This window comes from Xenia sp. Carnegie-2017, unplaced genomic scaffold (genome assembly GCF_021976095.1).
Source record: "Xenia sp. Carnegie-2017 unplaced genomic scaffold, XeniaSp_v1 HiC_scaffold_21, whole genome shotgun sequence".
Lineage (NCBI taxonomy): Eukaryota > Metazoa > Cnidaria > Anthozoa > Malacalcyonacea > Xeniidae > Xenia > Xenia sp. Carnegie-2017.
This window is the reverse complement of record NW_025813484.1, coordinates 4,334,549-4,406,637: the sequence shown is the minus strand read 5'-3', so window position 1 is coordinate 4,406,637 and position 72,089 is coordinate 4,334,549. Positions and strand designations below refer to the sequence as shown.

The 72,089-nt window shown below is 35.8% G+C and overlaps 5 protein-coding genes and 3 long non-coding RNA genes across 8 annotated transcripts; 4 read left to right on the top strand and 4 right to left on the bottom strand.

The window, feature by feature from the left end:
- Positions 1–16,391: 16,391 nt before the first annotated feature.
- LOC124444483 (protein TEX261-like) lies at positions 16,392–20,777 on the bottom strand. Its single transcript, XM_046995106.1, has 6 exons — positions 20,448–20,777; positions 20,245–20,324; positions 17,445–17,598; positions 17,295–17,362; positions 16,737–16,854; positions 16,392–16,669 (listed from the first exon to the last, which is right to left on the bottom strand). The coding sequence occupies exons 1-6, from the start codon at positions 20,512–20,514 to the stop codon at positions 16,551–16,553; spliced, it is 606 nt and encodes a 201-aa protein (XP_046851062.1). The 5' UTR covers positions 20,515–20,777; the 3' UTR covers positions 16,392–16,550.
- A 1,597-nt stretch (positions 20,778–22,374) lies between these two features.
- LOC124444347 (glutaredoxin 3-like) lies at positions 22,375–34,938 on the bottom strand. Its single transcript, XM_046994933.1, has 13 exons — positions 34,811–34,938; positions 33,006–33,114; positions 30,432–30,506; positions 29,267–29,389; positions 27,650–27,734; positions 26,064–26,147; positions 25,890–25,972; positions 24,010–24,077; positions 23,883–23,940; positions 23,759–23,814; positions 23,651–23,690; positions 23,431–23,523; positions 22,375–22,597 (listed from the first exon to the last, which is right to left on the bottom strand). Exons 1-13 carry the CDS (start codon positions 34,861–34,863, stop codon positions 22,544–22,546), a joined length of 981 nt encoding a protein of 326 aa, XP_046850889.1. The 5' UTR covers positions 34,864–34,938; the 3' UTR covers positions 22,375–22,543.
- A 5,753-nt stretch (positions 34,939–40,691) lies between these two features.
- On the top strand, positions 40,692–41,301 carry LOC124444164. Its single transcript, XR_006947866.1, has 3 exons — positions 40,692–40,764; positions 40,833–40,948; positions 41,147–41,301. It is a non-coding gene; the product is annotated as an uncharacterized LOC124444164 (long non-coding RNA).
- Positions 41,302–45,005: 3,704 nt separating this feature from the next.
- LOC124444560 lies at positions 45,006–46,556 on the top strand. Its single transcript, XM_046995177.1, has 4 exons — positions 45,006–45,258; positions 45,631–45,658; positions 45,900–46,094; positions 46,264–46,556. The coding sequence occupies exons 2-4, from the start codon at positions 45,631–45,633 to the stop codon at positions 46,554–46,556; spliced, it is 516 nt and encodes a 171-aa protein (XP_046851133.1). The 5' UTR covers positions 45,006–45,258.
- Positions 46,557–58,024: 11,468 nt separating this feature from the next.
- LOC124444559 lies at positions 58,025–60,622 on the bottom strand. The gene is given in 4 exon segments (XM_046995176.1): positions 58,025–59,389; positions 59,391–59,545; positions 59,548–60,310; positions 60,518–60,622. Coding segments are annotated over 4 exon segments (2,388 nt in total).
- Positions 60,623–61,659: 1,037 nt separating this feature from the next.
- On the top strand, positions 61,660–62,273 carry LOC124444032. The gene is made up of 2 exons (XR_006947800.1): positions 61,660–61,696; positions 62,083–62,273. It is a non-coding gene; the product is annotated as an uncharacterized LOC124444032 (long non-coding RNA).
- A 5,038-nt stretch (positions 62,274–67,311) lies between these two features.
- Positions 67,312–67,929, bottom strand: LOC124444017. The gene is made up of 2 exons (XR_006947796.1): positions 67,849–67,929; positions 67,312–67,465 (listed from the first exon to the last, which is right to left on the bottom strand). It is a non-coding gene; the product is annotated as an uncharacterized LOC124444017 (long non-coding RNA).
- A 1,945-nt stretch (positions 67,930–69,874) lies between these two features.
- Positions 69,875–70,725, top strand: LOC124443949 (cathepsin Z-like). Its single transcript, XM_046994497.1, has 2 exons — positions 69,875–70,094; positions 70,236–70,725. Exons 1-2 carry the CDS (start codon positions 69,923–69,925, stop codon positions 70,583–70,585), a joined length of 522 nt encoding a protein of 173 aa, XP_046850453.1. The 5' UTR covers positions 69,875–69,922; the 3' UTR covers positions 70,586–70,725.
- Positions 70,726–72,089: the final 1,364 nt, after the last annotated feature.

Sequence of the window (72,089 nt, the reverse complement as noted above, 5' to 3'; positions counted from 1 at the left end):
GCCGGAACAGGTTGTAGTAGTATTTATTTATTACTCAATGGACTATGCATGACATGTCGTTTTCTGCTGTTTTGGAGAACGCGATTCTGATTGGATTCAACATCAAGAAAAGGAGAAACAAAAAGGTAACGTTTGATTTATGACATTTAGCACGAAAAATTTGTTCGTTTTTAACATAGTCATAGTTTGTAACTAAGTCGAACATTGAAGTTTGCTGTCTATGCTTGTATGCAATGTTTACTGTAATGGAAAATAAGACATGCAATTAGACGGTCGTCAGTCAATACTGTTGGATAGGATAGTTGTAGAATACATCTATGTTAGAAACGTTATGGTAATGAGCTAGCTACAGTGTGTTTATTAAGCTGTAGATATTTATTAAAATCACATTGCTGTAGAGTTCGTCTGTCAAATGTGGTCTCTGTTATCTATTAATGTAGCCACACTCTTTTGGTAAGGAATAGCAAAAAAGTGCGAAGGCCCAACACACTTAATTGTTCCCCATGAATTCCCAATTTTCAGGCTCAAAATGTTCTTATTCAAGTTCATATGATGCAGTCTTTTCTGTGACATAAGCTGTATACCATAATGTTCCTTTGTACTTATATCAAGATTAGGTTTATAAAAAGTTTTAGGGATGGTTTTTTCATTATAGTTGCTAATTATAAGTGTTTCTGAGTTATTGACTAAAGCGAATAACACTAGCCTAACTTGGCTTTACAAACGTTAGTGTATAAAGATGATGCGATCGATTATACATTTAACAAAATTACCTTTCCTCGTCAGTCTCAGTTTGTTATTATTTTGTTCTGAACATTTTTGAAAATTCAGGCTTAATGTTCTTATTAACTTAATTTATTTATATATATATAAAAATAAGAATGTATTCTGGAAGTGACCTAAAACAGAAAACAGTGCACTACCCACAGTCCTGTGATTGCCTATTTTTTACAGTCCTTTGATTATTCTGAGCGAACAAAAAGTTGGACTGCTGTGGGAAATTGGAGGTAAAAAATAGTGATTGACCTATCAAAAACCATAAAGAGATTACTTTTAATCTTATTTGTCGATGATGTAATTTTTGGTAATGAATAAGTGTCAATTAAAGACTTTGAGATACTACGTTGAAGATCTTATTGTTAACGACAAAACAACTTTCACATGATTTACCTCACACGCAGTAGCGAAGCAAGCACGCATTTTATGACTATACAATTTAAAAAAAGTTTTGACGTTTCATTTATCTAATTTTAGGAAACCAATACTAAAAACACGAAATGTCAAACTTCACGGCATTCATTGCACTCTTCTTGACAACAATTTGCTCTATGCAATGTAAAGACCATAGAAGAGCTTGCACAAATTCACGAATAGATTTGAGAAATGGATTGGCGATGTCGTACCGAAAATTGGTAAGAAGCTATTTGTAAGTTTTAAGTTACTAGAAAACCCCGACAGCTTACCAGGAGAATAAATCATTTTTACAAGAAACTTCTGTATTGACTATGTACCCATGCACTGCCTGCTTATTTAGTCCTGTTATCAGATTTCTAAAGAAATAAGTAATGATGTGCTGAAATTCACATAGCAGGCCTTAAGCTTGCGAGGGGGTCATTGCTGTAAACATAATATGAAATAAATAAGATACAAACTGAATAGTTGCGCTCCACTCCTTTCTTTCAGTAATCTTTCTTGCTAGCTGTGACTTGCAGCGCATTGACAAGTAAGGTTGTAGCAAATCACCCATAGCGCCAAAAAAGGGGAAAATATCATGCCCTTAATGTAGAGTAAGATTATCATTGACTCGAGATTGTGTCCGCATTCCATATGCACGTCAGCGTCTTCTACCAACTACTTTTCAAATCTTAATTAGAAATTAACCATGGAAAATTCTAATTTTCACACAGAAATGGTTCATTTTTGCCAAGAACCAATTATTATTGTCGTGTGCATTTCAATGTTTTTGAAACCAAACTAGTTTTATTACACAGGAAAAGCTCGGTAAAAGAGAAATGAAAACTTTCTACGATGAAAGACTTCGATGTCAGGTATGTATTCAAAGTCTTTTGTTTTTTCATAGCGTAAACTTTATCAACAATGTCGTTCAAAACCCGCAACAAATACGGCGAAATAGCTCTCAAATACACAACATTTTAGCCTACAAGTTTCAACTACTAGTACAAGTTCACAGAATATGGAATTTACGTATACACAACGGTTACTCGTGTCGGGATTGAAAAGCAAAAAATTTCTGTTCAACCTAATTGTTAAGCATGTTTGAATAATTGAGGCCAACCTGCGTGTTACTAAAATTTCTACGCAAATTTTAAACACGCTTGAAAGACTAGTGCAGAACACTTATACAAAATACAAAATAAAAAACAATACGTTTCTTTTGTATAAGGTATGGTAAGGTCGGTCATTTTGGAAGATTCTATTCTTTGGATTTCAACATGGCTATTGCCGTCTGTTCAAGGCCGTCATAAGCAAATCATCATTGGAAAGCAGTTTGAAATATCAAATATATTTGGGGGCTGCAGCCTGCACACTCACATCCGCTTCAATCGAGCCTGTTGTATATATATATAAGTTACATGGAAACTCATTTAAAAGTGCCTCATATTCAAAAGAAATTTACATATGTTGTGCTGAATATTGAACCAACTTTCTCCATGTAGAAATATATCGAAAAGAAAAGCTTCTTTGCTAAAGATATCGCATATGGCTCCATAAGAAATGTAAGGTGTCGACGTAATCTCATCTCCCCAAGTGTTTTGATTTGATAACGCAGAGTTTCAAAAGTAGCCTCCCCTTGGAAATGAGGCCTCGCCTAGCTTGGGAATCATCTTTTGCAGTCTGTACCATAGAGATTATAAATAATAGTAGAGGTGGCTTTGTGATGTAATCTATCGTCTAAAATATGGTACGCTAATTTTAGATGGTTTAAGCCACTCGTATTTTGCAAAACATGTTTGTGTTGCTTTTATACGCATCAGTGAATTATTAGTCCGTGAGCCATTGCTTGATAAAATGAACTTTTTCGTTTTTAATTCAACCTCTAACAGATTTCAAAAAAATATATGTTTGTCATCCATACCGGAAAAATGTCAATATATCGGCTGTAAAAACAGATAAACAGAAACGAATAACTTAAGTTTCTATTCAGAATAATTTAATTAAAACATACAAAGCATACGAAGATTATAAACAACATATAATCATAATAAAAGCTCGCTAAAAACAAGTAGTAACGCTTTAAAATGAAAAATTTTCTTGATGCTCATACAAAAGAGCAAAAAAACTTATTAAAGTATGTTAAAAAAGAATCCAAAACTCGAAGCAGACCGCAAAAGCATCATTTGTTTACTTCTTTTTTTTAATCAGGGAATTAATTTTGCCCCCCCTTAACTCATGCGTCACCTAAATTCGTCGTCAATGCCACCTCTAGTTTTTTTTTGATAATCTCTATGGCTTCTACGGTGTTTGATTTACAAAATAAAAGCCTTGCAAACAATGAAAGTATGATAGCTCTTCAAACTCAGAGATTTGAAGAAATGGATTTTTCTAATTTAGCTAAGTCATTCGCAAAGGTAATAATAAAATTCCTCGTAGTTTTTAAAATGAGTCTACAATTTCCTGCCCACCAAACATTAATTGATTGTTATCAAGTGTGTCCAATTGTGTTTCCAATTTTCGCTATTTATTTCACAGTTCATTGGCTTCAAATTCATTGAAAACAGCAACATGCTAATGAACCAATTTATGGACGTGTTTAGTGAAATTCGAAATTCTTCAAGTGTGGGCTATAGTCGAGCCAGAGACTTGCAATTTTGGAAAGTCAAAACTCGTCTCCTGGAGCTATTGATTTGTTATTCAAAGCAGGTAATCGTCGAAGAACGTCGAGTAATATATGTCGAAAACTTATTCAGAAGCCAAATATTTCAGGTTTACAATATGAAATGTATTTATTCCTACACATAGTACTTACACAACGTTAATTTAAGGCATTACTTTAAAAGAAATCTCGTTTCAATCAAATTTCTTTCAAAAAAATTTATAATGTTGAAAACTCGTGTACACAAACATGCCCTATTTGAAGAAGGATGGATGATTGCCAGGGGGCGGTGGTATAATCTATCAAAAGCAATGGTTTTAAAAGAACCTAATGCACATATCATACATATATAAGACATCCTTCACCACAAATATGGATCTTTCTGAGCCCAAGTAAAGAAACTCACACCTACACTAAGAACTTACTATGCATAAACTTGTTTGCTCGCATAAATTCGGTATTTTTAATTTAGACCTCAAGACCAGTGAAACAGGCAACTGTGAAGTACAATGCATTTGCACACAAAACGGACATTCGAAATTGTCTGGTAAGTGTAATATTGGGCAATTTTTTATGATGCATTACCTGGTTTGATGGAAAAATTTTGGAGTCATGTTTGAAAGTATGTATTATACTAAATAAAAAACTGTCTCGCTATCAGAACAAAATTAGTATAAAAAATCGATCAAAAATAGATAAAGCACAAAGTTTTATTCTGATTATAAAAGTATTTCTAATACTTTTTCTTTGCATAGATCAACAATGGAATTAAAGCAAACCGCAAGAGGATAGAACTGGTTCTCTACTCTCAAATTTTCAAAGAATTGTATTACCTACTAGACAGGATAAGTCGAATAGCTGCAAAAATGAAACTATTAAACTTGAAATAAAACTCGCAAGCAGCTTTCACATCTAATGGTATTTAAATTATTTATGTATAATTGACAATACTTGGATATTAGTAAATTCAGAATGAATGATAAAATGTGAACGTAATATTTACGTATGTATATATCTGCGTGTAACATCTACTAGATTGATTGGTGACAATTAATAAACGATTGTTTGCGTTTGAAAACTCTCTTATTTAAAAGTCATTTTCATGCATGAATCAAGAGCCCCGAGCGTTTTCGGAAAAGATGAGAGACAGCTCCCCTCTGTTTCTGTGTCGACTATCAGTGCGGGATTAAAATGTCGTTTATGTCGTCTCTCATCTCACAAGCGACAACTTTCTCAAATCATATAAAATAACGATTTTTTCAAACATATTTATATGAAGACATTTTACTACATGATTACGTGCATGATGGTATGATTATACGGATTTCTTTGTTACATTGACTATGTTTACTTTCAAATGTCGTTTTTGTTTCCTAAATAAAAAACCAAAAACGTATAACCACGAAGATGGACATAAATGTAAACGATAAAGTAGCATAGAGGTGGATAAGAAGGTGGATATGAAGCCGGGTGAACACGAAGATGAACATAAATGTAGACATAAGATAGACACAGATGGACCTTGTTTTCACAACGGGTCGTTACTATCCATGGTCCACATTTTAAACAATTGTTTGAAAGCAAAAGAAAGAACATTACGAGTAAAACGTGCAAAAGACAGGCTTTCTTAATTTGTATTTAATTGTCATTGACTACCTTTCAAGTATTAATGAACGTCTTATCTATGCATGTCACTTGATTAAATACTTTTGAGTAAGTTAAATAACTTAATAGCTACAACGTGCAAAGTAATAATCTACTTTACATAAGCCCCATGTTAATCAAAACTTTATGCACTTGATAGGACCATGATGATACATACAGAAGACACATGCAGAAAGTGCTTCTGGGAAACTAAAAAGCTTGGTTATCACAGTAAAATTACAGTGTCTCAGATCACATAATTTCTTGAATTCAAGATATGTACGAAACTGCGCATGATAAATTTCTTCAACTTCATTTTCTACTTCATTTTTCAATAAATATATACTGTGGCTACCAAATACTTTTCAATGAGAGTAGTTATCTATTTTGTTCATAATATATGGATGCAATATTGATTACTCAGTGAAGCATGCACATTGATATGTGCAAGACAAGAAATCTTTATTTTGAGGTTGATTTTTTCCTCAATGATAACAAATCAAAAAGGAAATCGAGAGGTGCAGCACTGTCTTTGAATGCGATATACACGCAGAAAACAAAATAGTTCTTGTTGATGACCTTGTGCTTAAACTTCCAAGCATGACAAAAATACTCCCAGTCACTCACAAACCTAAAGTGTGCTATGTGGCAAACGAAATTTACCTCAATATTAATTTATCTCGACATATCAACCATTTTACGCCAGTTTCGCTTTTCAATAACACCTGCTTAGTGAAGTTTTAATTAAATTGTTTTATCATACGATTGAATGACCTCAAAACTTCTCTCAAGTCTCCTTTATATTTGCTTAAGCTTAAAATTGTCGTAAATGTGAGGTATGAAACCACAAAATTATCCAAAAGTTTAAGAAATCAAAATCAGATTTTAGCTGTAAGTCAATTTTATTACTCTTTAATAAAATTTCAAAATGGACATTTATACAACAATTTAAGGCACCATAAGCAAAAAGAGACATAAAAACAAATACATACAAACTGAAACTGCTCACTAACCTTATGTATATGGCTCTCTTTAGTATAGTATGTGAAGTTGGAGTTGGTTTTTTCAGCATCTTTCAGCCCAATGGCTCTTGGCTACATTTTTCCTGTCATAAAGGACGTCATCTTCGTGTATATATTAACTGAACGGACAACGGTTAATTTGTTTGTTAATTTTAAAACGAAAATGGTTGCAACAATGCTGTGAGGAGGAGAAGGTTTCATTTTCATCAATTATATTTCGTCAAATGACGTAATTCTATACTTTTCGATATGACATAATTTCTTAAACAACGGTTGTAAACAGTGGCGAAGCCAGCAAAAAATGTTTGGTCATGCTATCTTACAACATCACGAAGTGCCACCATGGTTGGCGCCTAGCGAGAAAATTCTTAAAATTTAGACCGTCTACAACCCCCAAAACAACAATATTTACCCAACCAGTTGAAGTTTAAGTAACCCTTGAAATCTGCGAAAAAATGTTTTTAAAAAACAGTTTTCAATATCTACGTTAATTATAATTAGTACTACACGAAGTAATTCAATCTCGCTTTTTGACATTACAAACAATTATATACCTATGTTCTGTTTAACTGAATGAAGACAATACAAACTATGAAGTTTTTATGATAGGCAAGGCAAACTAATAATAATAATAAAAATGAATAAAAGAAAGTACGAACAGGAGTTAGATTCCTAGGTAGTTTTTAGATAATGAATTAAATGAAAAATCATGAATCTTTCTTACATTTATCATGCAGCATTAATGATAGGAGCTTTATAACACCATCTCGCATCACCAGGATAAGAAAACTCAATTATGTGGGAAGTAAGAAAAGCCTTTTTTCAGTATTGTTTCTGAAAAAGTGGAAAGCACAAACAATAACATAGAAAATATTCACACGTAAAATTGAGGCTGTAGTTTGCCACAATACAAGACTAAGGGCTTGATTAAGCAGAATAAACAACATGAGAAAAGTTGGGATACATAAAAGGAGTTTATTGGTTGTCTTGACAAGATAATCAAATTTTAAAAGTTATGAATAGTTCACTTTTGTATGTATCCAGGTTGATAAGACAACTGATGTTTCAAACAAAGAGCAATTAAGTATGATTGTTTGCATGAATAAAAAGTGAAGTATCATTGAAATGCAGCTTGTATTTGTATATGGAACCTATAATAAACAGGGAAAAGGTAAGTTGAAAAAGCATAGAAACTTCAGAGACACTTATGTGACAAACATATGATGCAGCTGAAATAGCAATTGCAGTTGTATTGCAACTGACAGCTGTAAATCCAAGCCGCCTTTCAATGATACTTCTCATCTTATTCATGGGAATAATATTTAATTCCTTTTAGTGTAAACATCAGTTGTTTCATAAACCTGAATAATTACAAAGAGCAATCATCTATCTTCTTCAAAATTTTATCTTCTATGATCAATTTAAGTCAACAAATCAAATCATTTAACACGTCTTGTGACACATTAGCAGACCATGCATCCAATGACGCTACGATGCACAATTATAGCAAAGCTCTCAAGAAGCTCTTTAAAATTCTCTATTATGCTATCATTTCATTTTGATTAGTCATGACCAACACAATTATATCTGTTTGAATAAAAAAAGCAGTTAAAGTTTTGAGGATTGCTCTATTTTCCCTCACCTCTCTCATTTTATTATAAAGTTGAATGTCTTCACGTTGTGATTGTGACATAAGAGAGTTCTCATTAAGCCGGTGACAAATTATTTGAACGTTGTATAAATTTACAAGTTACTATGTACTAACATAGGCAGCCCATAACTACGGGTTTTTCGTAATAAATATGAAATAATTAACCTGAGGAACGTGATCACTTCAACAATTTGTTTGTCTGACAACAGTCATGCGACATATGTTTATAGTTCAAAAATTATTTATCAAATTTAATGATTACAATTTTTTTGATTATTAAATTTTCGTTCTGTAATCGTTTGGATTTCATCGTCAAAATTCTGTTTTATGTATGAAAACTTATACAAATACCACATCAGTAAACAGATCAGTAGATAAAAACATATCTAGAATTGTATTAACTGGCTGAATGATAAACGGGATGGCTCTACTGGTTCGACAGATAACGGAGTTCAAGAACGCTTATTTAAGCCATTCCATTGGTCAATAGCCAGATCAGTGGACGATCTGGAATAATCTCGACCGATAAGCAGGATGGCCGGACCTATAAGGGAGTCCAATTGCTATCGTGTAATTGGTTCGTTTAAATTTTTGTCTTACTGTGATTGGTTTGACCGATTTCGACTGATAGCCAACTGAACTAACATAGTCAAGCTCACTGTCTGAATTGAATGTTTGATCGTTTCATAGTAATTTTCATAAGCATGATAGAAACTAAACTACAATCAGATGGAATTTATTGAAATCCTTTACAAATTCATATATTGACATGAATGCTGCTGTCCAAACTGTGAATTTTTTCAAGAGGGTGAAAAATTTATGGATAAATTGTAAATGCTTGGCAAAGACGTTCTCGTGAGCGACATTCAGTCATTGATGTTCAAAAGCAAGCCAACATTGTTTTGAGTTTTATCCGCAGAAATTTACATCCAAAATCGTAAGTAAAGGACAAGTGAAGTGTATGCATAAATATAAAATATCAAAGTCAATTTATGCGAGTATGTGATGCGATTTATGATGCGATATGGTCAAAGTCAATTTATGCGAGTATGTGATGCGAGTATGTGATGCGATATGGCGTATGGTAAGCAGATTGATGCTTCTAAAATTGTTGTTGCCGAAGGACTATTAGCTATGATTTCTTTAGTGTTTAGGGAATCGTGGCCGTTATATGGCAGCGAAATCCTACATTCCTGCAAATATATTTCAATGAACAAAAAATCTGTAGCCATAAGGCGCCATAATATTATTTATTTTATCATAAACAAATGTTTGGGGCTCTTCATTTTATGATCATTGACCATTCAATCATTGGACAGTTATACTACATATTGTTTAAGATTTGAGAAAACTAACATTGATTACATGAGTAGCTGTTTACTATAACCTGTGATTTTGATTCTTTTCTGATCCATGAAGCTTTTTATTTTGACAATTTGACAAGAATGGTATTAAACCTGAGTATTTCACATATATGAAATGTTGTCCCATGTAACATATTGTCCCCTTTTCTAACTGAACACCTCATGTAGAGATGTCAAGGTGTGTTGATCTACGGCTCATACCAGATTGTTTGCTATAAATTCCAAAGGGCTATTGATGCATGAAAGCTTTAAAAAGACAAGAAAGTTCTCAATATCATCGAGATGCATCAGATGTGTATTTCCGGCAACTACAGGGAAAAACGTTGTTTCGCTAACCACGCAGTGGTTGAAAGCTGCGAAGATTTCCAGTGAAAAAATGAAAACAAAACCGTTAAGTTTTCAATCGTGTCAATGGCATCGTGAGATATATTTCACGTCAAGTTCTTGCATATCGGGGATTATATGAATCTTCTCGTTACCTGCATAATAAAAACAACATGGAAACTTTTTAAGTTGGTACTGTTGCTGTTTAAATACGAACCAATCTTTAATGCACATGTTGACAGTTGTGTCGAACAAAGCAAAAATTTCGTCTTGAGTAAAGACGAAACGTTACAATAAATTCAATTTTACAATTTATCTGGTCTATTTCTATGGCTCTAATCAAAACTTTATGTTGGGCATTAATTTTTATTATACGAATAGGATTGTGTGTGATTGTTTTTGCAGTGTGTTGACGTGAGTAATTGTCTGAATATGTGTGGGTTTTTGTCTGTGGTTATGTGTTCTTTAATCCGTGTGGAAAAGTGGCGGGTGTTCTCTGTTGAGTCATGCTCATAAACCAGAGAAACATGTTAAGGAAATAGTATGTGCGTAATTTGGTTTACCAATGTATCCGTTCCCACACGGCTAGCAGCCAAGGAACAGTTATTGACGTTAGTTAAATCTCCTTATGTACCATATATAGCTTAAATTGAGGAACTATTCCGACCAATAGTAGTATGCCACTTAATCTGGCACTTACTTGTACAAAAACCCTCGTTACAAACACCACGGAGGTACTGCCATTACCGACAGAAGACATTATGGAGCTACTGGAGCTCTGCCTCACCTCGACTTACTTCCAGTACAAAGGTACACACTACAAACAATTACATGGAACAGAAATGGGCTCACCCGTTTCTGTTGTAGTTGTGAAATTGTAATGCAATCTATAGAGGAACGGGCACTCACGACTTACAAACATGCACTACCTTTTTGGTTCCGCTACGTAGATGACACAATCACAGCACTACATGCAGACGAGATTGATGACTTTCACACTCACATCAACAAACAGAACAGCCACATACAATTTACGAAAGAAATCGAAGAAAACGGAACTCTTCCTTTTCTCAACTGTTTGATAAAACATGACGATCAAAAACTACGAACAACAGTTAATTGCAAGCCAACACATACTGACCGACTACTAGACCAATCATCTTACAACCCTACATCACACAAAGCCACCACAATCAGAACATTAACAAGACGTGCACAAATCATATGTGATTCACCGGACGCTCTACACAACGAAAGCAACTATCTCAAACGTGTTTTTGACAAAAACAACTATAACTCTGACTTTATCAAACGCAACACTTACAAACCCAACGAACCTAACGAAGCGAGCAACTCAGTGACAACAGCAACGATACCTTACATCAAAGGTACGTCTGAGACTATCTCGCGTATCTTACGACCATACAACATATGTGTCGCACATAAACCAATCACTACGATACGACAAGTACTAACGAACATAAAGGACAAAGAACAACCCAACGAACGACAAGGTGCAGTTTACAAAATAAACTGCTCCGACTGCCACTCCTCCAATATCGGGGAAACTGGCAGGAACTTAAACATAAGACTTACTGAACACAAACGAGCTACTAAGAAACAAGACAAAACTAATCACATTGCCTTAAGATCACCGACACACAAAGCACAACATTGACTGGGACTCGGCAAAATGCAATACTTACAGTACTGACTATAGACAACGGCTCACATTAGATAGTTGGTATACCAACTTGGAACAAACCCCCCTGAACAGATCACAGCAATTACCGGCACCTTACAAATGACTTATTCACAATACAAACAAACGATCAACAAAAACATTACACTTCACACTACTTCACACCACTTTGTACTACTTTTTCACTCTTTATATCAACATTCGACTATGAATATGATTTTTGCTTTGTTCTTTTATCTTTAGCTGTAAGTGTTCTGCTATAATTTTGATTCGAGACCTTCAATGGTCTATTTTTTTGACATTAAAAACTTCAAGGTAGGAATGGTACTTTAAAATGACCAAGTGTCTTCAACGAACTCTCTGGTCCTTTGGATAGACACAACCTTTCGAGGTTGAGAGTGGAGGTTCGAACCCTATCTAGAATAAGATGTTGTTAGGCTGTAGGATGATCCGAAACATGGGAAAATAGTGCTGGTTAATAGAACGAAAATGGGGTTTCTATTACTAAGTTTTTCGAGAATGGAATGCGACACTTAAATTCAGAAAAATTCGCTCTCCGATGAGAAGGAGAGCGAAGAAAAAAAAAGATAGGATCCCATGCAAAAAACCACTCTAAAAATTGTTTTGCTCAAATTTTTTTATGACTCCTGTGATCAGGGATATTTTTTTTAATTTTGAAATGTCGGGAAACCCAAGAGCAAACAGAACGCCCTAATATTCCCTTTCTTACCTCGAGGCACTCGTTTCTCAGTTCGTCTTTCTGTCGTCCACATCCTCCACGTACACCTGCCAAGTGTGTCGGCAGAGGGGCGAACCAAGGACCTTGTGCACCGGAAGTCATTGATGTCGAATTAAGCGCCCAACATCGGCCAGTTGAGCTATGCGCTCGTCATCGAAAACTCTATGTTTTTTGGAGTATTTGTCATATTTTTTTCAATGTGAAGCGAAAGAAAAGGAGAAGGTCTTGAACCTTAGATGGTCTTGAACCCGAAAAGGTGAGATCACTGCACCGATATCTATACCACTCAGCCAGACGGGTGAATTGGCAAAACGATTAAAACATGTCAAGTCTTTCTGACAAAACAACATTACCTTCTTTTCTCTCGAGGCTCACAATTTATACTGTGTTTAACTTGTTCTTCGTCACCATCATTGCAAAGGTGAAGAAAGGGACTTTTTACGCATTATACTTGTTCTACTCTAACATTGCAGGAGAATAAATGATAAAACCGAAAGGAGGAAGACCAATAAAGTATGCACAATGTCAGACATTGCCATGTGGTAAATCAGAAAAACAACGCGCATGTTCGTAGTCAATTTAATGGCGCTTGGAGTTTCTAACTTGTCCGTTCAAAGATAAATAACATAATTTTTACCATCATGCATGATAATATTGTAATGGTTTCTACAAAAGCATATGGTTCATACAGAACAGTATCCACTTACTAATTCCTAGTCTATTCAAGTCTTTTTGTCATTTTACAATCTTGCCATGTCTTGAGTGTCATCATTTAAAATATAGTCAATGTTATCAATATAGCCAATGCGGTTTTTGTCTACATTTGTGTCTACCTTCCTGTCTACATTAGTGTCTAACTTAATGTGAGTCCTGCCTTTGTGTCCAGGGGCGGATCTAGGATTTTTCAAACATCAGTCATAAAACATCGGAGGCGCTCCGCACCAGGGGGGGTCTGAGGCATTCTCCCCTGAGAAATTTTGTATTTCAGAGCCTTGAAAATGCCATTTTCAGGGTTTTAGAGCAATACAAAATGTATTTTGTGGGCATCGTTTTTGCGTAAAAACAACACATTTTGCTTACGTTTTTTTCGAAAAAAAAATGAAGTGAACAATACTTGAATGTTTTGCCAAATATTTAGGCTCATTATCATGCCAAATATATGGCTCATTAGCATGTCTAGGAACGTAAAATTTATTTTACAATAATGCTATTCAAAAACAGATGTAGTCTTTTATAATTTCTACCAAGTTGTCAGGCATAGACCCCCCTAGAGACCCCCATTCAAACCTTTATGTAATGAGTTAAGTTAGAAATTTGGTACTACAAGTGACAGTTCATAGATATAGAAAAGCTCAGACTTCAAACCATGCAAGTTTATTGTAACCCTTTACCCATCTCCACATCAGTGCCAGCAAATTCACTTTTTGAGAAAAAACTCAAAATTTTTTTCTGTCAAAGATTAAGCAAAAACTATCAGAGTGAAAATTTGCAATTAAGGACAGCTTAATGCCATAAATGTTTATTAGGCATTTCACTAGACTATTATATTCTGTAAATATGTGCAAGGTGTGCTATATAGCAATCACTAGTAGCATTGTATTTGCAAATACAAACAGAATGTAACCAACATGTCTTTAATTATATAATTAGATGAATGTTAAAATTGGTTCATGTGTCATGCTTACTGGTAATGATAAATATCTTTTCATATGATCAAAGCTCGTTTAAATGTAAATCTGAAATAATTTAGTTTGGGATTATATAACCCATTTCATAGGTTTCTTTGTTCTTGCTTGAAATTATTAAACTCTTGTCTGTGCGCAACCAAAACCAACGGTGAAAAGAATATGGTTGGTGCGTATGTTGACAAAAAATAGTTATGTTAGTTCAAACTGAGAACTTTGTCTTATGAAAAGGTAGACACAAAGGTAGACAAGAAGGTAGACACAAATGTAGACAAAAACCGTATTGGCTATATTGATTACATTGACTATATTTTAAATGATGACACTCAAGACATGGCAAGGTTGTAAAATGACAAAAAGACTTGAATAGACTAGGAATTAGTAAGTGGATACTGTTCTGTATGAACCATATGCTTTGTAGAAACCATTACAATATTATCATGCATGATGGTAAAAAATGTTATTTATCTTTGAACACACAAGTTAGAAACTCCCAGCGCCATTAAATTGACTACGAGCATGCGCATTACTGTTTTGACTTACCACATGGCAGTGTCTGACATTGTGCATACTTTATTAATCTTTCTCCTTTCTGTTAAAACATTTATTCTCCAACAATGTTAGAGTTGGACAGCTAAAATGCGTAGTAAGTCCCTTTCTTCACCGTTGCAATGATGGCGACGAACTACAAGTTAAACACAGCATAAAATATGAGCCTCGAGAGAAAAGAAGGCAATGTTGTTTTGTCAGAAGCACTTGACATGTTTTAAATGATATTTCCAATTCACCCGTCTGGCCGAGTGGTAAAGATGTCGATGCAGTGCTCTATTCATCTCGTGTTCAAGACCATCTAAGGTTCAAGACCTTCTCCTTTTCTTTCGCTTCACATTGAAAAAAATATGACAAATACTCCAAAAAACATAGAGTTTTCGATGACGAGCGCATAGCTCAACTGGCCGATGTTGGGCGCTTAGTTCGACATCAATGACCTCGGGTGCACAAGATCCTTGGTTCGCCCCTCTGCCAACACACTTGGCAGGTGTCAGCGGCGAATGTGGACGACAGAAAGACGAACTGGGGAACGAGTACCTCGATGTAAGAAAGGGAATATTAAGGCGTCCTGTTTGCTCTTGGCTTTCCTGACTTTTTAGAATTTAAAAAAATAACTCCCTGATCACAGGGAGTCATAAAAAAATTTGAGCAAAAATATTTTAAGAGTGTTTTTTTTTGCATGGGATCCTATCTTTTTTTTTCTTCGCTCTCCTTCTCATCGGAGAGCGAATTTTTCTGAATTTATACTAAGTGTCGCATTCCATTCTCGAAAAACTTAGTAATAGAAACCCCATTTTCGTTCTATTAACCAGCACTATTTTCCCATGTTTCGGATCATCCTACAGCCTAACAACATCTTATTCTAGACAGGGTTCGAACCTCCACTCTCAACCTCGAAAGGTTGTGTCTATCCACTAGACCAGAGAGTTCGTTGAAGACACTTGGTCATTTTAAAGTACCACTCCTACCTTGAAGTATTAAATGCAAAAAATATACCATTAAAGGTCTCGAATCAAAATAATAGCAGAACACTTACAGCTAAAGATAAAAGAACAAAGCAAAAATCATATTCGTAGTCGAATGTTGATATAAAGAGTGAAAAAGTAGTACAAATAAATACATTTATATTAATATTAGTTTGGTAATACATTAGCAAAACATCTATAGTTACTCATGTCTTCTATTGAAACAGATAGAGACAAGTAAGTCTTTCAAAAGCAGCACGCTTTCTTACGGCTAAGCAATGCAGATTTCTTTTAGCGGCTGCTATCGATATTAGCTTTAGTAATCCAATGGCACTTGTCGTACTAAAATACGAGGATGACATATTTCTGGCTTGACGTTGGTGAAGGCTTTAAAGCAGCCAATAACTTTTATATAATATAGATAGGAAATGAATTTTCCTATCGTTCCGTTTTTGAGGTGTATTCTTTAGGAATGTCGATTTCACGAGTCATATCCTACATTTTAATGGTTTATGACACTTATAACTTATCACAGCATATTTGACAACGCAGCCATATTATCTCTAAACATTGTGTAGAGGAAATCGGATGTTGTAAGAAACCAATCTGCATAGTCTTCAAGGCGCTCTTGTTTGTTGCGTTACGCTATCACTCGATTCCATAGCTTCTATACAAACTGTATACAAACATGCAACATCACCATACATAATACTACAGACATTATACTATGGAACATCACCATACATAATACTACAGACATTACACCATGGAACATCACCATACATAATACTAATACACAAAACACATTACCATGTAACATCACCACACACATTATCATGCTCCCTGACAGTACATTAATATACACGTTACCATGCAACATGCCATAATTACTACAATGTACCACAATGGACGTTGTGACGTCAATATTATTTTAAAAACAATAAAAAAATCACGACGCAAAAATCAAACAGAAAACGTCCGTTTCTTGGTTCAGTTGCTTCACTGTTCTCTTTCATTTTCCTTCAGACAAAAATACTCGTTGGTCAAAAAAGAAAATTGTCCCTATTTTAAAACTTATGATGTGAATCACCAGAAAATAAATTGTCCCAATGTGTTCGTAGGTTCTGAAGGAATGCCGATTGTCGTGGACGACGCGTCGTTTGACCAGCATAAATCAAAGAATGATCTAGAAAAAACAATTAACAATTAGCACAATATTTTTTGCGAGAAAACATGCGTCAGCTATGTACGACCAATGTTATGATCCTGCGGCGTTGCCGTTGCAGTAGGTAGGACATTGTCATTAATAGAAAGACAGATTAAGAATTCAAATGGCAGACTCCAAAGACAAATCATGAAATATCCGAGTGTCTGAAAATAAACAAAATTGACATCGCACATTAATATACACTCGCACAACAAAAACACTTCATCGACAACATAATTTTCAGTGAAGCGAGAAGTCACATCATATTGAAGACAAATGCCGGTAAACAAAGAACGTATCTAATCTTCGCACTTAGCTGGACAATTTAAGCAATCGTCTCAGGACCTGAAAAAATCAGGTGACTCAACGGGATTCGAACCCATGACCTCTGCGGTGCCGGTGCAGTGCTCTGACCACTGAGCTATGGTGTGACTTCATAGCTCAGTGGTCAGGCACTCACCAATTCCCCTCAACTTTTCAGGTCCTGTTAAATCCAGCTAAAATCATATCTCATTTAATTTCAAAACACCGCACTGCATAAAACATTCAAAGAACGTATCTCTTATTTTTTTTAATAAACAAATTCTCGGAAATACCTACATACCTCTGAAAAAGCGTGATATTCGTTTCCGAAAAACTGAAATGCCAAGTAATGGTTTACAACAAAACAAACTAAAAATAAAACATAAAGTTGAAAATAAGTGGAGGTTAGCAACATGCAACAAATGGAAAACAGTTGTATCGGTCAATTTACCACAACCAAGAAGAAAAAACGGAGATTTGACGGTTATATATGGAAAGTCACTGAGCAAGAAGAAATATGACACGCTTTGAATCAAACCAAACAATACAATGAACCAAGGAAAGTTGTCGATGATGTAAAGACCAATGTATGCCACAGAGACAATCTAAAAAAAGCAAAATTGAATGGGATTAAGCCAAAACAAAAACTGGTATGGTTGGTGCAGTTTATGGCTGGTGCAGTTTATGGTTGGTGCAGTTTATGGTTGGTGCAGTTTATGGTTGGTACAGTTTATGATTGGTGCAGTTTATGGTTGGTGCAGTTTATGGTTGGTGCAGTTTATGGTTGGTGCAGTTTATGGTTGGTACAGTTTATGGTTGGTGCAGTTTATGGTTGGTGCAGTTTATGGTTGGTGCAGTTTATGATTGGTACAGTTTATGGTTGGTGCAGTTTATGGTTGGTGCAGTTTATGGTTGGTACAGTTTATGGTTGGTGCAGTTTATGGTTGGTGCAGTTTATGGTTGGTGCAGTTTATGGTTGGTACAGTATATGGTTGGTGCAGTTTATGGTTGGTGCAGTTTATGGTTGGTACAGTTTGTGGTTGGTGCAGTTTATGGTTGGTGCAGTTTATGGTTGGTACAGTTTATGGTTGGTGCAGTTTATGGTTGGTACAGTTTATGGTTGTTGCAGTTTATGGTTGTTGCAGTTTATGGTTGGTGCAGTTTATGGTTGGTACAGTTTATGATTGGTGCAGTTTATGGTTAGTGCAGTTTATGGTTGGTGCAGTTTATGGTTGGTGCAGTTTATGGTTGGTGTAGTTCATGGTTGGTACAGTTTATGGTTGGTGCAGTTTATGGTTGGTGCAGTTTATGGTTGGTGCAGTTTATGATTTGTACTGTTTATGGTTGGTGCAGTTTATGGTTGGTGCAGTTTATGGTTGGTACAGTTTATGGTTGGTGCAGTTTATGGTTGGTGCAGTTTATGGTTGGTACAGTATATGGTTGGTGCAGTTTATGGTTGGTGCAGTTTATGGTTGGTACAGTTTGTGGTTTATGGTTGGTGCAGTTTATGGTTGGTACAGTTTATGGTTGGTGCAGTTTATGGTTGGTACAGTTTATGGTTGGTACAGTTTATGGTTGGTACAGTTTATGGTTGGTACAGTTTATGGTTGGTACAGTTTATGGTTGGTGCAGTTTATGGTTGGTGCAGTTTATGGTTGGTACAGTTTATGGTTGGCGCAGTTTATGGTTGGTGCAGTTTATGGTTGGTGCAGTTTATGGTTGGTACAGTATATGGTTGGTGCAGTTTATGGTTGGTGCAGTTTATGGTTGGTGCAGTTTATGGTTGGTACAGTTTATGATTGGTGCAGTTTATGGTTGGTGCAGTTTATGGTTGGTACAGTTTATGGTTGGTGCAGTTTATGGTTGGTACCGTTTATGGTTAGTACAGTTTACGGTTGGTACAGTTTATGGTTGGTACAGTTTATGGTTGGTACAGTTTATGGTTGGTACAGTTTATGGTTGGTACAGCTTATGGTTGGTACAGTTTATGCTTGGTACAGTTTATGCTTGGTACAGTTTATGCTTGGTACAGTTTATGCTTGGAAAAGTTTATGCTTGGTACAGTTTATGCTTCGTACAGTTTATGCTTAATACAGTTTATGGTTGGCCAGGTCTGCCTGGTAAGTTCATGTTCGGGATAGGAAACACACAATTACTTTACTAAACTAATTATGCAAGGTTTTCATTGAGTACACAGAAATGTACGAAAACATCAAGTTACAGGAGGACATAGACAAGATCAAGAATACAAGAATTGAAAAATTGGCAAATTTCGTTTTTGTGATGGATTTTCTCTCTCATTTACTGAAACATGCAACAAAATTGCAGGGTTTTGTTACAAATGAATACGAAATGATACCATGTATCCAAGAATCTAACTAAAATGTATTTTCTAAGTGAATTTATAAATGGTGGAAATTCATGGATTTCATCCTTTCCAACAGATTTTGATTGAACACACAAAAATTTTGAAAAGAAATAAGTGGATTGAGCAAAAATTTGTGAACACCATCAACATCCAAATTTATCATATAAAAGTATAATAATACATCTCTGGAGTATTTCATGGTATCGCATTGTTGACAGAATTTCCACATTTGAACACAAAACATAAATATTTCTGTTTTCAATTCATTGTCAGTAGTGAGAATTATATCATTTAAAGATAAGGACAATGAGAAAAACTATATACTTTGATGAAATATTTGTGAAATTAATTATTGCTGAAAACACAAGTCAAGTTTTTCGGCTGTGTAGATCCAACTCTATATTTGTACTTTTTGTGGCTAATGACATCGTCATAACATTCATGTAAAATCTTTTGAAAATTACAATATGTTGCTTGTTTGTAAAAGGCTTGTAGTACAGTAAATGGTCATTATTACCGTCTAATTTAGGCAGGTTAACGCAGATTCAAACCTCGGTCTTATCAATTTTTCAGTCTTCTATAAATGACAATTGATACATTTTTCTTCTCAAACTCAATTTAACCTTTCATTTTTTTGTTGTAATGTGGGATCCATAGCCTCGAAAACTAAAGATTTAGTGTCAGATCTCAAGGCATTAGAAATTTTCTGATGTTAAGCCACCTTTTCATATTATTTATAAGTCTGGGTGATGAAATGTGAAATTAGTCATAAGTATGTCCAACAAACTAAAATATGTTGTAAAATGCAGATATTAAATGAATTATTGATCAAAATTTGTTTTCAGATAAGTGAACAAATATTCTTTCATAAATAACAACTTACAGCAATTGTGATTCTGATAACCTTACTCATCACCACAGTATATTCCTCAACAAGCTCAGCCAGATAATAAAGAGTAGAAGCTAAGGGGAAAAAAGCAAGATATTGATCAGAAAAGGCATTTGAGATCGATAAAACTGTCTCCAGGCAAGATATCGATTAGATGACACAGGAAATGCAAAAATTGCAGTGATATACAAACATACCCAAAGCTACCGTAACAAGAACGACTTGAATGAGAGATGCAACCCATGCCAGAAAATACAAAAACATAGCGTAAGCCGTTACGTTTAGTTCAACCTGCCGTATGCTTCGACAATTTTTAATTCATATAAGACGCTTTTATACACACATGGTAAATTCCATAACTATTCCCTTACTTAACCAAAATGGTGAGCACTGTTGACACCAAAGTTCCACATTATAATAACCTATAAATAAATCATTTTTCTGTAAGTAGTGCTAGTCCTTTTTGTAAAAAACATGCACGATTTCAGGGGGAGTTGACAAAATGCTTAAGGCATGTTGCCCCCCCGGTTTATAAGCTTGTAATATTACTCAGAGCCTTCTATTAGTAATACTAATAGAGGACTCTGATATTACTGGTATAAGCCACTCTATTTATGGGCGCCTGGTTGTGATGAGTTGGTTGTAAATGTTCTGTGATATTTCATGATTTCGGCCATAGGTAGAAGAGAATTGTTGTCAAAGAAAATATTTTCACATTTTTCAAACGGATGAGAAAGTCATACGCAGCCGGTTTCTGAATTTCGACGTCACGTCTTTATACGATCTCGTAATAATTTCTCGTAACTCGTTCTCGCAACTTCTATGGTAGATTTCCATCATGTCCTCTTTCAGAAAAAAATACATGAAAATATATTGTGGTTTTGACTTTTTCCTTCTGCTGCATTAAAAACACACACATTCAACAAACACTCTCTTCTATTTATGACTACAGGTGAGAAAGTCAACATGAAGTGATGAAATATGAGTGAAAAAGCGAGTTGGAGACTACCTCCTGAAGATAATCGCGATGCAGAAAAATATAAAGATTTTACACCTAGCAGATGATGAATTTTCCAATCAAACGATTTAATTATGTTGGTATACTTATGAACGTGCAGTCATAACAATTTCGCTGAAACGCAGCAAATGACAGTATTCTCGTGTTTGGTAGAACTCAACGTTGCTTTTCTTTACAACAATGGCATTTTGACCCTCACAGTGGCAACAACGAGAACAGGTCTTAGGATAGCAAAGAAACCCGTTGTATACATCACCCCCTTCACTCTAGACGAAATTTTCCCAAGTCGTTTTACACCATCCACTTTCATTGACGACTGCAAATAACTATGAACTACTGTAGACTCAATGCAGATCATTATGAACTACATAAGTGTAAACTGTAAACTATTAGGAACACGAGACAATATCAGCATAAGTGTGTTTCTGTCACAGTATAGAGAACATACAGTAGAGCCACTCCATTGAACTATTTCGTGTCACGCATATCATATTACGCATGTGATTACCATACTGGCAGCCAGTAAATTGCATTGTGTGACCAATAGGATTGACGATATGGCAAACGGCAGCCAGTAAACTAATTAAATATACAGCAGCCAGTTGAGCAGCGAAGTGGCCCTACTGTATATTCTTATACTGTGGTTTCTGTATTCTATTGATCACATAATGATGAATGCATTCACTATACATGAATGCTGTTCACGTCAGTCATTATAATAAGCTGATTATAAGAAGTTCAAATATTCAGTAAGAAAAAGAAACAATGAACCTCATCTACGACAAACCTTCATTATTCCACATTCAAGCAGGGTTAGCATATATTGTGATGAAAAAAAGCATTTAAATATAGGATGGAAGTACCAGCTCGTGTTTTTAAGGGGGCATTCGGTACATTTTTTATTGCTTGCCCCATAGTGTGATAGGGAGGGGCAATCGATTATAAAGTTCAAGTGAGCAATCGTTTCAGTGAATACAATTGGTTGTTTGTGCATCAAATAAACCTAGGCTCTGTCCTATTTAAATCGGTTATTAAAATATTGGTTATTCACAGTGAAGTAATTTTGCTATTTATATAGTGCGAAAGTACATCGGACTAACACAAACTTTTCTCCCGCATCTTTTACTCACCATCAATTCGTACACAAACTTAAGTGGATCAATAACAAATTGTCCACGCTTTTACCAAACATTTGGTAGTTTCTTTCTTACGTTTAAAAATAAACCCCTTTCGCAGTTTATTTTGATTGTTTTTAAGCCTCCAGGTAAAAATTACTCATTCTGTTCCTGTAGAAAGAATTGAACTGAGTTCCCCTGATTCATGCAGTTCCTAAAAAATAGTTGAAGCTTTTCTGAACATTTCTGTGGACAATGCAAAAATAGGTTGGCCAACCTAACAGCCAAACTACTATCTTGAAGAAGACGATGATAAACACCAGTGCTGTTATCAGCACCAGTACCACTATGATTACCACTACCACTACAACAACCACTACCACTATGAAAACCACTACCACCACCACCACTACACTATACTACCACCACCACTACTACCACTATTACCACCACCACTACCACCACCACCACTATAAAAACCACCACCACCACTACCACTATAAAAACCACTATCACTACCACTACCAATATAAAAACCACAACCACCACCACTACAACAACCACCACCACTATAAAACCACTACCACCACCAATACAACAATACCACCACTATAAAACCACTACCACCACTGCAACCACTAACAATATAAAAACCATTACCACCACCACTACAACAACCACTACCACTATAAAACCACTACCACCACCACTACAACAACCACCACCACTATAAAAACCCTAACACTACCACTACAACAACCACTACCACCGCCACCACTATAAAAACCTGTACCACTACAACTAAAACAACCACTACCACTATAAAAACCACTACCACTACTACTACAACAACCACTACCACCACCACCACCACCACCACTATAACAACCATTACCACTATAACAAACATTACCACTACCACTACAACAACCACTACCACTATAATTACCACAACCATTACCACTATAACTACCACCACCACTACCAATATAACTGCCACTACTCCTACCCATACCACTATAACAACGGTGTTTGAGGCAAACTTACTTTCACTATATCCAAACCTCCAATCAGCTCTCCGTTCACATAAAGTTGAGGAAATGTGGGCCAGTTGGAAAATTTTTTAATACCACTGCGAACCTTAAAACCACAAGACGTTCAAGAGTCAACAAACACTTCTACTAGGAAAAGTAGTCAAAGTTAACGGGTCAAGACCGTCCCCCCCCTCTCTCCGAAAAGACATGCGATTGAACTATGATGTTTTTACCTCTTCATCAGATAAGACATCAAAACTTGATATCTTCACACTAAATTTAACGATTAAAATCGATCATAATTGACGTAACCGTGTGATTTTTTTTCGTCAATAACGTACCTCGGGTAGTTTTGCATAAGAGAACAAAACTGCTTGCTAAATCCACACCTAGGTTCCTAGAAATATGAACTTATAATGAGAAATAATCTACTTTTCAAATCAAGATGACACGATGGGCCCTTGCCTGAAGCGAGCCTTTCATGAAGAGCAAAACCGGTGACGAGTTGACGAGATTTGTCAACCTAAAAATCGCAAAAATATTTCTACATGGTGTGACATGAGAACACGGTTCATCAAAATCAACTTCTTACCTCGTGTTTAGATCTTCACGCTTGCAATCAGAAAGCATATTTTCCAATTCTCCTTCTTCCTGCATCTCCTATCGTTGAACAATGAACCGATCAAAGAAACATTAAAGCAGAATTGCTATAAATTCTCATTGTTCCTGCATCTCCTATCGTTGAACAATGAACCGATCAAAGAAACATTAAAGCAGATTTACTATAAATTCTCATTGTTCCTGCATCTCCTATCGTTGAACAATGAACCGATCAAAGAAACATTAAAGCAGATTTACTATAAATTCTCATTGTTCCTGCATCTCCTAACGTTGAACAATGAACCGATCAAAGAAACATTAAAGCAGATTTACTATAAATTCTCATTGTTCCTGCATCTCCTATCGTTGAACAATGAACCGATCAAAGAAACATTAAAGCAGAATTACTATAAATTCTCATTGTTCCTGCATCTCCTATCGTTGAACAATGAACTGATCAAAGAAACATTAAAGCAGATTTACTATAAATTCTCATTGTTCCTGCATCTCCTATCGTTGAACAATGAACCGATCAAAGAAACATTAAAGCAGATTTACTATAAATTCTCATTGTTCCTGCATCTCCTATCGTTGAACAATGAACCGATCAAAGAAACATTAAAGCAGATTTACTATAAATTCTCATTGTTCCTGCATCTCCTATCGTTGAACAATGAACCGATCAAAGAAATATTAAAGCAGAATTACTATAAATTCTCATTGTTCCTGCATCTCCTATCGTTGAACAATGAACCGATCAAAGAAACATTAAAGCAGATTTACTATAAATTCTCATTGTTCCTGCATCTCCTATCGTTGAACAATGAACCGATCAAAGAAACATTAAAGCAGATTTACTATAAATTCTCATTGTTCCTGCATCTCCTAACGTTGAACAATGAACCGATCAAAGAAACATTAAAGCAGATTTACTATAAATTCTCATTGTTCCTGCATCTCCTATCGTTGAACAATGAACCGATCAAAGAAACATTAAAGCAGAATTACTATAAATTCTCATTGTTCCTGCATCTCCTATCGTTGAACAATGAACTGATCAAAGAAACATTAAAGCAGATTTACTATAAATTCTCATTGTTCCTGCATTTCCTATCGTTGAACAATGAACCGATCAAAGAAACATTAAAGCAGATTTACTATAAATTCTCATTGTTCCTGCATCTCCTATCGTTGAACAATGAACCGATCAAAGAAACATTAAAGCAGATTTACTATAAATTCTCATTGTTCCTGCATCTCCTATCGTTGAACAATGAACCGATCAAAGAAACATTAAAGCAGATTTACTATAAATTCTCATTGTTCCTGCATCTCCTATCGTTGAACAATGAACCGATCAAAGAAACATTAAAGCATATTTACTATGAATTCTCATTGTTCCTGCATCTCCTATCGTTGAACAATGAACCGATCAAAGAAACATTAAAGCAGATTTACTATAAATTCTCATTGTTCCTGTATCTCCTAACGTTGAACAATGAGCCGATCAAAGAAACATTAAAGCAGACTTACTATAAATTCTCATTGTTCCTGCATCTCCTATCGTTGAACAATGAACCGATCAAAGAAACATTAAAGCAGATTTACTATAAATTCTCATTGTTCCTGCATCTCCTAACGTTGAACAATGAACCGATCAAAGAAACATTAAAGCAGATTTACTATAAATTCTTCTTGTTCCTGCATCTCCTATCTTGGAACATTGAACCGATCAAAGAAACATTAAAGCAGAATTACTAGAAATTTCTAAAGTAAAACAATTCAACGATCGCTTTTCCAATGAAACTATTCCTAGTATGACTAAAGTCGAGATGGTTTCGCTAATGCATAAAGTGGAAATTCTATTCTTACTCTGACGATGTCAACACCTCCAATTAATTCGCCATGGGCATAAAACTGAGGATACGTCGGCCATTTAGAATACACTTTTAGAGCTAAAAAATCGAAAATAATAACAATCAAGGACGAATCTTAATATCTAAAAGGATAGTTCTAAACATCTTACAAATATCCTGTGTTTGCTACCTTGTCTTACTTCGTCATCATTTAAAATATTAAATGTGCCAATCTTGTAGGGAGAAAGAATATTTATAATCTGTTTGCTGAATCCTACAACATGAAATCCACATTAGGGTACGTTTTAAGAGTAGTTCAGTTCATGTAAAGTAAAAAACATAAAATGGAAAAAACAACCTCAAGGCGCAGCAAACACAACAACGACCAATATCAAACAATTGCGTTGAACCTTTAACTCCTCCTCTTTGTAAACCACTGATGACAGACTTGGCGGTGTTAAAATGCAAAAAGTTTACTGAACTTTACTTTATATTCTTTTCTTTCACCTTTTAACTCTGCTAAGCTGGTCACAAGCTCAGGTCTTCACAAGGAGGAGGAGTTAAAGGTTCACCGCAATTCTCTGATTGTGTTTGCTACGCATGAGACTGTTTTCTCCGTTTTATGTTTTATTGCGTAGCACATTAACCTTTTCTTACAGTAAAACCGTTGTTTAGATCATACTTGTCATACACACAGTGACGTAAATCGAGGGGGAGGGGGTGTTAAGTGACAAGGGAACAAAAACCATTCGTAAATCGAAATGGAGCGGGGTTGCATATTATAGCGGACCGCAGGACCATTGGTCTCAGAAAATTTTTAAAGTTGACAGAAAAAAATTTGCTGAATAAAGTTAAATTAAAATTCTCATAGAAAAAAAGATAAAAAATAGATTGACATAGATGAGAGAGAAAATAGAAAGGAAGAGTAAGCTTTCAAAATTGTATACATTGGCAGACAGCAGTCTCAGCACTCAGAAAATTAAAAATAGTATGTAAAGTCATCTTTGCAGTTCTTACACGTCATTTCTTCATCTACTACGTCCAATAAAAGTGATTGATACAAATGATTTCATTCATATTGGATAAGTGAAAATTTCCTTGAGACGTTTTCTTGCAGAATATATTCTCGATGGTCTTCTGGTCCCAGAAAATAAAATATTTTATGCAGCCTTGGGGAGGGGAGGGGTGTTAGGGTGTCAAGTGACAGGAGAACAAAAACCATCCGTAAAAACTATAAAAAACATTTACAATGAATCGAAGTACTAACTACGGACACATAAGCAGCCTTTTTAACACCATTATGTTACAAATAGAACGCAAACACGGCATAGTTTTTATTTTAATTTTCCCAAAGTCCTTCAATCGCCACCTTGTATGTGTGGACCGACACAAGAGCTTATTAGTATAATTGGGCATATGGAAGGATCTGCTATGTTTTTGCAGGTGATGATCCAGCTCGGATTAGATTTCGAAGAATTGATATTGATAAAAATGTTTTGGTGGAAACGGCGCTATTAAATTGTTCTTTAAAGCATTGAAAACGAAACAAACTCTGCAGAAAGTGGTGGAAACACCATGATAAGCTCAACAGTAACTTACCACATTGGGGATTGTCGGGTGATCCTTTCATGAACAACATGCAAGGTGAAAGTGGTGGAAACACCATGATAAGCTCAGCAGTAACTTACCACATTGGGGATTGTCGGGTGTTCCTTTCATGAACAACAGTAAGGTGAAAGTGGTGGAAACACCATAATAAGCTCAGCAGTAACTTACCACATTGCGGATTGTCGGGTGTTCCTTTCATGAACAACATGTAAGGCGAACTGTTTATAAGTCTCTTCAGTTTTTCATCGATATTCTTCATAAAGTTCAAAGATAAATATTAGATTACATAAAGCACGTATTCCCGTTCAATATACAAAATAATGAAGTTTCAAGGGCGGTGTGAATAATAATAATAAAACATCGAACTACATAGCACACGCTCGATTAAATTTAATAAATTTAGAGTACCAAACTTTACAAGAGTGTACTAAACTGTAACATACAATCATACCAAAGCATTTGCTAGGTTCCTTTCACTCACTGTCATTGACATGGTAAAGTACCGGGTTTTTGAGTGGAAGGAATATAGCAAATGCTTTGGTATGACTGTATGTCATAGTTTTAGTACACCCTTGGAGAGTTTCTAACTCTAAATTTATTGAAGTAAAAACCATTTTCATTTCAAATCAATAAACATACGAAGAAGCCAATCACGGTCAACGTAAATAATTCATGTTTAGAAACGATTGAACATCACTCCATCGCATCAATGGACAAGATGAAAAATCCATATTTTTATATTTTTTTATTGGGGTGGTGCTAAAAATTTTGCGGGGGTGAGATGGTATGGAAGTGACGTAAAATAAAGCAAGGGTCAAAATTTTAGTGGCGGTCTGGTGGTGCAACCATCGAAGATAATGTAGAAAGTTGGAATATTGCCCAGAAAAATTCAGTTTAAATGTTCTACAGTGATTTGTTTTGCTAAAAATTGGGGAGTTGAAGTGTTTCTTAGAACAATGAACAATTTACTCATGGGGGTGAAATCTGATGTTGGGTGTGGTACACCCCAGTAAATCCACCATTATCAAAATCGGTTTTCAACTGGTTATTAACACACATAACTTCACGAAATAACGTGAAAAAATATTTTTTGAGTCTACGGATTATCGTATTTGACGTTCTAAGTGCTCCATACGTTACGATACATCGTTTACTGTGGTGGTTTTGTGGAAGATGTGAACATGCTGCAGGTCGTAATGACTGGAAGAGTAAAAATTTGGTCGGTCAACATGTCTTTTGCACCGGTCACTGTCCGTTGACCGTCCGTTATTTTGAGCCCTGGAAATTGTTGAACTAGATCTTATATACGAAGTTAGACAAAAGCTTACTTGTACGACGATTCATTAGGTTTATGGTGGACCCAGTGCTGTAGAACTAAATTTATCAGATGGGGGGCTCTCTTGACGTTTTTGTCAATAGTGCCCTTTTAAAATTACCCATTTCAAAGGTAGAAGGGGGGCTCCTCCCCCAAGCGCTCCCCCACTTCTACAGCACTGGGTGGACCATATCAAGTGTCCGCAGTGAAGTTATAGCGATAGCAATTTCAATACATTTCATGGTAGCTTCAGGCGGGGATTTGAAAAAGTGTAAGCGTTCTCAAGAGAGGGGTTTCGGTAGGCGAGGAGCATGAATAGCTTCTGATCATGTTTATTGATTTGACGAGAGCAATCTGTATGCTAACGATAATGATAGCACCTAATAAGAGCTCTTTCCAGCTCTTTCCATGATTCCATCAATGGGGGGTGGGGATATTTTCCCAATACTATCGATTTTCGGCACACTTACTTCGTCTGTCGTATCGACGTGAACGTTTTGTTTCGGTATATCTAACGTACTTCCATGCTTTTCAACTTTCTTCGTTAACTCCGGGGCATTTGCACCTTCGAGACGATCAATTTCCTTTCCATTCTAGTCGGAAAAAATTCAATGCTTTACCAAGATGATATTGATACCGACATGGACATCACTGTTGCAGGTGGATAATTTTCTCGTGCAAACATATACACATGATACGAAGCCAGTGCACAGAACAAACATGAAGAGCAGAGAGAATATCATTATTTACCGTATTCCCCCCCTATGTAGCTACCTAAGTAGCCTCACTTTACCACCCACACTCCTTCTAATGATTGCCCAATTGACCAGGGCCGTAGCCAAACTTAAATTGTTGCCGAGGCAAAGATTAGCACACACGCTCTTAACTAAAAAGACAGGTGGGTGGATCACATGGCCATTTCGCCTACCTCTCGCTGTCGTTACAAAACAGAATGTGGTTTCGAAACTTTTCAGAGACATTTGGTTTTACAAAATTGAGCGCACACGCTGTAACTTTAAAACGATTAAGAAAAAATTGTTTTTAAACATGAAAATCACTAACATTACATAACTCGATAGTTTTCTGTTTTCCTCGACTAATAAAATAATTATGTCGATTGCTAAGTAAATATCAATTAGCTTTTTAAAATATTAGACAAAACTCGGGAAAAACGTAGGCTTATCGATCAAGATAAAGTTTTCACAAAGAAAAAGCAGACACAATTCTACGATGAGCACTGGCATCGCATTTCTTTAGAATCTCCAGTAGATCTAAGTCAATGCTTTGGTCGATGAACGCTAAAGAAATTCTATTTAGTCTTTCTTCGTTCAAAGTAAATCTGCACTATGTTTTATGTCTTCTTAAACTGCTGAAGCGTCCTTCGCAGTTTAAAATATTTCTAACAATATTTAAAATATCTTTAAAATATCCACTTTTCTAAAATTTCAGCAGCCAACTTGTAAAAATTGACAAATTTCCAACCGAGGCAAGTGCTTCGTTTGCATAATGGTATGTAGGGCCCTGTTGACAGGTAGCAAAACAAGAAATAACAACTCTACTAATGGATTTCTATGGATTTATGATTTCTAGAGCATATTGTATTTCACTGTATCTCAAACAGATAATAGACGTTACCTTAAAGAAAACAACTGTTGGAACAGATGCAATTTTGTAATTCGTTGACAAAACTTCGTGATCTTCAGCTTCAATCTAAAATATTAAGATGGAATGACAGAAACTGGGTGAAACTTGATAAAAAACCTACAACGTAAACATTTGAAAACGACAAAATTCTTAAATTTCGAAACATGTCTATTTTCAAAAAAGTTATCTTTTATATTAAATGTGCATTGGCAATAGTGCTTTTACGAAATTATAAAGACAACATACTTAGTAAAATTTAACATGAACATTTAAAGACAACATACTTGGTAAAATTTAACATGAACATTTAAAGACAACATACTTGGTAAAATTTAACATGAACATTTAAAGACAACATACTTGGTAAAACTTAACATGAACATTTAAAGACAACATATTTAATATAAACGACAACTTTTTTGAAAATAGACATGTTTCGACATCTCATGATGCCTTCTTCAGTATGAGTGAAATAATAGGTGATACAAGGTTTATATAAAAATGATATCTTCCCCAGAGGTTCCCAACCCTCATGCTTCTATGGCTTACTGAAACTTCACAAGAAACGAGAACCAGAACAATCGCCTCCACTACCACCGATAGTTTCATCAATCAACGCATACAATTATAATTTAGCTAAGTACCTTAGTTCTCTACTAACACCACTCATACCAGATGACCACTCCACTAAAGATTCTTTCACCTTCCTCGACGACTTCTCATCTTTCAACTCATCAACTTCTTGTCACAAATTCTTCATCTCCTACGACGTTGAAAGCCTATTTACTAACATACCACTTACTGAAACCCTCAACCTAGCAATCGACTTAATATTCACTCATAACCCCAGGTTCAGTATAAACAGGACAGACCTCACACAACTGTTTTTCATAGCAACAGCACAGACACATTTTTTATTTAATGGAAAATTTTATGACCAGACGGACGGTGTTGCGATGGGCTCTCCCTTAGCACCCATACTTGCTAACATTTTCATGGGCTCACATGAACGAAACTGGCTAAACAACTACAACGACACTAAACCACTATTTTACCGCAGATACGTTGACGATATATTTTGTGTTTTTACTAACGAAACTGAGGCCATGAAGTTTTATAATTACATTAACACACAGCACGCAAACATTAGATTTTCATTTGAAACTGAACAACAAGATCAACTGCCATTTCTTGACATTTTACTAACAAAATCTCACGACAGCTGTACAACATCTACATACCACAAACCAACGTACACAGGACTTCTGACGAACTATTTTAGTTTCACACCACTTTCATACAAAACCGGACTTATACGCACACTAATCGACAGAGCATACAAACTTAACAATACGAACAATGGCTTTCAACGAGACATAAAAAACGTCACATCCACTCTTTTATGAAACTCTTTCCCACTTCACTTTATTAACAGAACCGTAAAACGATATCTCGACAACAAACAAAGCAACAACCTCAAACTAGACACCGAAACTACTGACACGACGATCACAACCAACACAAATGAAAATTCCAAAATAACAACACTATACTTCAAACTACCATACATCGGACATTACTCACGAGACACACAACGCAGACTTACAAACATTATGAAACGCTTCTGTACAGATATTGACATTCGACTAATTTTCACATCATTCAAAATCAAAAACTTTTTCTCATTCAAAGACCCAATCCCTGACTCAATTAAATCTATGGTGGTATATGAGTTCAATTGCGCGGGATGTAATTCCCGATACATTGGCGAAACTTCGCGCCATTTATCCACCAGAATCAGGGAACATACCACAACAGACAAAAACTCTCATATCTACCGACACCTTCTTAAATCTCACTCATGTAAAACCAACTATTCACCCTCTTGCTTCAAAATCATCGACACTGCCAACACCTCATTCACCCTTAAAATCAAAGAAGCACTCCACATTAACAAAACTAACCATGACCTCAATGTTCAAGTTTTTAAATTCAACACAATATTTAGTTTATAATACGCTCGGATGCTCCCCATTAATTAATCTTATTTCAACATTTAAAGACAAAATACTTGGTAAATTTTAACATGAACATTTAAAGACAACATACTTGGTAAAATTTAACATGAACATTTAAAGACAACATACTTGGTAAAATTTAACATAAACATTTAAAGACAACATACTTGGTAAAATTTAACATGAACATTTAAAGACAACATACTTGGTAAATTTTAACATGAACATTTAAAGACAACATACTTGGTAAGATTTAACATAAACATTTAAAGACAACATACTTGGTAAAATTTAACATGAACATTTAAAGACAACATACTTGGTAAAATTTAACATGAACATTTAAAGATAACATACTTGGTAAAATTTAACATAAACATTTAAAGACAACATACTTGGTAAAATTTAACATGAACATTTAAAGACAGCATACTTGGTAAATTTTAACATTAACATTTAAAGACAACATACTTGGTAAAATTTAACATGAACATTTAAAGACAACATACTTGGTAAAATTTAACATAAACATTTAAAGACAACATACTTGGTAAAATTTAACATGAACATTGTTCTTGTGAAGTTCATCAATAACAGCAGATATTTGCTTGCATTGAGGTGCCCATGTTGCAGAAAAATGTAACACAACAAGACTTCTATAATGAAAAAGACAATAACCAAATATAGCAATGTCTCGCAACAGCCTTGTTTGATGACCTATTTCTTAAAATTTCAATTTTGTAAAAATGGCGAATTAAGTTCTCGGCAAATGCAGTAAAAAAAGCCAGTCATGAGTCCCAGATTATGCAATCAACACTAGGCAACCAACACTAGGCAACCAGCACTAGGCAACCAGCACTAGGCAACCAGCACTAGGCAATCAACACTAGGCAACCAACACTAGGCAACCTAAACTAGGCAACCAACACTAGGCAACCAACACTAGGCAACCAACACTAGGCAACCAACACTAGGCAACCAACACTAGGCAACCAACACTAGGCAACCAACACTAGGCAACCAACACTAGGCAACAATCACTAGGCAACCAACACTAGGCCAAGAAGACTAGGCAACCAACACTAGGCAACCAACACTAGGCAATCAACACTAGGCCAAGAAGACTAGGCAACCAACACTAAGCAACCAACACTAGGCAATCAACACTAGGCCAACAAGACTATGCAATCAACACTAGGCAATCCAAAGCCACTCAACACCAGCCAATCAAAGCCACTCAACACCTGGCAATCAAAAGCCACTCAACACCAGGCAATCAAAAGCCATTCAACACTAGGCAATCAAAAGCCACTCAACACTAGGCAATCAAAGCCAATCAACATTAGGCAATCAAAAGCCAATCAACACTAGGCAATCAAAAGCCAATCAACACTAGGCAATCAAAAGCCAATCAACACTAGGCAATCAAAAGCCACTCAACACTAGGCAATCAAAAGCAAATCAACACTAAGCAATCAAAAGCCAATCAACACTAGGCAATCAAAAGCCACTCAGCACTAGGCAGTCAAAAGCCAATCAAGACTATGCAATAGACTTGCTTTTGTCAAAATTTTGAAAAGGGAGGCTCTTGGTCATGAACTAGCCTGGTGAAAAATATCAAAGTAAAGAGAAAGTCAAGTTTTGAAAAAAGAGATAATGTACTCTTCGTATAAGCAGTTAAAATAAATAAACATAAACTATTTCATGTCTTAGTAATCAAATACCACCTTGTGTTTACTGTGATATGTATTGGAATGATCAAAGGTATAAAAGTATAAAATCACAAAGTCCTGAGCATATTGGAGATGAATCCTTTCAATGGATGTTTTACAAATTAAAATTATGTACCCTTGAAAAATTATAAAGGGGGTGAGCCCCTAACTTGATAAACAATACCCCCCTCCCCCTTCCATTTGCACATGATGAGAGATGATGCATCAAATCAGAGGCAGAGAATGCCTTGATTTGTTGCAACTGCTCAAAACTTAAATGTTTAAAAATCATTAAACTTTGAGAAGTATTATATCACATCACTTTGTTATGGCAAAGAAAGACAAATTAAACGTGTGTAATTGTATTTTGGCTTGAAAAATATGTTCTGAAATGTCAAAATGTCAATGTTCGTAAAATGAAAATGGTCTATTGCCAATTTCGCCTTTGTGCTCATGCACTATGGGCGGCATAAAATAGAGAAAAGAAATATTTCCAAAATCTTTTTCACACAGTCAAAGAAACAAGAGAAGTCGTATGATATAACACTTCATTACAAAAACACTTAAATATGTTGAAATACCGGGCTAAATATCAAACTCATATTGTTGTACAAGTATCATAGATAAGAATATTTCTTACTTGTCTTTTAGAATATTTTCAAAATCTTCTTGCGACTTTATTTCGTTCGCCATATTTCTTTTCCTGCTTCCCTAGTGCCAGGCTTCCTCTCACTGTAACTCAAACTTCTTATATGCACTCAAAATGCAATGAAAGCAGGGGCGGATCTAGAGTATGTCAAATCCAGGGGCGGATCTAGGATTTTTCAAACATCAGTCATAAAACGTCGGAGGCACTCCGCGCCGGGGGGGGTCTGAGGCATTCTCCCCTGAGAAATTTTGAATTTCAGAACCTCTAAAATGCCATTTTCAGCGTTTTAGAGCAATACAAGATGTATTTTGTGGGCATCGTTTTTCGGTAAAAACAACACATTTTGCTTACGTTTTTTTCAAAAAAAAAATGAAGTGAACAATACTTGAATGTTTTGCCAAATATTTAGGCTCATTATCATGCCAAATATATGGCTCATTAGCATGTCTAGGAACGTAAAATTTATTTTACAATAATGCTATTCAAAACAGATATAGTCTTTAAAATTTCTACCAAGTTGTCAGGCATAGACCCCCCTAGAGACCCCCATTCAAACCTCTATGTAATAAGTTAAGTTAGAAATTTGGTACTACAAGTGACAGTTCATAAATATAGAAAAGCTCAGACTTCAAACCATGCAAGTTTATTGTAACCCTTTACCCATCTCCACATCAGAGCCAGCAAATTCACTTTTGAGAAAAACTCAAAATTTTTTTCTGTAAAAGATTAAGAAAATTATCAAAGTGAAAAATTGCAGTTAAGGACAGCTTAATGCCATGAATGTTTCTTAGGCATTTCACTAGACTATTATCTTCTGTAAGTATATGCAAGGTGTGCTATATAGCAATCACTAGTAGCATTGTATTTGCAAATACAAACAGAATGTAACCAACATGTCTTTAATTATATAATTACATGAATGTTAAATTGGTTCATGTGTCATGCTTACTGGTTATGATAAATATCTTTTCATATGATCAAAGCTCGTTTAAATGTAAATCTGAATTAATTTAGTATAGAAATTATACTGATCATCAGAAAAATTACCTAGTGATCATGAAAAATACTTTGCTGTTTTGCCAAATTTCAAGGTTTATCTGCATACATAGGAAGACATTTTTACTTTATAGAAAATGCTATTCATACATCAATAGCCCTTTGGAATTTATGGCAAACAATCTGGTATGAGCCGTAGATTAACACACCTTTACATCTCTACATGAGGTGTTCAGTTAGAAAAGGGGACAATATGTGACATGGGACAACATTTCATGTATGTGAAATACTCGGGTTTAATACCATTCCAGTCAAATTGTCAAAATAAAAAGCTTCATGGATCAGAAGACTCAAAATCACAGGTTATAGTAAACAGCTTCTCATGTAATCAATGTTAGTTTTCTCAAAACTTAAACAATATGTAGTATAACTGTCCAATGATTGAATGATCAATGATCATAAACTGAAAAGCCCCAAACATTTGTTTATGATAAAGTAAATAATAGTATGGCACCTTATGGCTACAGATTTTTTGTCCATTGAAATATATTTGCAGAAATGTAGGATTTCGCTGCCATATAACGGCCACGATTCCCCAAGCATTAAAGAAATCATAGCTAAAAGTCCTTCGGCAACAACAATTTTAGAAGCATCAATCTGCTTACCATACGCCATATTAACATAAATCGCATCACACACTAGCATAAATTGACTTTGATATATTGCATTCATGCATACACTTCACTTGTCCTTTACTTACGATTTTCGATGTAAATTTCTGCTGATAAAACTCAAAACAATGTTGGCTTGCTTTTGAACATCAATGACTGAAATGTCGCTCGCGAGATCGTCTTTGCCAAGCATTTACAATTCATCCATAAATTTTTCACCCTCTTGAAAAAATTCACAGTTTGGAAAGCAGCATTCATGTCAACATATGAATTTGTAAAAGATTTCCATAAATTCCATCTGATTGTAGTTTAGTTTCTATCATGCTTCAGAAAATTATTATGAACGATCAAACATTCAATTCAGACAGTGAGCTTGACTATGTTAGTTCAGTTGGCTATCAGTCGAAATCATTGAGTTCTATAAGACCTGGAGGGGAAACGTCAACAAAATTACTAATAAATGATTAGCGCGCGGCCGCGTGGTCAAAAACATGGCGGATTTTGGTGGTGACATACTCTAGATCCGCGCCTGGTCAAATCCGTCGCGCGACTGATGTTTGAAATTCAAAAATTACCTATTCATATTAATTAAAAATTCATTAATTATTCTTACTTTAATATCGCATTTACTTCATTATGAAAATCCAGCTTTATTTATTATTGAAAACTAATGACTAATCTAATGAATATCTCCTTGGTAACCAGATCAGTTGAATTTTAATTGACCTGGAATAACCGACTGATAAGCGGGGTGGCTTGACTGGTTCGACATATAAAGGAGTCTATGAACGCCAGAAACGCTATTTTATTGGTCAATGGCCAGATCAGTGGACAGTATGGAATAATCTCGACCGATAATAGGGGTGGCCGGACCTATAAGGGAGTCCAATTGCTATCTTACAATTGGCTCATTTGAATTTTTGTTTTATTGTGATTGGTTTGACCGATTTCGACTGATAGCCTTCTGAGCTAACATAGTCAAGCGTGGTGTCTGGAATGCGAGATAGATCATCACGTTGTGATTCACAAAAGCGTGGTTTGTAAAATCTGTTTCATTGCATTTATCAGTAAGTTTTTTTCAAAAATGGAAAAACCAGAAATCATTACAAGTGAGGTTTCTTGTACTAGGGTTACTGAACAAACCATTGAAGATTTACAGGTAAAGCCTAACTTTATTCACAATTTTGATGTAGCTACCTACTACAAAAGAGCTAAAGGTTTGAAAATGTCTGATATTTGTTTGCTTATTAAAAATGTTTTTAAACCTGATGAAAATTACACTTTTCCTCCTTTGAGTGAGAACAATAAAAGGTCTTTTAAATATGAATGGCTCAAAGATTTTACCTGGCTGTGTTATTCACCAAAAGAAGATGGTGCTTATTGCTTATCATGTGTTCTTTTTGGACATCAATTCCCCAGTAAATGCTCAAGAATAAACAATCTATTTCGTTCACCTTTTCGTCATTGGAATGATGCTGTAGGTACATTTAGGCGACATGCTGGAAATTGTAAGGGGGGGAAAATGGGACTACATGCATTTACTTCTCCAATTTTAAATAATATATGATCTGAAATGTCAGGTGAAGCTCAACCCATTGAAAATATCTTAGATACTAACATAAAACTTGAAATTGAGCAAAATAGGAAAATTCTTAAACAAATTGTTGATACAGTTCTTTTTTGTGGAAGGCTTGGCATTGGATTACGAGGTCATCGTGACGATGCTCAATTTCACCCAGAGGTCGGTTGCTATTCAGTCAATGGCAATGTTGGTAATTTTGTTAAATCTTTAAATTTTAAAGTTAGAGCTGGTGATCAAACTTTGGAAAATCATTTGCTCAAATGTGGCAAGAATAAAAGTTATATTTCCAAGACCAGCCAAAACAAGATCATCAACTGTATTGGTCAGGTAATATCAGAAGATATTATAAACGAGATAAAAATAATAGATATTATTCTATCATTGCAGATGAAGCTGCTGATTCTTCTCACAAAGAGCAATTGTCCCTTGTTCTATGGTTTGTTGACTCTTCAATGAATGTTAAAGAAGAGTTCATGTGCTTCCTGCATTGCAAATGGGGTTGAGTGGTCAACAACTTTCAAAGCTTATTTTAGAAACTCTAGAGAAATTTGCCTTACCCATTATGGATTGCAGGGGACAAGGTTATGATGGTGCAGGGGCTGTTTCTGGGCATATAAATGGTTTAGCAGCCCACATTTTAAGAACTAATCCTAAAGCTCTTTACACTCACTGTTACAGTCATCGACTAAATTTGTCTGTCTGTGACACTCTTTCTAACGTTGAAATTAATAACATGTTATCTGTTGTTTCTCAAGCTGCCAATTTTATCAACGTATCACAGACAATGTAAGCGGCGAGGCACCTTTGCTGAGCACGTTAAAAAGTCAGATGTTCAGACCAAGAAGGCAAAACTGGCAAGTCTTTGTAAAACCAGATGGGTTGAGCGAGTTGACAGTCTTGACACGTTTCAACAGTTGTTTATCCCTTTAATCGACACTCTTCAGGACATGATAAACAATTTAGCGGCGAAGTGAAGCCTTCCCTTGCTGCTGATGCTTCCCAGTTACTTTCATTAGTTACTCAATTTCATTTTATTGTTGCGCTAGTTATTACAAGAAATATTCTTGATGCTACTCTTCCAGTCACGCAATTGTTGCAGGGAAAAACTATTATGTTATGGATGGTTTTCATTTGATAACCACTTTGAAGAATGATGTAGCCAACATGAGGAAAAGCATTAATTTTTATCATAACACTTGGTATGAAGAGGCTTTAAAACTTGCTGAAGAGGTCAACGTTCAAGAAACAAAAAAGCGAATTGCTGGAAGACAAACTATGCAATCTAATCCCCCCAGTCAATCATTCAAAGAACATTATAAACTAACCATCACTATTCCTTTATTAGACCATCTTCAAACATCTTTGAGAACTAGGTTTAACTTGGATAGTGTTAATGTGTACCGAGGATTATCTATCGTTCCCGTCAAAATGATGACTCTGTCGGACAAAGGAATTGATTGGAAAGAACAGTTTAAAAGTGTTGCAAAATTCTATCATGATGACTTGCCCAACCCCCTTGGTTTAGATGCTGAATTAAGGCAATGGCGTTTATACTGGGAAACGCACATTGGGCCTTTGCCAGAAAACATCGTCAAAACACTGAAGCATGTAACATTTCCAGGATTTGAAAATATTAAAGTTATTCTTCGCATTTTAGGTACACTACCAATCACCTCATGTGAATGTGAGAGATCAATTTCAGCACTGAGGAATCTAAAAACCTACCAAAGGAGCACTATGGTAGAGGAACGTTTAAATGGCCTGGCTTTAATGCGAATTCACCCAGAAATTATTCCTGACATAGAAAGAGTGATCAATAAGTTTGCTGAAGGTAATACACGTTTGAAATTTGCTTAATGTGTTATGGCTACGTTACTGTAGAAATATTACTGACTTTGCAACTGGCTGCTTAATGCGCCGTTGCTGCAGAAATGTCTTACAGCACAACTGGCTGCTTAATGCGCCGTTGCTGCAAAAATTTAAGACAGCACAACAGGCTGCTTAATGCGCCGTTGCTGCAAAAATGTAAGACAGTGCAACTGGCTGCTTAATGCGCCGTTGCTGCAGAAATGTAAGACAGTGCAACTGGCTGCTTAATGCGCCGTTGCTGCAGAAATGTAAGACAGTGCAACTGGCTGCTTAATGCGCCGTTGCTGCAGAAATGTAAGACAGTGCAACTGGCTGCTTAATGCGCCGTTGCTGCTAAATCAAAGACTGTCCATGTCCGGAATCACATTGTTGCTTTGCACTATGTGTTTCTAGGCATGCTGAAGAGCCCTGACATTGGGCGAAACGGTCTTAGCGTGTTTGTCCTCAATATTTTGTAAGAAAAAATGAAAACTGCGATTTCATTCACTTTGAAAATTTGTTGTAAAGCTATTCCAAAACGCTGGAAATCGCATTTCTGGGACCCTAGGCTTCAACATTTTCCAGGGGATCGGACCTTACGGGCAAACGCCTCCGGCGTTCGCTGGTTTAGGACTGACGTTTGGAAAATCCTAGATCCGCCCCTGATGTTCCGTAGAAAATTGTGCATGTTCCGTAGAAATTTAAAAACATTGCGCGCGCATATACTTTATATTCTGTGATACATGAAGTTTAACGTCATTTGATCAAACATGGCGGCTTGTCGACTGTGCAATGTAAACATTTTATGCCATGCAACTTCTGTCCTTATTGCGGCTGTAGAGTTACAGGTATGATGACGATTGATTGTATAATTTGAAAGAAAATATCACTCAGACAATTTCTCTATTCTTTGTAGCAAAGGAATTTTATATGTCTTTTGTATTTGTATAATGTATTGCCAAAATTGTGGTACTAAAATATTACAAGGCGGAAGTTTTTGTCATAATTGTGGCCATGCGGTTGCAAAAAAAGGTAATTCAAGATAATATTTAATTCAAAATGCTTACTTTGTAAATTAATTGAAAATACTTTATAAAACTATTAATTGATATCCCAGTCTCTGTAAATTAAAATGAATAGACTTTGGAATAAAGAATTTTTCAACTTTATAAAAAAGATTAAAGAATAAGAAATGAATTCATGTAAAATTAACTCTATTATTAACTTTAGATTCCCTTGTGCAGTGTAATAACATTATCCAGTCTTATAACAACTCTGGCACATCTAACAATCAAAGCCCTCCAGCAAGTGGCTCAACTTCCATAATTTGTAATGACAGTATGCCTCGTGACTTACGTCCTATGACCTTTCAATAATTTCGAAAACAAAAAGAACAAGATAGATGCTCTAAATTCTCAATTTCTAAAACAAAAAAGAGGAGCATTTCAACAGCAAATAAAAAAGCTAGGTTAGCACAAGAAGTGAAAGTGCAAGTTGGTGTGGTTAGAGAAAGTGTTGAAGATGGTAGATTGAAAAAAATCAAAGGAAGAACTATTCCTGTATTATTTAATAAAGACGACAATGCCAAGGTATTGCTCGAAAAGGCAGTTGAGAAGCATGCAAGGCACTTTAAACAATTTGACAGAGATGATACTTATGTCATTCTCTATCAAGATATGAGTCTTGTTAAAGATTTACCATGTAGTAACACACCTTTCACCCTTGGAGAATACAAACGAGACCTACTAAAACCCTATTGTAAAATTTTCTTCTGGTTATGTCCGAAAGATGATTTTGAACATTGTTCCTGTTACAATGAAGACAATCATTCAGACGAAGAGCTTCTGTTTGTTCCATTTAATTGTAATGTTGACAATAGCAACTTAGGAATTCAAGAGTTACCATCACCAAAACATGCAACTACTTCAGAGTCAACAACGTCTTTGACAGCACCAAACATCCCATGTTCATCTCAACCTAAATTGTCATTGCAACAGACGTCAGGCAGCATTGAAAAATACTTGGTCACAACTCACCAGTGTCCAACATGTTTGATGCATTTTCCTAATGAAATTGAAGTTCATGCCGATCTTTGTGCTGAGACATATATAGATACTGTTGGTGAATGTGAATCTGATGACCAAGACTGTGAAATTCAGATTGTGGAGGAAACTTATTGAGTGAAGAAGCTAAAAGTGTGACTGATAAGTTGGAAACTGTGCAACAAGTTGTTGAAAATTTAAAGAGCAATTTAAAGATGACATTAGTTAACAGAATAACTATTGAATGCATTTAAAGACTATATGGATACACTGAAGAAGTATTTTAAGTCAGAAGGTATTCTGAAAGTGTCATTTTTGGAGAACCAGCCATAGATACAGGTGGCCCAAGGCGTGAATTTTTACAGGTAAGATTAACTAAATGTTAAGTAAATAACAGTAACAGTTTTGAAATAGTATACAAGTGTTTTAATGTCTAAAGATATTGAATAAATAGGTACAACACTTGCAATGATAGAAAATTAATTTATTGGAGTATTGTAATAACATTTTTTTGTACAGAATGCCTCAACTATATACAGAGGAAGCTGTTCAACGAAACAGGATTTCCAGTAGTGAATGTACAAGCCTTGGCCAATGAAGAATTCAAAGTTGCAGGAGAAATTATTGCTGCGTCAATTGTTCAAGGAGGACCAGCTCCTGTTTGTTTTTTACTTACATAGTGCATGGAATATCAAGGCACAACTGGTGTGAACAGTTAAAGGATGACACAATTAAAATAACTGTTGAAAAGGTAATCTTTGAAAATTGCTTATAACCTGCATGTTGTGGTATTCCATCTAAGGAGTCAAGAGAAACAAGCGACAAGATAATTAGGTAAATTCCATAATGTAAAGATGGCTTTGGAAATGCTGCAATAGCTCTGAAGGAAATTATTTTATATTTTAATATTTTATATTTCAGGTCTCTTGTGATAAGTGATGTGTCAAAAACTCTAGCCATTATTGACCAATTAATATCTGGTCTTGAGCTACATGGGGTTTTGACTGAGTTGCGCAAAAACAGAACAGTTATGGAACCATTATTTACCATTGATGGAGCACAAAAGTTTTCAGTGACAGCTGATCATATTCTAGATCACATTTTGATAGAATGCAGTCCTGAAGGGAGCAACCAAAAGTTATTAGAAATCAATATTCACAAGTTTTTTTGTGATTATATTCAAGCTCTTGAAGCTAAAACAGGTATACATAGTGATTAATGAGCATTGCATGGACCAAGGAACATACCAGGGAGGATATTGATTGCTAAAGCTGCTGAAGTTGGTTGCAAGTAGTGGATATAAAATGTAATTTTTCAGTAACGTAATCAAGGCATTTATATATTTTGCAATCTTGAGATGCTCTTATTGTTCCAATAGTTCTTTAAGTCTGGAAAATTTTCCGAATAATTTTAAAGGAGTTAATTGATTCACTTATCCAATGATTTGCTTCATTTTACTTTTTGTATTGTTTTTCAAGGAGCTAAAATTCTTTGTCTGCATTGTACAAATTTATAACTGGATTTGAAACAGTGACCCCACTTGGCATGGAAAAAACCATCACTGTGAAATTCAAGCATGGATGCAAAGCTGGTTGTAGATGCAGACCAACAGCCTCTACCTGTGCTACAAGCTTAACACTCCCAGTTCATATTGATGATTTAAAGCAATTTGAAGATTTAATGGATGCTACACTTGCAGAAAGTTCTGGTTTTGGCTTCATTGAAAGAATACAGTATCAATTATATATTTCAAGGACATTTCTCTCTTAAAACGTTTTTAATGTTAAGATAACTTAAATATTTTGTTAGATAACACAAACATTATTTTGCATTAGCAGTGCAAATAATTCTGATGCTTCCTGATAGTTTTCAGGATATTGTAATCTTTGCAGCTCAACCAAGTAATGGAAATAATCTTGAAAAGTATTATCATACAACAATTCATTATGGCAAGCATTGCTCTCAACTATTTGCAATTTCTCTTCAGTAACTTTCACTTGGCAATCAAAAGCTCCATACTCCTCGGGCATTGCATATAAAACATTTGGAACTCCAGCAACAGTTTCATGGCGAGATTGCCGAATATAGTGAGTATTCCAATAAACCTGACAATCATTAAATGAATTTTGCAAGACACCATTAAAACAAAACCACAAACATTCTTTAGTGAAATCATCATTCAAATTTAATTGCTCTTCCTCACAAAGATCTTTGAAAAATTGAACCCACCAACTTGAACATTTTTTCTAAAATGTGACCACCAATTCTCAATTCTTTGGTTTGATGGAGATGTACCAAATGCATGAGCTTGACTACCACAAAATGGTGCATTGTCAAGTGATCGAAAGTAGCATTGAGCTGCTGCAATGATCCCATTCTCTGTTCCACAGTCACTACGAGTCTGCAAAGGACATGCCTTATTCTTTCTTACTGCCTCAAAATAAAATTTAGCCACACTCTCTGGCAAATTATTTGACCGTGTAACTTCTAACCAAAGAACTTTCCTGCTGAAACCATCTATTGCACCATGCACAGGGAATCCAAATGGCTTCAGCTTATCATATCCTACATGTGGAAATAAAAAGTAGATAACAATGAACGCAATGATGATAACAGATAGAAAGTTAATGAAAACCGAAATGATAAAAATTGTTACTTACCATCAATGTGCCAGCACTGATTAGGTCCATATGATAGTTACGCCTTTTTAGTTTTTTTTTGCTTTCTCAAAGCACATGCCTTTGGATCTAGTTCCTTTAAAATACATTCCACCAGTTTTCGGGGTACATGTATGTGATGCTTTAATTTAAGTATATGCCACATCTTCCGATAACCAGCCAAGCATCCAGGCCAGACTGGAAAGTATGTCTTGCGCAACCTAGATCTAGCTTGCGCAATTTCGGGAGAAATGCGCGTCCTGACGCGCAGATTTTAAAAAATTTCTTGTTCGCCGCGCATTTGTGAAATTTGCCGCGAAGCGCGAGAAATTATTGCGCAATATCAGCACATGTGCGCTGCAGCGCTGTTGTTTCCGTTGAAACAAATTGTTTTGTTGCCTGTTGAATGTCAATCTTACAAGCTGTTTTGACAGGCAAGTTCCGTTAATTGGTTGGTAAGCCAATAAGCGTTTGATGACTAGAAATATGATATCTGAGCAGATTAACTACACATTCTTTGCTTTCGTTTTTCGAGCTTTCTCTTTTTAAGTGACTTCAAGGCAAACCATATCGATTCTTCGGTGTATTCTACGGTGATACGTGATATTTAATTAAACCAACTTGGGGTGTTCAAATTTGTAAGGTGAGTACACGTAATGGTTTAGTAAAATCAAAAGTACTGATACAAAATTACAAATGATAAAAATTCTGAAAGCATTAACGCTTCTAACACTAAACGCCCGGGGAAACAAGTTATTATTTAACAGTTATGTTTTTTGTGTAACCTAAAAGTAGTGGTACGAAAGGATTTCTTGTATTACAAACTACAAAGCATGTTTTAATACATTTAAGGCAAATAAAATTCACAATCCTTACATAAAACATATTGATAAATGAAGCAATTTATAATTAAAACCGGTTTGCTAGCGAACTAACAGGGCTTAGCTCGCTATTATTTGGTGATAAAGCGAGATTTTTTGACAAACTTTTCTAATTGTTTATTTATTTTTACTAGATGGCTGAGATTCAAGCAGTTAAATCAGGTAAATTCACGCGTTACAATAGCCGAAAATTTTCCTAACAACAATATACACAATATATATCAGCCATTGGTTGATTGCAGGAGCTGATTCGGTGATTCCTCGACAATAGTCATTTCTCACTAAGAGTACCAAACCAACATTTGTGTGTTGCTAAAAACTAGTGCTGCTTGCCTTTGATACCAAAAAAACGTTCATTACATTATCTTAACTTATGTTTTCATTGTTGTTGTCTAATTACTAGTTTGCGTTTCATGCAAGAAGGAATGTGGAAGCCATTTTTGCAAAGTTTGCAAAAAAACGTGCCACGCAATTCCGCCTTCCTCAACATCAGCAGGTGATGATGAAGGTTTTGGTGCCCAGGTCTTGTGTAGTGGCTGTGCAAAAACTGAGACAGCAGCAGTGGCTAAAAATAAGCAGCAAACACTGTCTAAGGAAGGTAACAGAACAATTATCTAGTGTTAGAATGTTAGTCGTGTGTAAGAGTGATCGTGTTTGCGTCACAAAGAAAAGTGGCATGACATTGTCAGTGGGTTTTATAAAAACAATAGTAAACAACCAAGATTGGCTATCGACACATTTGTAACCATAAAAATTGTGTGTTATAGAGTTTCAGTTTGCCAACATGTTTAAAAGACATAGCAAGCAGCAGAAAACAGGACCAGAAGCAAAGCGAGCAAAGAGTGGACACGAGAAAACCCCAATGGGCTTTTGCTTACTTTGTTTTAGGAAGGCAAACGAATTTTGGCTTGCTAGAGGGAACAAGTCCTCTCTAGCAAACCATTTAAAAACTCACAGCGACAAGGGCGAAAAGACCTTAGCAAATGACGCTATTAGAGAAGATTCCCCTCTTGCTAAATCTGCGCTACAGGCGTACAAAATGCTTAAATCGGCTAGGTAAATGAAAATCAAGTTCCCAATTCCCAAATTGAGAACTGCACTTACATTGTGTATGTTTTCTATGTTAATTGTATTTTCAGTACAAAGCCAAGTGCAACAAAAGTGTGGTGGCGACGGAATGGGAGAACGGATAGAAATTATGGAAGTCGATGAAAGGTAGCTAAATTGCTCATTCCCCTGCGTGAACCATAAAATAACCGAATATCACAAACTGCATACATGTTATATAATACATTTCTTTTACATATACAGTGATAGCTTTTTAAAATTATGAATATTAAATTGTTTCAGAGAGCTTGGTAAGGATACGGCTGGACATGCAACTGACGAACTTTCGTGCAAAATCGTTTCTGGTGTCAGTGAATCTGAAAGTTGGGAGGAAACCGATGAAAAAGATGAGAGGTTTGTTAGTGAAATACGGCATTTTTCTTGCATTATAGTATCAGATTTTACGACATTTTGTCACGATATTTTGTGAAATTTATGCCATAGTGGTTGAAAGTGTTGACTTTTAGTTCAAGGCTTCCAATAATTCACTTGTTCGGATAAGTAATTTCTACATTACAAATTTCTTAAGTCGTTTAATATTAACGATGAAATCATTAAGTATTTCAACGTCTTCTGTTGAATTTCTTAGTACATATACTTTTCACACAGTTTGCAAGAAAATTTTAATGTTGGCTTTTTAACACTTTCATTGTTACATCGAAGAGATTGTGAGAGTTAATGCAGTAAGTAAGACGAGTAAGGCTGCCTCTATTTCAAACACCAGCCGTCTTGGCTATCAAAGCTCGCTTGGAAGTTTTCTTCCTTCAATTTTATCAAGTGAGCAAGGCGACCTGCCATTTGATGTGGACGAACTTGCGGAAAAAATTGCTACTAAGGTGGCACAAAAGTTGAGTGGTAACCCTAAATCAGCCCAATCAACAAGTTCAACAACTACATACAATCCCACATCGAGTACCGCACTTCGATCTTCCAATTTGATTGAGCTTGTGGATGAAGTGGAAGATTTTGAAATACTAAAAGAAGAGAACAGCTGGGTGCTGCAGTGTCGAACGTGTGTCGAATTTTAAACTCTTCCCGTGTTTCCTTTTCGTCATCTTTTAATCGACCTACTGGCAAAGCAGACGGATCTTTGGCATCTGGTTTACATATGTCAGATGCCTTGTATGAACAGCTAATTGCAGGCAAGTGTGAAAAATGGTACAGCCAAAGCAAGCGTGTCATCGACATCTTCTTTCTTTGACCCACAAAACGCTGATGACCACATGAAGATGGTAAAGCAAGGGAGGTCAAGGGAAGTACTTGTTGCAAAGAATCAACTCCGTGCAGCTCTTGGTGTTGTGAAAACAAAGTCAGCTGCAGTTCATTATGAAGCACGAATTGCTGAGCTTCAAGCTGCTGGTGCGGATGTTGGTGATTTTTGTCATTCTCGAAAACTTTTTCCAGACATGATCAAAGCAGCATGTGCTTACATCGACATGAGAGCAGCCAATTTTCTTTCTACCCCTCTTCCAAACACAGGAATGCCCCCACATTTTTATGTTACAGCTGATAAATCTACCAATCATCGCATCACTAATCAGGTACTATCGTTTGTCCAGTTGTAAATGGTAGTCGCCGAGGCATTGTCCTTGACGCAAGGGAGGTTTACAGTAACTCTGATGCAACTGGTGGTACAGGTGATGCTCTAGCTGCATCCATTTTTAAAGATCTTGACGTGCATGTTGGTATTAAGGATAATCGGCTACTGCAAGTGCAAGGGCGAGTGATGGATAGACAATACGTCAACGAGCCGTTCATTGCAGGCATGAACGAGCCTGTATTTGAACTTTTGCATGATGATCTGTCCTGCAAAGAAAGATTCTGGTGGCCTGTCCAATGGGGCCCTGCCCATTGGTTAGATAAAGTATTTAGTCAGCTCAAGGACTCGCCTTTCGTTGATCGTTTGCTGAGAAGGATTGCACTTTATCATCAACTTTTTAGTCGTGGTAAAAAGGCACAGCGTAGCGCGTCATACTGCTAAGGACTTGAATCTTCCGTTTCGAGTAACCAACGCATTTGCACATCAGCGGTTTTTGAGCTCCAGCTATCTATCTTTAAAGAATCTTGCAGATAGTTTGAAAGTGTACATCGAGACTTTCAAGGACCACGACAATAGAGAAGAGATGGGTTACAAGTTATGTGGTCAAGACTTTGTCCATGATTTGCTTGGTGTACTCGATTTGTTGTGGCCCTTGGTCGTCCTGATGCTGCAAGCGCAGGCTGAGTGGTATCGTGGTTGGAAGTTGTGCTCTCATGTTCCTTTGGTAAAACGACAGATGCAACGTTACATCGAGGAAGTATCTAAAATTGATCCTGATGACTTTGTTTGCCCAAGATTAAGCCAGCGAGTTCATGAAATTCGAGATTACCGCTTTGGGCAAAGTGAGTTGGAAACTGGTTGGTTTGTCGTTAGAGAAGGCGACGGTAAAGTGCCAGTGGATTGGGTAGCAAGAGAAATGCAGGACAGTGTTCATGATCTAGAGAAGCTGGCTGCGGATGTCATTAGTCAGATTGATGTTCGCTTCACCAATAGCTTTTCCGACCTCAACAGAATGCTATCAAAGTGTTTTGACTTTGGACGACTTTTTCGTGGTTTATGCGGTTTTCGTTAGGAAGAAAAAAGTCCAGTAAACAACAGGGAGTTTTCTGAACTTGGAGCTAATGAGTTTAGACGATGTGTAAACTTTTCCTCACAGATGCCACATGTTTCTGAAAAGAATTTTGAGCTTTGTAGCGAGCTATCATCCACAGTGTTTTGGCGTCTAAAGAAAACACTCATTGCCGTTGTTTGGGGTGATATGCTACACACTCACTTCCTAATTTTTCAAGAAGATCTCTCGATGACGAAGGAATTTTTCCTTGCAGGATGTGGTTTTCGAGGAAGGAGTCTTTGTGACTAGGTTCCAAGAAGGTACACCAAGGCAGTTCACCCTTTCTGAGGTCTTCGAAGTGACGCTCAACAATGGTAAAATGATTGACGTTCTTTTTAAAGAAGAGGCCGTTATTGAATCTTTATATAACGATTCCTCATTTTATTCAGCTGTCGGCCAAGAGTTTTGTCTCGTCTTTGACATATTTTATGCGAAATGCGGAACTGAGGCTGTTGCCGAATCTTTTTACCGGGTGGTGGATAAGCAAGAAATGGATGGTGGGCAAAGCATAAAAGTGCTAATGAATCGTGCTAAAGTTGATTGGAGTTTACCATCTGTACTTCAATGCGACGCAGCACTGAACGAAATGGCAAAACTTTACATCAATGGGGACAAGGAACGTGGTTTGTCCAGACATATGATTCCTGTTTTAGAGACCGACGAGCATGGCAAAACACGAAGGAGAGATGTCCAAGGTTTTGCAACGCATCATAACATCACGCCCTAAGCTACCTTTCCTCTTGTAACCTTAGTCAAGCGTCAACCAGTATGCTTCGTGCAGTTATAATCAAAAAGTTTTCAATCCAAATCTGGAAGCAGATCGTAATTGTTTATCAATTGAAAAAGCTCCCTTGCTTACCATCTGCCTGCTGATTATAAACAATTATTAACTGAAAACCTTTTCTGTCCACAATCTGGTTGCTGATTATAAACAAAGATTAACTGAAAAATCTTTTTTGTCCACCACCTGGCTGCTGATTATAAACAAAGATTAACTGAAAAAACTTTTTTGTCCACCACCTGGCTACAGATTATGAACAAAGATTAACTGAAAACCCTTTTTTGTCCACCACCTGGCTACTGATTATAAACAATAATTAACTGAAAAACCTTTTTCGTCTAACACCTGGCTGCTGATGATAAACAATTATTAACTGAAAAACCTTTTTTGTCCACCATCTGCCTGCTGATTATAAACAATTAATTGAAAAACCTTTTTTGTCCACCATCTGGCTGCAGATTATAAATATTTATCAACTGAAAACCTCCCTTGCTTACCATCTACCTGCTGATTATAAACAATTATTAACTGAAAAACCTTTTTTGTCCACCATCTGGCTGGAGATTATAAATATTTATCAACTGAAAACCTCCCCTGCTTACCATCTGGCTGCTGATTATAAGCAATTAGTAACTGAAAAACCTTTTTTGTCCACCATCTGCCTGCTGATTATAAACAATTATTAACTGAAAAACCTTCTACTCCACAATCTGGCTGCTGATTATAAACAATTATTAACTGAAAACCTTTTTGTCCACCATCTGCCTGCTGATTATAAACAATTATTAACTGAAAAACCTTCTACTCTACCATCTGGCTGCTGATTATAAGCAATTAGTAACTGAAAAACCTTGTTTGTCCACCATCTGCCTGCTGATTATAAACAGTTATTAACTGAAAACCTTCTACTCCACAATCTGGCTGCTGATTATAAACAATTATTAACTGAAAACCTTTTTTGTCCACCATCTGCCTGCTGATAATAAACAATTATTAACTGAAAAACCTTCTACTCCACAATCTGGCTGCTGATTATACAAAAGATGGTTCCTGATTGATTTGTTTTTTTTTGACGACGTATTTGACGACGTCAGTAAATCAAATTTATTTGGTGCCTACCTTTTATCGTATCATACGCTGTGATTAAACGATGAAACAGATGAATGATAAACATACGTGGTACGTTGGTCGTTCGACTCGTTACATAATACCTAAGGTAAAGTGGCATTTTTTTGTGATTACACATGACACATCCTCACGTTGTAAAAGGAGAGTTGCAAGCTCCAACTTAAGGTAAGCTACAGCTATACACATGTATCATCTTTTATGTTATTTTCATAATTATTTGCAATTGCAAACTATCAAAATGGAGTGTGATACGGAAAAATAAACTGGCATCTCGCGAATATTTTATGGCTTCGCAGCGCAAAGTCGAAAATCCGCCGCGCAAAATTGAAAATCCGCCGCGCAAAATTTCTAAAAAAAATTGATCTAGCTTGCGCAGTTTGCATACTTTCCAGTCTGGCATCCAGGACCTTGCATCTCATTCCAAATAATTTCGCGCACAAGGTCATCCGGAACTGTTTGCCTTCTGGTTAAATTGTAAGATTTAAGTCTGCGCTTTAGAGTCCGTAAATCCATTTCAATACCATTCTCATTCTTTAGTAGGCTAATTATGATATTATATTTATATCCATAATTAAAATAGTTCTCTATAATGTCTCTTTCGGCTACAAAAGAATAGAGAAATTGTCTGAGTGGTATTTTCTTTCAAATTATACAATCAATCGTCATCATACCTGTAACTCTACAGCCGCAATAAGGACAGAAGTTGCATGGCATAAAAATGTTTACATTGCACAGTCGACAAGCCTCCATGTTTGATCAAATGACGTTAAACTTCATGTATCTTAGAATATAAAGTATATGCGCGCGCAATGTTTTTAATTTTCTACGGAACATGCAACAATTTTCTACGGAACATGCAACAATTTTCTAGGTTAGTACTATTTTCCACCCAGCAAACCGCCCTTTATTTGAAATATAATATTTTACACAATATAATATTTTACACAATCTAATATTTTACACAATATAATATTTTATATAATATTTTACACAATCGTCGAAAAACGACATATTTTCCAGCCTGGATTATAAGTTTATAACTTAAGGTGGTTGCATGAAAATTTATACTGCAACATTTATCTGTAAATATTTTCATATGTTGATATTAAAAACTGTATTATAAAAATATAAAATTACTCGCCATCTCAAAATGACCTAGCACCAGTGCATGCATGGTTTCCTTTTAGCTTTTGGTTCTTTCCATTGAGTTCTATAATAACTGGAGCGGCTATCTCAAGCGCGGCCTTAGATATCGGATGTTGTAAAAAAAATGGCGGATTTCGTCCGTTGCCGCTGAGATTTACCGAAATTGACCGCTTTTCCGAAAATTTCACAATTTCCCACTCCCTCCTGAGGAAAGAGTGAGGAAAATGTATGTGTGTATTTGGGATTCGGCAAGCAATTTTTTGATGAAAATCAAGGTAAAAACCTTAAATTCATAACAGCGAGTCAACTGTGGTTGTCAGTTATCTGCTCCTACGAGGATGCATTTATAACTATCGATGAAAGACCTATATGTCGGCTACACATGTATGAATGCAGATGTGCGTCGTTTTCTTACCAGCGTCAAACTTGTTTGATTGATTAAACTCTTTAGTCTATACAAAAAAGTATATCATAGTTCATCTCCACGGTTCACGAGAGAGAAGTTAGCTTATTTTTCATCATTGTTATTTTGCTTCTTTTCATGCAATGGGTAATGGCTTTTCGCCACAATTGTAGGATTTTTACTTGTTTCTTTAAAAAGTAAATATTAAATCTCTGGATATTTACGGATTTTCTGTAATTGAGTTTCATATGAAATTTCAAAAAGACTCAAGTCTGCATAGGTTTGGTAAATGAAAACAAACTATATTGTATAGAAATTACTTTAAGTAACCTTTTGTGATGTTCTGAAGTGCAACTGCATCAAATACTTGTAAAGTTGTAGCATTTTTATTTTGTTGTATTGATATATGATATAAAACTCTTATGCTTCCAATGGTGTTTATAATTCATTTGTAGTTTTAATACTCCTACCTTTCTTTTTCACTTTGTTTTGTTTTTCCTATATTTATTTGCAATATAAGTACACAATTTGAATGATTAACACAGTTTTCACCTCAATAATAAATGTCATAAGCAGTTGGTAGTGCATTTTGTTCTCTGAGTATCCACATCTGGTGTTTTGTTCATACAAGAATGATGAAGTGCAAGTAGATATGTCATAGCAAGGCAATAAAACCAAATGAATTACATACCTATAGTGTACTTTTATGCTAGAAGCTTAAAAGCTTTTTAGAAATTAGAATATTATTGTATTATATTACCTCTATATCATCAATCTCATGATAAGAAATAAGAAGCAAAAAATTTGTAGAAAAGCTTTGAAAAGTGAAAAACTTTTCTTTAAAAAAGCAGCAATAATGCATATGATAAATCTCCATTCTGTACTCTAATAGGTAAATAAGCTCACACTGTTTCTTAAAAAAATATAAGAAATATATAAGAAATATACAGTACAGTAACTTTAAAGGTTTCATCACTGAATCTTTAATGCTTCAGTATAGTGCATTAGATATTAGTAACATTCAAACAACGCTCAACTAAAATATTTTGATAAAGATACGACATGATTTAAACATTAAGTTACATAAAACCCAATGGCTTATACAGTTTGAAGCTTCACATCTGCATCGAGTCATCATCAATCTCAGTACAAATGTTTACATAGACACAAACTTTATGGCCTTCCATTTTACATGTTTGTGAATTGACATTTCATTAAGCATCAAAACACAAACAACCTTCTTGCCATCTTTCTTTGGATCATGAACTTTAACTTCAAAGAATTCAAGGCATCCTTAGTGAATCCATTGTCTCCATTCATAGAATTTGACCACGATCAAATTAAATAACTCTGGATAGGGCAGACAATAAATCAATTATCTTTACAGCATTATCATTTTTTAAGACTCTGCCTGGTCAATAACATCTTCCAGTCATCTTTACTCCTTGATCTTCCCTGCATGTTGTCAGCAAATAGAACATAAAGCTCTGCTCCAAATCATGGGTACCGTTGGGGCTGATCATTTCTTTTTGGTACTTACAGAGCAAAATGTGTGCAGGGTCTTTTTTGCTTTAGGGAAACTATTTTGCAAACAAATGGGTAAATTTACGATTTCATGCATTAACAAATGACAGAAAAGTATGCAGAATTTTATAAATAAAAACAGGAAAAACATCAGTATATTTGGCGTTCAAGTCAGTCTTAAAAAATACGATCTTTAATATGTATTTTATGGCTTTTCAAGTGCATGTATAATTGCTTTTCAATCGTTGACGGACTAACCTGTGAGAAGCGATATGTTCCTTTTTGTGGAAACTACGATATCCAACAATTGAACGATTGAAGTGTTGGCATTATAAAAGAAATGCCAAAAAAGATATCGCAACAGAATATGGAACTAACGATATCCATATTCTGTGATATCATGTTCGTTTTTGAAAAATTCTTTATAATTTACTATAGACACCAGGGGGAGGTCGAGAATATTATTTTTCTGCAAAGCGATCATTTCAGCGGAAATACGTCCGTTGGCCGCCATTTTTTTGGCATCTCGCCCCAGTAAAGTTAGCCGCTCCAGTCAGAGCCCTCTATTAGTAAGAGTTGGGACAAACGGTCTGGGGCGAGCGCGGAGCCGCCATTTGGTTCCTACTTGCAAAGTGAAACTATAATAATACTATTGGAAATTGGGTTTATATGCAAAGAAGAAGGCAATTTAAGCTTATTCCATGGTAGTATCAAATATATTAGGAATAATAGCATGCTCTTTGCGTTTTTTTAACGATTTGCGGCAGACTTGATTTAATTTCATTGGTTTGAGCTTCGTGTGCGGTTTACTAGTTCGTGCTTTAAATTGATCGTGACCCATTGTAAGAAGTATTTTTCGTACGTGAACGTGTTTTCTCGGCTTATGTTCCGACTCTGTAACAAGTTTTCAAGATCTTTAAGCTTGGTGGCAAGCGGCAATGTTATCCTGGCATCAGTGTTATCAAATGGTTGGACAAGACTTTGTTCGAAACTTCGAATCATAGTAATCGTGCAGTTTTGGTCCGGAAGATTTGTGTTCAAGATTTGTAACAATTTAATGGTAGTGAGTGGTTTATGCCCCCCAATTTAATCCAAGCATGAAATTTTTTATTCTGAAAGGTCACAAAATTTTCTTGCTCAGCAGAAAATGACAGACTTTTTTACTTTTTAGTTATTGAATGATTATGCAATGATTTGACCAAGATGCATTTGGCCTTAAACGTTTTATTCCTTTATATGAAGTTATTTCGCCTTTAACACTTTATAAATTATTAAAGTTTATTTCTAATAAAGTTTGTTAGGGATTCTACTGAAAATTTTGGTGAAGCATTTCTTTAAAATGAATATATTATTTCTATAACATGAAATATTTCTGTTGTTGAAGAACAGTCTGTTTGCTATAAATGCTACTGTTTGTAGTCTTTTATACAGCATATGAGTCTGATCCAATCTTTAATTTAGCAAAGAGTTAAATTTATTGGTTGAGGAATGACAAAACTTCTGTATGTGTTTAATGATCAAACAGGGGTGTGTTGGAGGGAGCTCAGCCCCATTTGTTCAAATTCTATGCCTTGTATTGCCAGTGAAATATATATATCAAAAAGCTAGCAGCACCTAAATATATATCAGAAAGCCGGCAATATTTTAATATATATGAGAAAGGTAGCAACAGTTGTAATATACATTAAAAAGCCCAAATAGCTGAAATTATGGAGATATGCCTCTGTGATCTTATAAACCAAAACCTACAATTAAAATATCATCGACAAGTCTAGAAGAGAAGTAATGTTCTACTTTGAGCTACAGAAGTAGGGTACATTTGTACAATTCATTACCAAAAATATATTGTACTCAGCTGTTTCAGTGAATATCCTAATTATAATTTCTTCATTTTTAAATGATGAACTAAAAATACAAAATACAACATGGAAAATCATAAGAGTTTCTGTGATTTGGTGTAGTTGTTTTAGTATTGAAGTGGCTGAGAATTGAGAGGTTTGTAGATTGACCAATTTCAGAACATAATGACAAATCATCTTCGATTAAAAAACAAGCTTTGGAGTAAGAAAACTATTGAAACTGCATCAGCACGAACTTTGCAATGTTATTTGGCCCAAAAATGTTTCTCTACTTGAGTCAGTTGATTGAACCTTATATCAAAAGCAGTTCAGCACAACAATCACCATACGCAATCAAATTTCGTAAGTTCGACGTAAAGGCATTTCTTTCATTTTTTTCGTAATCCTCGATTCTTGCGATATGTAATGACATTTATTAGCCGTCAACAATCAGTTATTACAAACTTATCCATAAAAAAACGCAATATTATCCCAAAATACTGTATTACTAGCAGCAATTGCTAAATAAACACTAGCTCAAATTTGAAAACTAGGAACCAAAATGGCGGAAATTGATCAGGTGATCAATATTGCCCAATCAACGTCAGCTAAACGGATAACAATAGATGTCCCAACTCTTACTAATAGAGGGCTCTGGCTCCAGTTATTATAGAACTCAATGGTTCTTTCCCATTAGCCGCCATCTTTAATTTATTAACGATTGTGTAAAGTAAAGGGCGGTTTGCTGGGTGGAAAATAGTGCTAACCAATTTTCTACAGAACATGTAACATTTTTCTACAGAACATGTAACATTTTTCTACGGAACATGTAACAATTTTCTATGGAACATGCAACAATTTTCTACGGAACCGGGCAAAAAACATAGAGTCACTACAGGGCAATTGATGTTTTTCGCAATTTACTTCTTCTCATTGTTTTCAAACTCTTCCGATGAAGTTTTATTGGAAACAAATCTTTATTTCAAGTGTTTTGAAACCATATTGGACAGTTATAATTGAAATACGGGTGAAAATATCGCTTTCGAAATATTGTGTAAAGTGGTCGTTTGGTTGTCTCAAGTCTAAACTTAACTGAAGGAAACTTACCTCATCTCAAGTAATTGTATCCAGGAGCATTGGCTATACTGATGAGATCTTACAGCTAAGTGGTTCAACGAAGAGAAGGAACTTATGTTCAGAAGCTTGTTATATTACCAGTGGTTATTTCAAAATCTGACATAATAACATTCAAACACATAACCCAAGATACTTATACAATACTATTTTTTGAGAGAGTTATAAAGCTCTGTATGAAGTATTTTTTTACCAGAGCTAAGGTGTTCATTAAATTTATATATTATCTTATGAAATATTTGATATGGATTTCATCTGTGGCATATCAAAATGAATGTTTTACACTTGATATGTAAATTTCACTGCATGATTGCTTATTTCATTAGAAATCTATTGTTTTTACAGTGAGTGAACACAGCAACATTCTACTCTGCCCGAAATCTAACAATACGTCGTGCAATTTGAACCCCATCTTTGTTGCATTTATTAATCTTGACAAGGGTTCGTGTTTTCTGCTTGATTCAAAGAAAGGATATTTAAAGCTGTTATATACCATAAATACTAGTGAATTATCCAATAATTTGTATAAAAATGGGCATTTGATTTATACGTTACCGTTGGGAATGATCACCACAACCCTTATTTGCGTCAAAGTCTTCTTGCGGGAAGCTAGTACGTTGTGCGACTACAATGTCTGAATTGTATAGTGCATCATCCTCAATCCCTTCAATTATGCAAAGGGTATTTTTTCAGTTTTCTACAGAAACAAAATCATACCCGATGGTGAACGATATATTGATTATAATTATTTTTAGTAAATACTTAGCAATGTCTTTTTCATACGGCCCCTTAATTTCTGCTTGTGATCTTGCTTCACTACATCATACGTACCTGAGCTAGTGAATCCTTTTTTCTCCATTTTTTTCGTTTTGGTAGGCTTTTGTGGAAAACTTGATGGTATTCTGTTTTATTGATTTTTAGTTTCTTTTTCACCGGACTACTTCGAAGCAGAATTCCGTTTGCATTTGGGCAAGAAGATATTAGTTTCTGGTGTATTTTGTCTACCGATTCTATAGCTGCTTGAAGATCACCAACTTTATCAACGAGAAAGGACGTGTTTTTTATAGCATCAAGTTTCTCATGAAGAACTTTTCTCAACTTGGGTGTGTCGTGATTTTGAAATTTTCCTTCGCACAATTTAGAATTAAAAGCAGGATGAAAAGACTTTTCGGATTTATCTGCAGTGCTTTCGATGTCGCATTTGGTGTCTTCCGGCGTTCCTATGGTTGTTGATTTCTCCTCTGCTGTTTTCTCTGAAATATCATAGTTTATAATGGTGAAATGTTCATTATCAAGTGTAATGAAAACGCTATTTCTGTAGTGATCAGGCAAAGAGTCGAAACTCCACTCTAGATTGGCGGAAAATATTGCAAAAAAATGTTTGCAAGGGTAATGAGTCTTCTTCCAAGCTTTGCAAGAACACTCTGGTTTGCTCAAATTTACAAGATGCCTTTCACGTGGGTTGGCTAAACTTCTGATATGAAACTCCCCCTTTTGGAAATTAACTGCTGAAATGTCAGAGGTATTGTACTCTGTGGCGGCATAACGACTTTTAAGGCAATGTTTTACGAATTGTGGAGGTCTGTCTCTTAAATAAATTGGAACGCTTTTGTTATACATTGCATATGCACTACTAAACATAAGGTTTTTTTGCATATAGCCCTGGTGAGAGTCAGGAATGAAACACTTTACAATTGTGATTGCAATGCCATACACAGATTTATCCACTGATCTTGGTAAATATTCGTATTTAAATAGCTTGTTCATTGCCTCTGTGCCATTGTTAGTGTTGACGACGTTCACTGCTTGTTGTGTTCGAAACGCATGGACCCAACGTGCCCAACACGAAAGCCATGTGTTTTCAGTATATTCTTTAACTTTTTCATAGAATCCAGACTTCCGTAAGTTGGTGACTTCGGCATCATACTCACTCTCTGTGCTTGCAAATGATATTCTCTGCATTTGGCTCAGGAACATTTCCTGTTCTTCTGGTGTTAGGTTGTGCTTCTTTGCTTTTGACCATCTTTGCATGGCTTGAATTCTGTGGAAATCGCAGATGTAGACTGTTATGTCATGAAACTGTTCTTCGATCGCCCCAATCTCGGCTGTTGAATAGTCGACCATGAAATACTTAGGGGTCCAATCACGATTCCATGATTTGACAACGTTCAAAGCTTCAAATGATAGATTCTCTGTCCTCTGCTTGGCACATGAACTCGGCCACGACTTTGTAGCCAACATTTGTGTGAACACAAATGAAGAACAGGGGTATCGCATACTTCGTTGTTTTGTATGTAGCATCCATCAAAACAAGCTCGTATCCACATCTTGTCAACAACGCTGCTGCCATTGTTCTTGATGAACAAACAAAAAGCTTTGCTCTGCGGATACTCTATCGCTGTCGTTATTTCTCTTTGTCATTTCCTCTCGCATCCTATAAAAAAAATTCGAAGTGGGATCTTTTGCTTTCCACTCGTCAACTTTCCTTGCCAGTGCTTCCTGGTCATCGTCGCAAGATTTGAAAGAAGAAATGGCTCTACCAATGTGATTTCGAATGTCTTGCCGGGATGGATAGTATCGTCGATTTGCTTTTTTGGGAACCTGTGTTTTTGGAACATCTCGAAATAGATCGTTCTCTACGAAATTGTCCAGCCATCGCTTTACTTCAGCAACGCTGGTAATATTTTGTTCGACCAAATCATAGATTTTTTTCACGACACGTGAATCGACGTATTGGCCAATTGATAACTCAGTTCCCACTGGGTGTTTTTGGTGAGCAGAGCTTAGCGGTATCCTTAGGTAAAATCGCTTGGACCTACGGACTTTTGCGTTCTCTTTATTAAGGGCCTCGTTTAGTTTAGTTAGAAGCGTACGTTTGGCAACTTTTATAGCGTTGTTGGATTGACAAGCGTTTTTGTCCATGAAGTAATCATCAAAAATCTCGATGCAGCGAATTTGCAAAGTTGCAGGGCACTGGAGTTTTCGACTGTTTTGTAGTCTAACTCGCTGTTTCTTTTCATATTCGTGGTCTCCCACTGACTGTACACTATAACCTCCTCTTCCATCCTGGATGTGTAATAAAGCAACGCAATTTTTTACCCGCTATATATATGTAAAAAGCCCAAATATTTCTTCTTTAATGTATAGCGAATGTAATTCTCTTTCTTACTGAATAAGATTTTTTAATAGTTAACTCTACAAACATTTTTGTAGGCAGTGTTAATAACTAGAAATTTTTGATAAAAAGACTGTTTTTTATGTCTTTGATGTTGTTGTCTGGTGATTGATCATTGATGTTGATTTACGTACCTTATTAGGTCCATGGAGACAATGCCGCGTTTCTGTGCTTTTTATAGAGAATGGCTTGCCAAAAACGAAATGGAAGATATCCTCTTTTGTCTTCAAAAACTGCATGATCTACGAGAACATGTATTGTAATTCATTCTATAGCTGAGTTACAACATCTGCGCAATCATTGTTTTTCATGTTTTCCAATTAACCCATTTTTGGAAAAAACGATATTTTCAATTAAGTGTGTTAAGTGGGATTATTCAAGCGTATTTGCGTCGTCGGGATCTTATTTCAAGCAACTCATGTATTTGTCCAAAAACTCTGACCAGCCAACAATTTAAAAAAATATAATATAAAACAAATTCTGAAAAAACAGGACATCTTGAGATTGCAAAATATCAATCAAAACAAGACGAGAAGTGAACTGTAAATTTTCGACTTTATTTCAAAGTCATCCTCAGACACGTATTTGTAAACCTTGCTTTCGGCCTAACTAACATTAACATGATTGGTTTCATGTTATCCGTGTCCATTTAAGTTGCTTGGATGTAAGATTGACGAAGTCAAACATACAGTTTACGGCTTTTTGGCGTACGCACTTACTTGCTTGAGTAAATCTCTTATTACTCATCTCTTTCGTATGATTTTCGACGGTAACAAAGCTAATAGAATAATTGCTTGAAGTTTCTGCAAAACAGCCTCCAATTCTTCATTTTTCCCATCAAAGTACGATAAACAATAATCATTTTCAATGTTCACGCCATCGAAATGTTCATTAATGAAACAAATCTCCAAATTTTTCATTGCATTTATCTCATCCATGATTTTATTCGAAGGGAAAAGCCACTTAAACGAATAAGGAAAAGCCAATATTCATATCAATGATTATTAATCGTGAAAGATGCTTAGGGTTTTCAAAGATTATCAATAATTATCAACTATGATCCACTACACTGACCATAATGCATCGCAGACGCACCTCTCTCTCCTTGGATGCAATGATCTAGTACCCATTCTACTAGATACCTGACTCAGCCAAATTTGTATAGTAATGAGTGAGGCAAATTTCTACGCGGCCGCCATTTGCAAAGGTGGCAAAAGCACAATGGCGGCATATAAAACATTAAGTCTGTGCTGAGAGAAATCGACTTTGAGAGCGTTTTATGATGCTGTTCTACTGAAGTTGCATTAAAAATGGTGAGTAATTTCTTTAATATTGTTAAAATGTGTAAAATTTTTAAATACTTGAGATAGAGCGGTCTTAACGTGTATTTTGCGACCATAAACTAAAGGCTGAGAGTTACATAAGTATGAACTACTAATCGTGAGTATTTATTAATTTACATCTTCTTTGCTGTTCTCTATGCTTTTTATCGTAAACCAAAAACATATTTACAGAAAAAAAGCGACAAAATCGCATAACAGCTATCCAGAACTTTGATTTGAACACAACGTTTACGGTTTATATGAATTATTTTACCTGAACAACATAATTTTAGATCTATTAACAATATGACTGCATCGTTGTAAAAATGCGCTTATTTTCACTATTTACAATAAACCACTATTAATTATTTTTTTAGGATTTACATTTCCTTGGTTGTGGTGTGGATGTTCATCGAAGTCGACTAGATTCCTTGAAATAAAACAAGCTTCGTAGATTGCTGGCGAACACCAATTTTGTTTTGTGGAGGATATCTTTATTATATTGCTTACCATAGGTCGAAAGTCGTAAATTGATGTATTTTTCAATGATCTGTTTGATAAGCTGTGATGAATGTAGATCTTCAGTTATTGCTTCGTGATCAACATCATGCTCGTTGAGTTCAGGAAACAAGCTCTTTTCTGCAAGCTCTTGGTTAATAAGATGAACCATTATAGTCTTCAAGTTTCTCCTGCTGGAAATTTTTGTTTTTGAACGAGTTTCATGAATGAGGACTTGAAAAGCTCTTTCAGATGCAAATATTATTTTGGTCACACCATTAGAAGGAGAACAAGACCACCACGATTCTTCAAACTGATTAAAGATAAAGTTGTAGTAGTTTGGAAGTGTGAATAATTATGATCATGAACTGATGATGATTTTTTGACTTAAGCAAAAGAGCTCTTGCACATTCAGTACAGGTGATTCTATTGATTATCTTTTACAACAAACCCAGCAATATATCCAAGTATTGCTTCTTTGTATGATGACAGTGAACATGATTCTAATCCAGAAACTAAACTATGTGTCCTTTGGTGTCATCTCTTCTACTTCAAAGGCTGGAGCATTTCTTTTATTCCATTTTAATGAAAAATAGAACCAGCAGATTCATTTTCGAAAGTCAAACAGTTTGCATGCTTGGAACCAATGATGGAATTTCTTAAAAGAATTTTTCGTAGACTGGACTTAAATTGTACAATATCTGGATTATTGTTGAAGCCATTCTTACCACGTATGCATGCAAACAGCAGCTCAAGGTGGTCTTGGGACATTTTGTATGTCAGAATGTATTTGAAAGAATCATGTTCCTTTGTAAGGAGAATGTGAGCCAACTCTTTAATGCTCGATGCTGCTACTACAAAACCGAGAACAAATGTATTTCTTCTATGTTTGATCAGAGGAACACCAGAGTTTGTTTTAATGGAAAAAAGGTATTCAATTGACTTTTCCAAAGTTTTTTTCCATGTGTTGTGATCACATAAAAAGTGGTTTTTAAAACATTTGCCAAATGGACTTCGTATGTTTAATATGTCAAAAAGTTGATCAACAATCCTTATGAATTCTATTGTTGCACTCGCATCACTAAGAGCTGGATGACCAGAAAGCATCAGGTATTCAATGGCATCTGCAACTGAACTGCTGAATGTTTGTGCTGCAACTTTCACATTCATCTTGTGCCTATGGAACTCAATGTGCCCCGTGGACAGCTTATTTGCAAATTTTAACCCTTCTCCCTCTTGAACTTTATGCAGCACTTCAATATGCTCCCATTTGATCAAACTACCTTCACTCGAAACCAGTACTTTAAGATCGGACAATGCATTTCTTGCCAGTTTTAGCATGTGACAAGCATCAGGAACAAAAAACAGTGGGTGTTCATATGACTCATAGTTAAAAGAGTATTTAATGTCAGACAAATTTGATCCAAACTCACAACCAAGGGCTTTCATGCAATAAAAATTGGTGGCAGTACCGTCACAAGTCACACTGTAAATATTTAGCCCATCTGAAGATTCTAAGCGAAACGATTTGCTAACCAGTGCACTCAAATTTGAAGAATTTATTCCACTACATAACACGTAACCAATAGGACATTTCCAATGTCCTCGTAAATAACTAACATAAACACAAGAGCTTCAGTAGCAAAGAAAGCTGCTTGCGTTTGGGGTAAAGTTTTTCGTTTCATAGCAATGACCCATCTTTTACAGAGGTCCTTATTTTCAATGGGAAATTTGTGAAAAGCTATGTTACTCTCTTTCGAAAGCGATTTGTACATCCATACGCGGCGCACGATTTGACCATGAAAAATCGAAAATTACGCGCTTTGCAGCTAAAATGTGCTTCTTTGAACGTTGTTTTAGAGTTGAGGATGTTATACCTGTGTTTGTTTTAAGATTGATTGCTTTCAACGTTTTCAACCATATATTTGAGTCAGTTTGACATGTAAACTATACTACCGTATATTGCGTGTTATGTTTTGCCACCTTTCAAGATGGCGCCCGCGAATAAAATTTGCCTCACCGTGACAACGGCAGTTAGATATCTAGAGGATTGGGTATAAGTCATTGCCGGGATGTAATGTTTCCCGTTTTTTGCCCGGTTCCCGCGCCATCTTGGATTTATCATGAATGTCACGCTGCCGTCTTAATAAGTCTTATATTACGTCACACTCGTCAGCAATCTAGTCCTCTATTATATCTATGATGTAAATAGACCAAGTAACATGTAACTAGACACTAGTAATATTACAACCAGACATCATGCAATGGACTCTGTGCAGAAGTTGTAACATGTTCGCATTTGGCAGCTTAAATGTCTATGTCGGTACATCGTTGAGCACACAGTTGCTATATAAAGTATTCATTTCAAATTACGATCGGTTGGCAATACACATAGCTTACTGGCGGCTTTGAGAGTTGGTACCACCAAAACATCAAATACCCAGCGTGGCAAAAGACAAGTTTGTAGATGTAGATCGTCAAGGTTGGTATAGTTCTGAGAAGGACTTTTTGTTGTTGTTGACTGACGTTTCGACAAACTTAGCTGTAGTCATCTTCAGAGTCAAAATGTAGTAAGGACAAACAAGGTGAGTCGGGTAGTACTCAATGGTCGTTTGTGACATTTCATATTTATTCTTCGACATCGTAATGAGCTTATCGATGATTAAAGTAAATATAAAGCTTTATTAAAGATCCTATTTCTGACTTTCGGTCTCGAATAACGCGCGCAAGTTTCTCGCACGTAGCATGGATAAACAGCGCTGTAGCTGCCTAACCTTAACTGTAGACCAGGGGTCTCCAAACTTTACAGCCGGAGGGCCACATGAACTTTCATCCAGCATGTTGAGGGCCGAAGAATATAAAAAATTTCCACGTTATCCTTCAGCTTTTTAAATTTCGCAATGTGCTTGAAACGGAAGTAGGAAGTTGGGAGAAAAATTGACGTAAGCCACTCTTGCTAGTTGGCTTGCGACATAACGTGAACTTTCTACACAAAGTTTATTTTGTTTAATAATAATATTGATAATAATATATATTAATTTTTCTTAAGTGCCTCTGCGGGGAGTTGAGGCCCAACGGGCAATGACTTATACCCAATCCTCTAGATATCTAACTGCCGTTGTCACGGTGAGGCAAATTTTATTCGCGGGCGCCATCTTGAAAGGTGGCAAAAAACATAACACGCAATATACGGTAGTATAGTTTACATGTCAAACTGACTCAAATATATGGTTGAAAAACGTTGAAAGCAATCAATCTTAAAAACAAACACAGGTATAACATCCTCAACTCTAAAACAACGTTCAAAAGCACATTTTAGCTGCAAAGCGCGTAATTTTCGATTTTCATGGTCAAATCGTGCGCCGCGTATGGATGTACAAATCGCTTTTCGAAAGGGAGTAACATAGCTTTTCACAAATTTCCCATTGAAAATAAGGACCTCTGTAAAAGATGGGTCATTGCTATGAAACGAAAAAACTTTACCCCAAACGCAAGCAGCTTTCTTTGCTACTGAAGCTCTTGTGTTTATGTTAGTTATTTACGAGGACATTGGAAATGTCCTATTGGTTGTGTTATGTAGTGGAATAAATTCTTCAAATTTGAGTGCACTGGTTAGCAAATCGTTTCGCTTAGAATCTTCAGATGGGCTAAATATTTACAGTGTGACTTGTGACGGTACTGCCACCAATTTTATTGCATGAAAGCCCTTGGTTGTGAGTTTGGATCAAATTTGTCTGACATTAAATACTCTTTTAACTATGAGTCATATGAACACCCACTGTTTTTGTTCCTGATGCTTGTCACATGCTAAAACTGGCAAGAAATGCATTGTCCGATCTTAAAGTACTGGTTTCAGTGAAGGTAGTTTGATCAAATGGGAGCATATTGAAGTGCTGCATAAAGTTCAAGAGGAGAAGGTTAAAATTTGCAAATAAGCTGTCCACGGGGCACATTGAGTTCCATAGGCACAAGATGAATGTGAAAGTTGCAGCACAAACATTCAGCAGTTCAGTTGCAGATGCCATTGAATACCTGATGCTTTCTGGTCATCCAGCTCTTAGTGATGCGAGTGCAACAATAGAATTCATAAGGATTGTTGATCAACTTTTGACATATTAAACATACGAAGTCCATTTGGCAAATGTTTTAAAAACCACTTTTTATGTGATCACAACACATGGAAAAAAACTTTGGAAAAGTCAATTGAATACCTTTTTTCCATTAAAACAAACTCTGGTGTTCCTCTGATCAAACATAGAAGAAATACATTTGTTCTCGGTTTTGTAGTAGCAGCATCGAGCATTAAAGAGTTGGCTCACATTCTCCTTACAAAGGAACATGATTCTTTCAAATACATTCTGACATACAAAATGTCCCAAGACCACCTTGAGCTGCTGTTTGCATGCATACGTGGTAAGAATGGCTTCAACAATAATCCAGATATTGTACAATTTAAGTCCAGTCTACGAAAAATTCTTTTAAGAAATTCCATCATTGGTTCCAAGCATGCAAACTGTTTGACTTTCGAAAATGAATCTGCTGGTTCTATTTTTTCATTAAAATGGAATAAAGAAATGCTCCAGCCTTTGAAGTAGAAGAGATGACACCAAAGGACACATAGTTTAGTTTCTGGATTAGAATCATGTTCACTGTCATCATACAAAGAAGCAATACTTGGATATATTGCTGGGTTTGTTGTAAAAAAGATAATCAATAGAATCACCTGTACTGAATGTGCAAGAGCTCTTTTGCTTAAGTCAAAAAATCATCATCAGTTCATGATCATAATTATTCACACTTCAAACTACTACAACTTTATCTTTAATCAGTTTGAAGAATCGTGGTGGTCTTGTTCCCTTCTAATGGTGTGACCAAAATAATATTTGCATCTGAAAGAGCTTTTCAAGTCCTCATTCATGAAACTCGTTCAAAAACAAAAATTTCCAGCAGGAGAAACTTGAAGACTATAATGGTTCATCTTATTAACCAAGAGCTTGCAGAAAAGAGCTTGTTTCCTGAACTCAACGAGCATGATGTTGATCACGAAGCAATAACTGAAGATCTACATTCATCACAGCTTATCAAACAGATCATTGAAAATACATCAATTTACGACTTTCGACCTATGGTAAGCAATATAATAAAGATATCCTCCACAAAAACAAAATTGGTGTTCGCCAGCAATCTACGAAGCTTGTTTTATTTCAAGGAATCTAGTCGACTTCGATGAACATCCACACCACAACCAAGGAAATGTAAATCCTAAAAATAATTAATAGTGGTTTATTGTAAATAGTGAAAATAAGCGCATTTTACAACGATGCAGTCATATTGTTAATAGATCTAAAATTATGTTGTTCAGGTAAAATAATTCATATAAACCGTAAACGTTGTGTTCAAATCAAAGTTCTGGATAGCTGTTATGCGATTTTGTCGCTTTTTTTCTGTAAATATGTTTTTGGTTTACGATAAAAAGCATAGAGAACAGCAAAGAAGATGTAAATTAATAAATACTCACGATTAGTAGTTCATACTTATGTAACTCTCAGCCTTTAGTTTATGGTCGCAAAATACACGTTAAGACCGCTCTATCTCAAGTATTTAAAAATTTTACACATTTTAACAATATTAAAGAAATTACTCACCATTTTTAATGCAACTTCAGTAGAACAGCATCATAAAAACGCTCTCAAAGTCGATTTCTCTCAGCACAGACTTAATGTTTTATATGCCGCCATTGTGCTTTTGCCACCTTTGCAAATGGCGGCCGCGTAGAAATTTGCCTCACTCATTACTATACAAATTTGGCTTGAGTCAGGTATCTAGTAGAATGGGTACTAGATCATTGCCCAACGGGCCGCATCTGGCCTGCGGGCCGTAGTTTGGAACCCTGCTGTAGACAATTGTCAAGACCTTTCGCCGAATTTCACTTAATTTCTTTGCCATTACGAAGACAGTAATTTTTCGATCAAAATTCTTATATACAGACATGACTAAAGCTTTATACATATTCTGTATTTAATATTTTAACACAAATGGTAGATTGTCACCAGAATATCTTAGTACATTTTGTAAGTTAGTAACATCCCGGATTGATCAATTAAATTGATCGTCGAAATTTTATCGAAAAATTTTAATGAGATTATGGAGTAACCAAGGATAATAGCCAAAGAGCGGCGCGGATATGGGCACGAGACCCCAGCGCTTAGCACGCAGTATAAGATATACGATAATACGAGTGGAGAGCTTTTCAATAGAAAGTACGTTGCAGAATACACAGCATTGTTATTTCGGCTGTTGTTGTAGCTTTTCCACCAAATAATTAGAGTTATAAGGTGCAGACGTGTGGTAAGGCACTAAGCCTGGGTGTAGATGAGAAGCGGACCCGGACGACGGACGCGGACGGCGGACGCAAAACGCGCAAATAAAATGCTTTTAGTCCGTTGCATGTGCCTTATCGTATTAAACTTAGATTGAAGAATGAGCATGAGATATTCCTTCGGGAATTCGGCATAATTTTCTAGACAAGAGAATCTATTTTGGTGTTGTCGTATAGTTTAGGTATTAACAAAAATTATTTATTATTCTGCTGATCTCTTTTTTTTAAGTTTGACTTAAATGCAGTGCAAGCAAAAAGGTCACCTCAAAATTAAGTTTCAAGTAAATTATGTCGAAGAAGATGAACGTATAACATTAAATATACAATTTCAAACTCTTCACATATTTTGGGTTCATTGCCTATTCATTTCTGCATAATTAAGTCTTTCAAAATTTAGCTGTAAATATCATCGTACAATCATTAAAAACAGAGCTGCACGAAACTGTTTCCACTGTTTGCCTATACCTATGTCTCTTAAAAGCATCATTTAGTTTCGTTTTATTTTAGTTTGGTTTTGCCTCAGTTTATTAATTCTCCAATGCTTCTCTTTCCGTACAAACACCATACCTGGCAACCAAAGATTCTGTTACTCCGATCCGAGCTAGACAAAATTACAAGGAAGTGATGTAAGTTTAACACAGAAGTAAAGTTGTCTTCACTTTGTAATGTATAAGGAACGGTGTCTTGATTTCGACGTTTATTATAAATGCGCAATGGATAGATTGCGCCAAACTTCTTTCGATGTATCGATTACTTCTTCACTTTTTCAGAACGCATTTTCACGTAATTTTTGTCGACAATAAACCGTCAATGTAAAAGCCTTTTGTCATATCCATAATCTTGCATAATTATGTATAATACGATATTGAACGTAATCCTCATATAATCATACCCCCCATTCGAACTGTACTAAATATAAAACTTTGATATACGTAGTTTTGAGTGTTGATATGTGACACCTACACATGATAAATTTTTTGAACTCCACGGCGTGTTTACAATTTCGTATTCATAATTAGAGTTTTATGAAACAGTTTGCAGCTGCTGTTCGTTGCAACGATTTTTATCGCGCATTGTCTTTGAGTTACGAAGGGCCTTTTATATGGCATGTAGTAAAACGCGGACTGCACTGGACTAAGAAAAAGCGCACTGCATTGGACTAAGAAAACGCGGACTGGACTCACTTGGTGAAATGATGACTGGACTCGATAAGTAAAACGCTTGGACCAAAAGTGCGAAACATACAGAAATTGAATAAAATGCCATTTGTCTAAATGTAAAGTTGAATTTAAAATTTGTATTCAACTTAAGGTAACGCGGGCTCATGTGAAGGAGGTGCCATGATACCTGTATATGATTACGCCAAGAAAGAGGGTATCCCCGATGAAACGTGCAACAACTATCAAGCTAAAGACCAGGCTTGCGATAAGAAACATCAATGTAAAACTTGTACATTCGCTGGACATTGTTTTGCTTTAGCGAACTACACAAGATTTAAAGTCCAGGAATACGGTTTGTGTGATGCTTGCAATTTTTTCGATTCTTAGTCATGATCGTTTTTCACTCATTTGGTTACTAATTGTCATGGGAGCGATTTTGTCAGACATATACCGTACAGAGAACTGAGTATGAAAATCAACGTTATTTTCTTAGGTCGTGTCAGTGGTCGAAACAAAATGAAAGCGGAAATATACGAACGCGGTCCAATAGCGTGTGGCATAATGGCGACTCAGAAGTTAGACAAGTATAGGGGTGGGCTGTACTCTGAATACAATGTTGATATAGGAATCAATCACATTATTTCTGTTGCTGTGTGGGGCGTGGATACCAATGGTGTGGAATACTGGATAGTACGCAACTCCTGGGGAAGACCTTGGGGTGAGAAAGGATGGTTGAGAATTGTTACAAGCGCATACAAAAAAGGCCAGGGTAAAAAATACAATCTTGGCATCGAGACAATGCGCACCTTCGCCGTTCCAACCACTGCTGAATCATCTCCATGATTTGACACGAATGACGTCACTGCAGTTATTCTCATTATAACTGTAATGGAATAAACGCTTTAGTTTTTTTTATCATTTACGTACAACTATTGTTACTTAAAATTAACTAATTTTGAAAACAACTATAAATTTCAATCGAAGAACAGTCGTGCAATTTTTTCTTAATAAATGTTACTCAGTTCAAGATTGGTTCAAGCGGCTTACTTCTCAAACTTTAACGTTTGAATTGTTTTTCGAGACCAAAGTTTACTATGATGATCATACTATGTTTGTAGATGTAGATCGTCCAGGTTGATATAGTCCTGAGAAGTATTTAAGGACTTTTTCATATTTTTGTATCTGAAGATGACTACCACTGAGGTTGTCGAAACGTCAGTCAACAACAAAAACAGTCCTTCTCAGGACTATACCACCTGGACGATCTACATCTACAAACATCTTCAATACTTCGGGTTCAAACCATTTACTTTATTATGATCATACTATCTTGATGAATTTTTTCGCATTGGTATTATCCGTATGAAATGAACAAATAAAATTTTCTTGAATGGTTTTAGTTGTATTTTCTTCTAATAAATTTTAGGGGATCGTCCATTTTGTACATACTCAAAGTCTTGCGAATTTTAAACACCGCCTTCCTTTTGTGCACAAATGTAGAGAATTTGCTCCCATCCCACCCCACCCCCTTTGTACGCAAATATACAATATTTTGCTACCACCACTTACCCATGCCCTTTGTACGCAAATATACAATATTTTGCTACAACCCCCATGCCCTTTGTACGCAGATATACATATTTTGCTACCACCCACCTGCCCTTTGTACGCAAATGTACAATATTTTGCTACCACCCCATGCCTTTTGTGCACAAATGTACAATATTTGCTAACCCCCACCATCCCCTTTGTGCACAAATGTACAATATTTGCTAACCCACACCATCCCCTTTGTGCACAAATGTAAAATATTTGCTAACCCCCTCACCCCATCCACTTTTTACGCAAATGTACTTCGCTACTTAAAATTTTTAAAAAATCCTGTAATCTTAAACTTCGGGCGAACGCGAAAATCAACTTTTATAAAGTAAATGGTTTGAACCCGAGAGTATCGTTACATGTTTGTAAATGTAGATCGTCCAGGTTGGTATAGTCCTGAGAAGGACTGTTTTTGTTGTTGTTGACTGACGTTTCGACAACCTTAGCGGAAGTCATCTTCAGAGTCAAATGAGGAGTAAACGTCAGGTTAGCCGTATTTTTTATCTGGTTCTTACGTCAGAACGTACAAATAGTATGCTTACTTTGTGAGTGAAAACTAAATTCCAAAATCCCATTCAACTAAACAAAATGTAGTAGCCCACCTTTCTTTTGTACACAAATGTACGCATTTATCATATACTTTCTCCCTTCCCCCATTTCTTTCCATACGTACTAAATGAACGACCGCTAGTGAAAATACCTAGTTGCCCGTTTCCCTGCATTCCTGTACCCGTATTTATGCATCAAA

Excerpts from the sequence above, each read along its gene's own strand:
- LOC124444560 (XM_046995177.1), top strand. The coding sequence starts at position 45,631 with ATGGCTGAGATTCAAGCAGTTAAATCAG. Across the intron at positions 45,659-45,899 it reads GATTCAAGCAGTTAAATCAG|TTTGCGTTTCATGCAAGAAG; the intron begins GTAAATTCACGC and ends TCTAATTACTAG. Across the intron at positions 46,095-46,263 it reads GCAAACACTGTCTAAGGAAG|AGTTTCAGTTTGCCAACATG; the intron begins GTAACAGAACAA and ends TGTGTGTTATAG.
- LOC124444347 (XM_046994933.1), bottom strand. The coding sequence starts at position 34,863 with ATGGCGAACGAAATAAAGTCGCAAGAAGATTTTGAAAATATTCTAAAA. Across the intron at positions 30,507-33,005 it reads TTCATGTTAAATTTTACCAA|ATTGAAGCTGAAGATCACGA; the intron begins GTATGTTGTCTT and ends TTAATATTTTAG. Across the intron at positions 23,524-23,650 it reads ATGTCTTATCTGATGAAGAG|GTTCGCAGTGGTATTAAAAA; the intron begins GTAAAAACATCA and ends TGTGGTTTTAAG.
- LOC124443949 (XM_046994497.1), top strand. The coding sequence starts at position 69,923 with ATGATACCTGTATATGATTACGCCAAGAAAGAGGGTATCCCCGATGAA. Across the intron at positions 70,095-70,235 it reads ATTTAAAGTCCAGGAATACG|GTCGTGTCAGTGGTCGAAAC; the intron begins GTTTGTGTGATG and ends TTATTTTCTTAG.
- LOC124444483 (XM_046995106.1), bottom strand. The coding sequence starts at position 20,514 with ATGTTTTTGTATTTTCTGGCATGGGTTGCATCTCTCATTCAAGTCGTT. Across the intron at positions 17,363-17,444 it reads GTTTTTTCTTCTTGGTTGTG|TTTGTTTTGTTGTAAACCAT; the intron begins GTAAATTGACCG and ends TTTTATTTTTAG. Across the intron at positions 16,670-16,736 it reads GCCGCAGGATCATAACATTG|ATCATTCTTTGATTTATGCT; the intron begins GTCGTACATAGC and ends TGTTTTTTCTAG.